The 72089-nt window shown below is 47.6% G+C and overlaps 1 protein-coding gene across 1 annotated transcript; it reads left to right on the forward strand.

Moving 5' to 3' along the window:
- Positions 1 to 24520: 24520 nt before the first annotated feature.
- LOC142566736 (innexin shaking-B-like) lies at positions 24521 to 32418 on the forward strand. The gene has a single exon (XM_075677604.1). The coding sequence runs from the start codon at positions 25273 to 25275 to the stop codon at positions 26374 to 26376; it is 1104 nt and encodes a 367-aa protein (XP_075533719.1). The 5' UTR covers positions 24521 to 25272; the 3' UTR covers positions 26377 to 32418.
- The last annotated feature ends 39671 nt before the right edge of the window (positions 32419 to 72089 follow it).

Genomic DNA, 72089 nt, shown 5'->3' on the forward strand with positions numbered 1-72089 from the left:
ATGCTTTGCGACTGCTGTTTCTCGAATCCTCGATGACGTCGAAAAGCACTCTTTGTGTCGTCGAAGGAGACTTCTGAGCTGTTGCTGCTTAATCATAGAGAGGCTTGGATTTATGTCGAAGTCTGTTTCGGGAACTATGGACGTCAGGGTAGATGCAGCAGAATCCGAGAGGACAAGCGGATTGCTTGTCCCAGAATTCCTCGATGTACGCGGTCGTCGTGCCCTGGTTGATGTGCATGAACTCCTGGCTGAAGTTTGTCAGCAATAGTTTCGGTTTTCCTCCGTCCAGTCAAGCTATCCCTCTTGCGACACAAATTTCATGGTTGAGCAGCACACGTTGGTCACCCTCGATGACGCCTTATACGTCAGCGGGTGTTTTAGTGCCGACGGAAATAATAATGCTGGAGCGCCGCTGGATACTCACTTGATATTTGAGCACACTCAGGGTGTGGTGACTACGAGAGCTCTCCGGCGGTATCACTTGATGTTCCGACAGCGTTATTGATTTCGACTTCAGGTCGATGATTGCGCCGTGTTAGTTGAGGAAGTCCATTCCGAGAATGACGTCTGGTGAACACTGTTGAAGCATAACGAAGGTGGCAGGGTAAGTCCGGTCATGAACGGTAATTCTCGCTGTGAAGATTCCAGTCGGCGTAATGAGGTGCCCTCCAGCGGTCCGAATTTGAGCGCCTTTCCATGCAGTCTTAACTTTTATCAACTGGAAGGCGATGTGTCCACTCATGAAGGAGTAATCGCCCCCTGTGTCCAATAAGGCGGTGACTGCGTGGCCGTCGAGAAGCACGTCAAGGTCGCGGTGGTTCTTTGTCTTGCGTTACAGTTAGGTCTTGGCGTCGGATCACTCCTGCGTCGCGTTGACTTGTCGCTGGTACGTGGCGTCGTCAGGTCGTCTTTCGTCGGCGTGTTCTTCGCTTCCAGACTTGGACGGTGGTGTGTCATTGTTATGTTGTCGAGATAGTCTGTTCGGCGTCTTTGTCGGCGGCAGAGGATCTTTGTCAGTTGGACGAACAGCAACCGCACGTCCACTGGTTGCTGCTTTTAGTTTTCAGAATATGGGCTGACAGGGGACCCGGGCTAGGCCAGTGTATGGACGGTGCTACGGCGACAGGTACCGGCCTGGTGATGGCCAACGGGACGCTCGCAGAGAGCTCCACTGAGTAGCGGCGAGGATGTCGGCGATATTGCGAGAGCGCTATCCTTGCTGCGGGCGCAGAGCGTTGACGGCGAACACTCGTGGTCCCTTTTCGCGGCGCGGCCATCGGCGGTAGATACGTCCAGCTTCCCCGCAGTGATAGAGTGGGCGTTGGTCGGGGGCGCGCCAAATATCCGTCTTCCTCGCGTAGGTGCGCTGGGTGACGGGTGGGCGTGCTGGCGGCGGCGGCGGTGGACGACGGAATTGCGGAGTTGCAGGGCCCTGGTGCGGTCGTGGAGGGGGACCCTGACGACGGGCGACGGCGGCGTAGCTCATCGCTTCCGGCACGGGAAGCGACGATTCAGGCTGCACTTCGGTTACGCCCAGTTAGCGTCGAAGTTCCTCCTTGACGATGCCAGTGATTGAGGACACCTGGGATGGCGACGAAGGAAACATCTTGCGCAGTTGTTCGCATACAATGTGCCCTGATGGTCTCTTGGAGATCACCGGAGCCCTGTGCTTGGATGGAGCACTGCGGCATGAGCCATTGGCGGTTGTATTGCCTAGTGTGCATTTCAAGAGTTTTCTGAATCGTTGTTGCCTCTGTCAAGAACTCAGCTACAGTCTTCGGTGGGTTGCGGATCAGTCCGGCAAAAAGTTCTTGCTTTAAGCCTCGCATCGATAAACGCACATTTTTCTCTTCCAACATTTCTGGGTCAGCGTGCGGGAAAAGACGGGTCATCTCTTCCGTGAAGATTGTGATGGTCTCATTGGGAAGTTGACATCGGGTTTCCAGCAGAACTTGGGTCTTTTCTTTTCGGAGAACGCTCGTGAACGTTCTCAGGAAGTTACGGCGGAACAGGTCCCATGTTGTAAGGGTGGACTTCTGGTTAATTGCAAGTCAATTGCATTACCTGGGGCAGGTGCACCTTTTAAAAAAAGAAGGAACACGCTTATTCCGATCGAGAGTTTTCATTTTTTTCATTCAGTGCGTTTAAGATATATGATAATATTTTGTAACATATATGTCGTGGCTGAATAAACGTACACTCGTCAACTGAAAAAATTCAGAACACAGATTGACGTTTCGGCGCCCAATATGGGTGCGTTCTTCGCAATGAACGAATGCATGATGCTCTTTATTATATAGGCGTCGGAAGACGAAAAGCGCTTGCGTACAACTCAGGGAGGGGTCCCTGTGTCCGGTTTATTGTGTTAGTAGTAGATTGTGTGCAGAATGATTCCAGGAGCTATTGGGGTGATAATTTTTTCTCTCTTTTGAAGATAGAAGCCGAATGCCAGTTAATACTGTGTCCAGTCTTTTCGTGATGCTCTGCCAGGGCGTTAGAAACCGTGTGTCTTTTGGCTACGTCATTGCGATGCTGCAGTAGCGTTCTTTTAATGTTCCCCGTCTCGCCTACGCAGCACGCATGGCAGTCCTGGCAAGGAATTTCCGGGCGTACACTCTAACGCGCCTGCGTAAGTAGTTCTGGCGGCCCAGTAGAAGCCCACCGTGGAGCGTGGCCAGACGCCGCGCGTTTCGTTTAAAGAACAGGCTACACGTACCGCTGCCGGCGCAAGAGGGCTCACGCTCAGGCGCCTCACGCATGCGCTCATACTGCATGTCGAATCCTGCACGTCGAAGCGCGGCACGAGCACAGATATCTAATGTCTACGCTCGCTATGGATGGCTTGCACGTGATGTCACGCTCGGCGGCACGCGCTCAAGACCCCCATGTTGATGCAATCGGTGCAAAGTCGTCGGAGTGCAGTAGTCGGGCCGCGCTAATTACCTCTAGGTCGCTGCTAGTAGCTTAGGCAATTTTCGGGTTTTTCTTGGAGATGCCGCCGCTTCTCAGCAAGCAGCCTGTAGACGCGCCCTACAACTTGGATTTTACGGGGCCAGAGCGCGTTCGGTAAGCGGAAAAAGTGAGCCTTAGCGAAAACGTCGATCCCTTCATGCTGTGACTGGGAACGGACACGGCAAGCGATGTCGATATATTCCCGGAGATTTGTTACGGTAACATCATCAACTACCTTTTTTCTCTGAGCACTTTTCGACCCTTGAAGAAATAAAGGCGTTCAAGTAGACTGAGCAGCATATTATGTCACTACCGGTTGGGTCAATGGTCTGTCGACAAACAGCTGCAATATCACAAGGTGTTTCTGTAAGAAGAGGTAAACAACGGGGCTTTCTTATTTTTTGAGAAAGATAGAAATAACATTTATTCAATGCACAATTGATTGTGGGTAATGATTCATTCTGTAAAAAAGGCTATTTACAAACTGTCGCCGTAGACGCAGTTTCTTCACATGTACGTCGACTTAAGCCAAGGGGGGGGGGGGGGCTTGAGCCCCTACCCGCCGGAATTTTTTGGTGCTGTCATGCACCGCCAACCAAAACAACCCCCGGCTACAAAAAACGTTCAAGGTTTTGTCTTGATACATAGATAGATAAACTTTATTAAAATAATAATCAGAAGACTCGCTAATGGTCGGGGCTCCTAGTAAACAGCTCCGCTGGCTCTTGCCATTTTCTCAGCTCTCTGTATCAGCTTGAGCTGGTCGTCGAGGGCCGAGCTGGACAGCAGTGCTTCCTTTGCTCCCTTGTGGTGTTCGTGTCGGGGTGTTCTATGTTGTGTAGTGTGCACTCCCAAGTAATGTGGCATTGGGTTGGTGTGCCCCGCACCACGGGTATTCGTCCCTGTAGGCTGTCGGATGTATGCGAAGTAACATGTCTAGGTTCGTGCAAGTGCATGTGTGGAGCCCACGGCAGGCAGCGGCATCCTCTGTCTTTTGATCTCGATGGGTTGGTGGATATGGCAAGCGACCCCCTCTCTGGTAGTTCGCGATGGCTGAATACTCGAGGTCGACAGGGTCCGGGTCTTGTGCAGCCGGCGTGCTGAGTGCTCGGTTATGCACGAATCTTCGAGCTGCTCTGTCGGTCTGCAGGTTGCCCGTGGTGCAAGTGTGGCCCGGTATCCAGTTGATTGTTGGGGTGGTGAAGCCCTCAGGGTCCTCCTTGAGCATTCCGCTAGGACTTGTGCAGCAGGTCTTCCAACTGTTCACTGTAGGAAGTTGGGGCAAGAATGCTGGGAATCCGCGAGGATCGTTAGTGGTTTGTTTGCATGTTGGCCTTCGCGGATAGCTAACGCGATGGCCAGCTCTTCGGTTTCCGTAATCGTGCAGGGGCGGGTCGATGCAGCGGAGGTAACGTGGCCTCGCCGGTCGCGTACCACTGCCACTGCGCCCTTGCTGTTCGTCCCATACATGGCGGCGCCCGTAAAACGGGCCTTGGTATTGAACCTGAATGCTTTCTCCATGTACGGGGCCCTTGCTCTCCTCCTGCCGGAGTGCAGGTTAGGGTACATGTTGCGTGGTAGTGGGCCAACCTGATATCTGTCCTAGATGTGAAGAGGTAGCGAGCAGGTTTCATGGGTTCGTGCTGTTATCGCTTGGAACCTCAAGGTTTGTAGGATCTGCCGGCCCGTGCGAGTCCGTGCAAGTCTCTGTTGCGAGATGTAAAGAGCTTCTGTCAGTTCGCTGAGGGCGTTGTGCAACCCTAGCGCCAATAATTTTTCAGTCGATATACTCATCGGCATGGGTCAGAGCGGTCTTGAAAGCCATCCTCAAAAGTGTGTCTGCCTGCTTCACCTCGGACTGTGTGAGATGGCAGTAGGGCAGGCTGTATGTGATTCTGCTCACCACCAGGCTTCTGAACAGTAGGAGGGTGTGCCTTTCCTTCGTTCCTCTGTTCTTGGATGTTACGCGGGAGATCATGCGTGATGTCGCCATGACACTGGTTTTGAGGAGTGTAAGGGTGTCTGTAGGCCCGCTCGTTGGACTGCAGCCACATGCCCAGCACCCTGAGCAATGGCTTCTCTGGTACGAGTTCCCTTTGAGCGAGTTTTCTTGCTGGGCCTGTGGGGACTGCGTGGTTAGCCCGGCCTGGCCAGACTCGTAGGAGCTCAGCTTTCTCGGGTGAGCCTTGTAGTCCCCGTTGGGTGACGTATTCTTGGATGAGATTCGCTGCAGTTTGCAGCCGTTATTCTTTTTCAACGAAGGACCCTATTGTGGATCAGAGTGTTATGTCGTCTGCGGAGATTCCGTGCCGAAGGCCTGCTACGTCCGGAAATTTCCTTGCGAGGCTAATCAAGGCAACGTTAAACACCGTGGGTGCGATAACAGGACCGTGTGGTCTGCCCTTGTTGGGAGGGTGGTACACCGAAGTCTGGCTCCCACCCATATTCAGCTCCACCATCCGGTGTAGCTTGGAGCATACGTGTACGTTCGCTCGCCGAAGTTGGTGTTGGCCAGCCCTTCTAGGATTCCAGTTGGCTGACGTTGTCGAAAGCCCCTTTGATGTCGATTGCTAGGAGGACATGTTCGCCGCTGCGGGAAACGTTGTTGTAGACTTCTTCCTTGATTTGGAATAGCACATCTTTTGTCGACAGGCCTGCGCAGAAACCGAACATGGTGTCCGGCCGGTATTTGTTCTAAGTGTCTCTGTAGTCTTGTGTTTATGATTTTCTCGTACAGCTTGCCGAGGCACGGCGTGAACGATATGGGTCTGAGGTTTTCGATTGCCAATTTCTTGCCCGGTTTGGGGATCATGACTATTCGTGTTTGTTTCCGCATTATCGGCACCATACCTTGTTCTCAGTGTTGGTTGAGAAAGGCCGTGAGCTCGAAGGTAGACTTGTTGCTGAGGTTTCTGATCATGGAGTTCATGATGTGGTCCGTGCCCAACGCTGTGTTATGGGTGGTGGCTGCGATGACCGCTCTCACTTCGTTTTCTGTGATAGGTTCGTCCGTTAGTGCGTTGGGTTGTCCTGTGCAGGGTGTTGTACATGGTTGTGTGGGAGCGGGATCTCCATAGCCCTTCGTCTTGATGGCGTCGATTAGGTCTTATTGGCTACCTGGGTAGGTGTGTAGTAAACGCTCCATAGCCTTGTGTTTTGCTTTTGTTTTTGGTGGGGTATAGGATAGCTTTGAGGATGTACCGCGTTTTGGTCGTATCCAGGGTGCCACGGAAGGAGTTGCAGAATTTATACCAGTTCGTGGAGGCGAGTTGCATGGCATTATATTCTGCTTCAGCTGTTATTTGTGCTATGCGCATCTTCAGTTTGCTGTTGTTTTTCTGTTTTTCCCAGCGGCGGGTGAGGCTCCGTTTGGCATCCCATAGGTGTAGCAAGTCGGGGATCCCCCTCTGGGGTCACTACCCTTCTGACGATTTCCTTTGTGTGGTGTCGTTTATGTCGACGGAAGTTGTCGCACCAGTCTTCCGGGTTCGTGATTGTGTCGGCGTCCTATTCTTGGGCTTCCCCGATTTTTCGGCAGTCAGCGAGTTTAGTTGTGCCGATCTGCCTGCGTAGGCGTCCAGCCTGTAGTGTTATGTTTAATATGTAGTGATCGCTGCGTAAGTTTTTGAGTGTGTTGAGCCATTCGGCTCGCGTGGTTTGAGTGATGAACGCGAGGTCGGGAATGGTGTCGCGTGTTACACTGGTCCTTTCCCTCGTCGGTATGTTCGGGTCTGTGATGAGTGTGAGGTGAGACTGTTAAATTAGTATTTCTAGTTGGAGACCCTTCCAGTCCGGCCTGTGGTACCCCTACAGCGTGTTCTGAGCGTTTAAATTGCCTATAATTACCGGATGGCTGTTTTTAGCGAGGCGAAGGGTGCCCCTAAAGAGTTTGCCTATGTTTGGCCGCCTTTGCCTGGGGGGGCGGGGGAGGGCGTAAATGTTCAGGACGAAGGCGCTCTGTCTCGGGTTGCCTTTGTATACTATTTCGAGAAGTACATGTAGTACGTCCACGTCGTCTATGGGTTTCTGTTGTATGGTTGTGGTGTTTCTGTCACTAGTGTGGCTACCTTCCACTTGTTGCCTTGACTTCTGTGGTATTCTTCGTAGCCATGTTGTTGGTCGGGTACCGGGCTCTTGTAGAGGGCCGACACAATTGACCGCTCGTTCCTGAAAGCCAACGGGGGTCATAGCCCTACAAGAGCCTGAATTTTGTCTAGAATGTATTTTTCATGCTCAAAAAGCCATTTTGATGCGAAGAGTCTGAACCCAGGCTGAATTTTGCGGCAACGCCCATGCACCTGGAGTCGCATAACGCAAAGAGCCCCGTCCGAGCGCAAAGTTTCAAGAGCGTTTTGATGGCGAGCGGGCTCGTCGCGCCAACTCGCGGAGGGTGCGCAATATACGGCGCGAATGGATTTCCATTCCGAAATCTTATAGGTATAAGTATCCCTAAACTTTTGATGCGAAAGGTGCATTGACCTTTCCAAAGTCGTACTTTAGATTTTCAATTGCGCGTCGTTGGGGGTTTAATGTTCTGATAAACATTTGACGCCAAAGGTGCATTGTCTTTTCTAAAGTCGTACATCGGTCCCTAGAACGAGACAAGCTAAATCCACAAACTTTCAGACAAGTTGACAAAGCACGCAGCGAGGTCCGATAAGATAAAGCGTTGTCATGGTTCATTTGTGCCGTCATGTCACAGAAAAGAGTATAATTTTTTTCACCTGCGCCAGAGTATCCATGTCAAGACACCAAAGCCAGCAACGGTAAATATTTTCCTTATTTATTATTTCTAGTTTGACTTTTACTCGCGAGGACACATTGAGCCCCTTCAAGTTTCTTGTTATGGCTACCTGCGGGCTGCCAGAGCCAGCCAGAGTTCATGCGTTTTTCGCGTGCTACACTAACCACTGTGTGGAGCACTTCGGTTAGCGTTCGTTTTTCTCTGACCGAGTGGATTTTGGCATCACATAGTTTTGGACGCTTTCTGGCTAGCAGACGAGAAAAATAATAAATGGTCGTACGCCGCCATCACTGGCGGGACTCGACGTATTGCAACGCGCTCACTTGAGGACATCACCTTCATTTCGATGATATCGCAACCTCTCCGGAAAGTCTTTTGTCTCGTCAGTGTACTTTTGTTTTGATTGTGTTCCGGTGTCCACTCCTGCTTCGGCTCCAAAGGTAGTCTGTAGTATTGTCTAATAAATAAATAAATAAATAAATAAATAAATAAATAAATAAATAAATAAATAAATAAATAAATAACGAGCAGCATGCATATGGTTCTCTGTGGACCAAGCGTCTCACATCTTCTAGCGCAGCTGCGATCGCCGAAGCGCATGCTTAGCGAAGCACACGAAGGACGCGGGGAAGGCTCAGCTGTGGTTGAGTATGTAGGTAAGCTACTAGAACGCTTAACGAAGGCACAGAAGTTGTCAGAAGAGGCCATATCCCAAGCCCAGAATAGTTCTAAGGTGCATTACGGCCGGAAAGCCAGGACCCGTCGATTTGAAGTCGGCACTAAGTGATTCTACGACCATCGCAGAAAAACAAGCTCGAGGTGTAGTGGGAAGGTCCCGCAGCCGTGGTTCGGAATCTGTCTGACACGAACTACGTTATAAGTCTACCTGGAAAGCGGAAGATGCAGCAGGTTTACTACTGAAATCTGCTCAAGTCTTACAGGGAACTGAAAGCAGTTGTATGCAAAATGGTAAACTTTCTCGAAGAGGTTCCGGTAGAGCTTTCGGTGCTCGGGTCAATCACTAAGGGAGAGGCTAGGGAACAGCTAATTAGAGAACTAGTCTGCAAAGCGCGGCTGGAGGCTGTACAATCGACGGAGTTGCAGGAAATTCTGCAAGAGTTTCAGGACTTATTTCTAGATGGGGCAGGAAGGACATCGGTTCTTACAAGGGGAGTCGAGCTCACTTTTTCGGAGCCAGTACGTTCAAAAGCTTATCGAGTGTCACCATGCCAACGTGAGATTATGCATGCGAAGGTGGAAAAAAATGTTGACTCTAGGTGTGATCAAGCGTAGCGAGAGCGATTGCACCTTGTCTTTGATGTTAGCAGAAGTGCGAGGCAAGGATCCATGTCATTGCGGAGATCACCGCAGGCTAAACGCGATCACTAAAGATTCGGTTAATTCTATACCAAACATCGAAGAGCGCATCGAGAAAGTTAGTAGCGCCCGATTCCTTCCTACCCTCGATCTAGTTCGAGGCTACTGGCAGGTTCCGTTCAAAGAGCGTGCTAGCGGATATTCCGCCTGCATATCTCCGTTGGGAACGTCTCGCTTTAAGGCCCTGTGCTTCCGTTTCAAAAATGCACCGTACTGTTTTTCAAGCCTCATGGTCAAAGTGCTGCCAAGACACGAAGAGGTCGCCTTGCCTTACTTAGATGAGGTCGCGACATGCTCTGCATCCTGGTGGGAGCATGTGAAACATCAGAGGGCAGTGTTGGCTCGCTTGCATGAAGCAGGCTTAATCGTCATGGCACCAAAATTTCAAATGGCGCAAGCGGAATTGGTCTATCTCGGTCACCGTATCGGACAGGGCCGTCGCTGACTTTCAGAGCTAAAGGTAGCTCCGATGCGATATTTCCCACAGCCGCGCACTAAGACCCATATCTAATCTTATGTAGAGGTCGCCAGGTACTATAATAAGTTTAATGCTTTCATTAGGGACTTTTTGTATGCGTCTTCAGATTTCTATTATTTTCAAGGGTCGAAACAAAACTAACGTATGAAATCATAGACCAATTTTCAGTTTGCCTGTTTTTTTCTTAAGTAATTCAAAAACTTAAATATAAACGAATAGTTGCATTATTAACCAGGAACTACATTATGAGGCCTTTTCAGTTTGGTTTCACAAAACAGCGTTCAACCGCATCTGCGCTGGTAAGACAGAAAGAAATCGTACTGGATGCATTTGAAAAGGAAACATATACACATATAATTTTCGTTGACTACTCAAAAGCCTGCGATAGAATTAACCGAATTACACAAATTAAAGAAAGTGCTAGACCAACATGGTTTCCGGGGTAACTTTTTAAATGCCATAAAATCATATTTTGAACACCGACAGCAAAAAGTTGAAATTAATGGTTACCCGTTTAATTTTCAAGAATTATCAAACGGCGTGCCCAAGGTAGCATGCTGGGTCCGCTACTTTTGAAGATCTATGTATACGACTTCGTGAACATCGGTAACAGTGCCACTTTCATTATTTATGCAGATGATACGAGCTTATCTTTAAGGAATCCCATTTGCGTGAACTTGTGGATAAAGCAAACGGTGTTTTGCAATTATTGCACATATAGAGCGTAAACAATTCGTTAAACATCTCTAAAACAAAATCCTTAATCTTCCGTCCCAAAAATAAGGTCGGCAACTCCGATTTGATTCTAACGATTGGCCCAGAAATAAATTAAAATTGAACCTATAGTGAAAAGCCTGGGAGTGATTTTTCAGAAAAATATGCTATGCAACAATCAGGCTGAGCTTGTTCACTCTAATATATCTCGTATCACATGTGTCGTATCACGTCTGGGTTATCTCTTGCCGCAAAATATTAAACACCTACTATATAATTATCTGTTTTTATCTACACTAACTTATTTCTATCTAGTTTAGGGCACCAAAACGGAAAAAAATTGGACAGAATATATGGACTACACAAAAAGGCTGTACGTGTAATCACAGGTGCTCCACGCGATACACTCTCTAAACCCATCTTTGAAACCCTAAATTGGCAAGCAATACCTGGCTTTTGCAATTTTATTTTACTTAGGCGATATCGTACTTGCCGAAAAATCATGATTCTTTTCTTATAGACTTAGCACATTTAACACCATTCACATGCCCGTAAGCACGTACAAACTATGGTTGCCAAATGGTGAAATATTTACTGCTACTAACACTAAACGGGTTTTACACAATAAACGAATGATACCGTTATTTTTCTACAAACATAATTTTTCATGCGCGTTTACATTGCAATTGATATGCTATTGAAATACATTTTTGCCACTGTATAAATACTCATGATTTCAGTTGCTGTCTGCTATGTGATAAATGTTTTGAAAGCCTTCGTCAAGCCCTGAAGGGTTTTTGCTTTCAACCCATAGCATCACTTTTGTGATTGTTGTATTGTCTCCTCTGGTGTTCAAATGAACTGATTTGATTTGATTTGACCAGCGGTCCTTCCCTTGGTATTCTGAACTAGCGCTCTTCGAAAAACGGAACCACAGGGACGAAAAAAATGAATTCAATTTAAACGGGCAGAAGAGCGCACTGACGAGGTAGCCCGTGCTGAGTTCGGCGTAGTGCAGAAGGGGATTTGTGATTCAATGCGATACGAACGAGCGAGACACCGGCATTGCACTATGCCAAATGGAGAGAGCGAGGGGGAACACCCTGTTCTTTACGTAAGTCGGAAACTCATTAGTCGAGAGAGAGAGAGAGAGAGAAACAACTTTACTGGTCCATTATGAAATGAAACGCGTTAAGTGTCTGATGGGGTGGCTCACTCTTCGCGGGCTCCATATGTTTCCAGGGCCGCCTGGCCCCTGTAGATCAGTCGGAGCTGGTCTTCCAGGGCGGGGCTGGACAGCATGACCTCAAATCGCTCGTAAAGGGTGGGGATAGCAGGGGGATTAGTTATGGAAAGGTTTCCAGCGCTACGGAGAAAAACTGCGCATTTCTCGGATGGGCTGTTTAGAAATTCTCTTGCTATCTTGCGGGCTCGAGGTTCGTCATCGAAACGGATCGTTGTCCTCTCAAATGGTTGCAGGCAACGTCTTCCGAAAATGACCGTCTCCTGCGCTTAAGTGCCGCTCTACAGCAATATTCTTTTGAAGCGCGTAAGGAAAAAAAGACTGTTCAGGGCAATGTTGGTGGCTTAAGGTAAAACTACTATATCGAGAATGTGACTCGAACGTTCCCCGAAACTTGTGTTATCTTCCTGACGTAAGAATGGAGGGGTATTATTTTAGTTTAAGCAGTTTGGCTGACCTCATGTTTTATGAGGCGTATTACAAGTTCTTTTGTGTATTTAGTGCTGGTGTAAGTACTGTAAAACTGTCATTTTTGAGTGGGAAATAAGCCAGCCGGAGTGTTGTTCACTGAGCGGCTGAGTGTCGGTGTAGTACTGCACGCGCGTGCTATGAACGAGAAACGGTTGCAGACCCTTCTGAGGCACCTAGACTCGGACCGAGACGTTGAGCGACATGGGAAAACGCCCACAGTGTTTCCTGCTCCAGAGAGCTGTGGGACAACCGATGACGATTATAAGCACCCGCCGGCGCCCTCCCTGTGGCCAGCGGATATTGTCCCTTGCCCAACGGCATCTCCTTCAGTGGCAGGGCAGTCTGTTACGGTTCACTGTATGCGGCGTTGACTGGAACAGATGCCAAGCGACTGAGCAACGACGTGCCTAATCGTCACGCTCGTCAATATGAAAAGACTTGTTCGTCGTGAATGTGCGACGGGATTATGCACCGGTTCAAATTCTACTCTGCTCTGTCCTCTTTCAACCACCCCTACGCCAGGGAGTGGTTCCTCGCCGTATTGTCTGTGTGGGCTGACACGATGTGACCTACGTTCAACCCCTCCACGCCAGGGAGTGGTTTTTTTTCGTATTTCTCTGTGTGGGTTGACCAGTGTGCTGACAAGGCCCTCTACCAGGGAACAAGAAAGGATGAGGTTGTTCGAATGTGGTGGCCAGCGAGACGCCACGTAAAATCAACTTCTGTGCCCTTACGAGCAGGAGCACGCACACCGATCGTTTCTCTACGTTTTGTCTCGGAGCGCATCGCTCAACGGTAACGATGTAATAAACGTCTGTTATTGTTTCAGATCACCTCATCCTCCCTGTCGAACCCTTTCCGATGGTGAACCTGGTTCGAGCCCCAAGCAGACGCGGTTTAAAGTGTTACAATCGACCTGCGGGGGTAGTAACCTTCGAAGCTCTCTCAGCCCGCTGCGACGAATCGCTGCGTGAAGCCAACGACGTGCAAATAGTCAAGCCACCTTCGCACAGCCCTACGGCTCCAGCAAGGATAGTCACGCTTGGCGGGCCGAGTATTGTTAGTTGGTTTGCTGTCGCCTTCACAGTCTAATTGGAGCAAGAGAACTCCTGGAAAAGGAGTTCATGGTTATATTGCGCTCACTTTTACAAACACGATATTAAGGAAGGACAGGACGTGGACGGACGCAGCGCAAACTACCAACTGTTTAATACTGTTAAAGAACGCGCTTATATACAAGGAGATATGGTGCGGGGGGGGTACATATAAAAAGATATGACAAGGTGACGACAAGTGATCATAGTTTGAGTCAGGCATACATCGTTCACATGCACCCGTTCGCCCTGGCAAACTCGACCTCAGCTTTGATAAGCGCGATGGACGGAGTGCTTACGCACATCTCTTTTTCTTTAGCTATCGCGAGCGCCTCCAATATTTCTCGCTCCGTTTTTGTTTTTGATGGTCCAATGACTGTGGTGCTTTCTAGTAGCGGGGAGCATTTGCATTGTTTGCAATGTGCGGCCAAGTTGCTAGGTGCTGTCAGAAGCTGGCACGTGTATTTGTGCCAGCTTTGCAACTTGGCCGCACATTGCAAACAATGCAAATGCTCCCCGCTACTAGAAAGCACCACAGTCATTGGAACATCAAAAACAAAAACGGAGCGAGAAATATTGGAGGCGCTCACGATAGCTAAAGAAAAAGAGATGTGCGTAAGCACTCCGTCCATCGCGCTTATCAAAGCTGAGGTCGAGTTTGCCAGGGCGAACGGGTGCATGTGAACGATGTATGCCTGACTCAAACTATGATCACTTGTCGTCACCTTGTCATATCTTTTTATATGTAACCCCCCCCCCCTCCCCTGCACCATATCTCCTTGTATATAAGCGCGTTCTTTAACAGTATTAAACAGCTGGTAGTTTGCGCTGCGTCCGTCCACGTCCTGTCCTTCCTTAATATCGTGTTTGTAAAACTGAGCGCAATATAACCATGAACGTTCACCAACTAGCCCCCTACATTGCTTTACTGGAAAAGGAGTGTTTTACGTCGCTTTCTCACGAGCCCCATTAATCCTCACAGTCGTTTGACACACGTGGCCGTTAACTGCAGACTCACCTCTGGAACCAAGAGGCGCCAGCTTCAATCAAGCGTGGCAACCCCTGTCTACGAGCACCCTCTCCGTTCGGTCTGTTCAGTGAAACGAGAGCGCTGGAATGAGTGTGTGAACTCTCGCCCTCAAAGGCGGGTCAACTACGACTACGACGACATTGGACGGTCCGATTGGGCGAAGGTTGGACGGCGGTTTTCCGTCACCTAGGGATCTAGGGAGGACAGAGGGTTTTTAAGCAGCCGTTTTCGGATGCTCGGTGTGCTTTGTGCTTCGTTGTCAGTCATTATAGACTGATGAAATGTAACGTTCTCCTGTCTTCATGTAGAAATTGTAAATAAATCCCGTACTCCTAGTTCTCGATGACAGCAAGTTCCTCCCTTCAACAACGTCCCAAGCGTGGATGTGTTGAACGACGGCATGGGCCCACTACAACATTTTTACGAACATAGGTCGCCAAAATCCTGCCCCCGTAACAAGTGGTGGAAGCCTTAACGCTGCGCAAGGAAGCCCAATGATGATACATAGGCCAAAATTAGTGGCACGACAGATACCTCAATGCAACCGTGTTTCAACAAGTGCTGCAGTTTTGCTGCTTTAAACTATAGTGAAAGAAACTTTGTGGTTAGAAGTATTAGCAAGCATGAAACTGCATTGACGCTGGCCGCATCTCTTGCTATGTGTTGTTTTTTGCATATGCGAACTTGTTAATGCTTGTATGATAAAAATTACACCAACGCAGACTGGGTTCTATTGTCAATTGAGTTCTATTTCAGCTAAGAAACATCCCAAATAAACATATTGTTACCACATTATCTGGCGCATTGTTCTGTACGTTCGAAATGCATTATTCAGGAACCATCGACAATCATTGTCAATGTAAGCGAAGAGCCTGAAAGAACGAGTGACAGTCCTCCCCCCTCCCCACTTCCCCCTTGCCGCCATCCTCGAATTCCGTTGCGCGAGAGCACACACCCTTTTCCTCGGCGCCTTCCCGCAGTTCTGTCGTGCCAGCCATGAAGGGCGAAGGCGTCCACTTATTGCTCTACATTGTGTGTTGGCGTCAACGCCATCAGAGTTCGACGAAACGCTCGCCAGCTCCTGTGGTGTATTTTTCATGGGTGAAAACCCGCTATGGATTTTTGTCAACGCCATCGCCACGATAGGAGGGTCACCGCTGGAGGGCCAGCGAGAAGTGCGATAGCACGCGACAGCATCCCTCTCTCCTGCTCTTCCTCGCCACTCGCTTGCCAAAGAGAACGCCAAAGATCACGAGCCCTCTCCCTCACCTTCGCGTGACGAATGAGCGAAAGAGCAGCCCCATTTCGTGCCCCACCCCCCACGACAGCTTATGCAAAGCGCCCCTTTCCCCCATGCCCTTATCCTCCCTCCCCCTTCGGAGCACGCGTACTTTCCCTTGGCGCCTTTCCTCGCCTTCCCTCCCGCAACTCCAAACTACCGTAGTACAACCGACCTACCACCAAAACGGCCGAAAGAAAGCTGTTTGGTTTAGAAACTTATACACGAGCTTGCTTAAATACCACATACTTAAACACAAAGTCAAAGTAAATGGGAATCACCCACTTTTTTAATGCGAGTTATTTACCCCGCGTATGCGAACAAATTCATATAAGGCGCATTTATCACTATTCTTAATTCGTAACTCAGAAATAACAAGCAAGCCCATAGACAGAAACATACACGCTAATGTCTTTGAGAAGCTCCTCACAAAGGTGTCATTTTTTGCCTCTTTCCCCTCCTTATAGGTATGGAAAGTACCCATCTCCCATAGATATGACAAGGCGTCGGAGTAAGTCAGGGCCTGTCATCGATCGTGCAGCCGCGTGCACGTGGACACCACTTCAAAAACTTGCTCACAACCAAAATTGCCAACAATAATCGCCTTCAAGGCTTATTTCTACTTCAAGTATTCACGATGCAATAGCTAAATAGACGTTTGAAATAAATACGAACATCAATGATGCACATAGTGGGGAGGCACTGGTACAAGATTGATGCGACCGTTCCCGCCACTTTTCATCATTTACGGTACGCTATAATTACGAGCAACTGCATCTCTGGGTACTCCTTCCAAATGCAGATATCTTGCAACAATAACTAGCAACAACAAATTACCACGTAGCGGCCAATAGGTAAACTAAATAAGGAGAATCGACACATTGTTCCAAATTCCTGTGTCCGCTTGTCGAAATTTGCAATATGGTGGGCAGCACTCAGGCAGCTCTGTAACCGCGCTGTGACCAGCCTTGACAACCGCGACCACCTAACCTATGCAGAGAAAGGATGACTCCTTCGCAAAAATAGAAAAAAAAGAAAAACAAGTTTTTACGCCAAAAACATGGTTTTACGGTTTCGAGAAGATGATGACACAAATAATCTTTTTGTAAGCGTTTTATAAGCAATTTTAACGATAAGATATTACCTGGCTAGTCTGAGGTGTCTTTAAAGGGACACTAAAGGTAAATACTAAGTCGACGTGGACTGCTTAAATATCATTCCAGGAATCTCGCAAGCCTTGTTTCCTTCCAAGAAAAGACTAAGCTTACGAAAAAATTGCATCTGAAGGGTCCGAATGCCGTTTCCGAAATCCAAGTCTCCCGCCACCCAAATGGGGGTGTGGTGACGTTGAATACGCCGTTTGCTGCCGTCGGTGAGTAAAACTGCGTCCGACAGACGGCGCTACCGAGCCAAGACATAGCAGTGGATTCTCCGCTGCAGCTGCTTTTTAGTCAAGTGGCGTAGCTTGTTCGGTCATCTCGCGACATCACATGGAAGTTGAATTCTCAGCTGCTTCCCGTTTGTGCGAGTTTCGCGAGCCAGCAAAACCAGCGCAGCACTACGCGATAACCAAACTAGTTAAAAGTGAAAGTGTGCGCGGCGCGGGGTCGAGCGAAAATGAAACCTTTCGACCACCAGCGTATTGAAGGGGTAATGTGAATGAGTTCTTTTGTTAAAAAAAATGAAATAGAACTGGACAAGTAGCATTTTGTGTCGCCTTACAATACAATACGAGGATGCTTTTGCAAAGAATGGTTCAGTAATAGTGAAAGAATGTAACCGAGGACTACTTTCGTCATCAGCCAAGCGCTGTGATGTCCCAAGAGAGTCTCTAACCAGGTCCTGTATTTACGTCGATTTCTCGATTATTAGGGCTCTGTTCGCGATAATGTTGACGCCTTAGAGATTCTTGAACACTAATCTATCACTTCAGCTTGGCTTAATATTTGCCTTTAGTGTCCCTTTAAGACGTCGAAAGAGGTCAGAAATCCGTTTTATCTGTTGTATCCCGGAAATGGACGTTTTTAACACTTTGTGCGCTACCTCAGAATGTACGGCGATGCTACGTGAATACAAGCCCGGTGATACTGTTTGGGTTCGGGCCCTGATATGCCGACGTGGATTCAGTGAAAAGCTACTGCGAGGTCATTTCGGATCATGCAAGATACTCTGACGACTTGGTTCGCTGGAGTACGAGGACGGCATTGCGCAATCACAACGGCGCCGCGCACGACCGGAATGAGTAGATCTAGTGCGCCTGAAGCCGTTATACCCAGGGTAATGAATTGTGAAAGCTTTGTTCCTTACTTTCGTTGCAGGCTTTTTTAATTATCGTGCCTTTTCGTTCTATTAGCAGCATCGGGACTATACTTCTTAAAAGGGGTGCATTGACACGTGTACTTTTTTTGCCTTTCTTTTGGTGACTGATTTTCACCGGCTAGGAAATGTTAGGTGTTATCGCTTCGCCGAAGACTCGCCGGAATGTATCATAACATTCTCGATTATTGCAGCCAATCTATCTGTTGCCTTTGTTGTCGCCGAACATTGTAATCAGGTTGTATGCGCGACGCCAATAGCGTTGCAGTGCATGCACTAGCGCTGGAACCTTCGACGAGTCATGCAACAAAGCTTGGCGCGCTGATCAGATTTCGACGACCTACGAGTGTGCTCGTCGTTATAGGTTTGCTGAGTGTTGTTTTTCTGGGTACAGGCTTGGTCACACGGCCTTTAGCTTCGTTACTTGCCACTGTGATTCCTCAGTGTGGCAATATTGCGCGAGCTGTATAAATTCATTAAAGCTAAGGGGATATTTAATTTAATTTTACTGACATAATACAATTTACTAAAAATGGAATGGCAATAATGCATCTGAATCCCTAGGCTGAGGCTAGTATGGATTCATTCAAGTATAATTGTGAAAAAGAGCATGTCACATAAGAAAACAAAAATGATACAAACAGAAATAATTTTACTAACACTATAATATTTGAAAACTAATGATAGCACGATTATTACTCTGCCGTACTTCTTCAAATGTTTCCTTCAAGTAAACAGGTGAGTTCCACAATATTGGCACTCATATTCTTACTTTTGAACAAGCAACACATTCGTGTATGTACAGAGCATGACATGCAACACAGTTATACATGGTAGTCCATTCAAGATAGTTACTCCTCTTGAAATATGTTTTCCAGGAATTAGTATATTGAGTGGCTATATATTACGTAGGATATGTCTTTTCAATGCTGAAGAGAAATTCGTGCACTTGTTTAGTTCTAGTTGAAGGTTGTACCACACGGCGGCTCCATTTGCTGTAAGTTTTCTCTTACCATATATATTTTTTGTTTGCTGAGGGAAGCAGTTACATTTATTTTGTTACGGCTGTCGTAGTAAGAACACAAAAAAATGGGATGGGCTGACTGGATAGTTGCGGTAATACTAGAATGTACAATTTGTTCTGTTTTATAGCCAATTAAAGTGGTGAACGGTATGATATGTTGTCGTCGGAAGAGTCCTAGCATAGGTGCAGTGTAGTATGAATTTGTCATAAAGCGTATTGCTCTTTCTTGGCGGATTATAACTGGTTCTAGATATGTGCGGTATGTTTGACCAGAGGTAACTAAACAGTAATTTAAGTGGCTATGAAATATACTGAAATAAATTATTTGTAATGTCGGTGTGTCAAATATGTCTCGGCATTTGTACAAGAGATAAGTTTACTAAGTTTCTTGCAGACTTCGTCGATATAAGGTTTCCAGTTAAAAGATTTGTCAAGTATAACGCCTAGGTATTTTATAGAATTCACTCGTGCTAGCGCTAAAATTTTTATTGTGAGTGTACGTGTGTGTCCGTCCAAAATTTTGCGCGGTGAGTTAAAAACAACATATTTGGTTTTCTGTGTATTTAACGTTAGTTTGTTTGAAGGGATCAACATGTGGATCGCACATGTTGATCGCACAAATTCGCACAATTCGCACAAATCAATGTATGGACCAGAGAGTTTTCGGCACACATGAGAGCTGTATCATCAGCGTACACAAATACTGACTATTTTTTATAATACAAGGAAGATCGTTAATGTATATTGAGAAAAATATTGGTGCAAGAATTGAGCCTTAGGGCACACCTGTAGTTGTTTCAAGAAACTCGGATCGGATATCAGCTATTTGTACTGTCTGTTTACGATTTTCTAGATGATTTTTGAAGAATGCTAGGCACATTCCACGAAAACTATACCATTCTGTTTTGTTTAGTATTATGCTGTAGTTTAGAGTATGAAAGGCTTTTTTTATGTCAAGAAATGTACCTAGAACGGTTCTATTCTCATTTAGGTGGTAAGTAATAAGTTGAGATAAGGACAAGACGGCTTTGTCAGCTGAGCTACCCTTTCTAAACCCGTGATGACAGGGTGTAAGAATATTTTGGTGTTCGAGGAAAGACATAACTCTTTGATTATTAGTTTTTTTAATACAATATTTATAGTGCTTAGGATGGAGATAGGACAGTAGTTTACTGGGATTTTTTTATCGCCAGCCTTGTGAATCGGCATTATCTTTGATAATTTAGAAGATCCGGATATGTAGACGTGTAAAATGATAACCTAAAAATTTTTTCTAAAGGTGCAGAAAGAATGTCGATGCATTGCTTGAGTGCCAAAGAAGGTATGTTGTCAAACGCGATTGAAAATTTGACTGGCATAGCGCTAACTAGATTTACAATTTTTCTAGCTCTTATATCGGTAAACTTGTATGTATGAGGATTGCGAGGAGGGTATATAGTGTATTGTTCGTTGATCGCCGTAGCCATTACCCGAAAACCTACTGTGCAAAAATATGTATGAAACGTCAAAACGAGTGTGTTTAATGATACTCTGAGAGCCTGGATGTCTGGTATGGTGCAAGAGTTTGCAGGAGGTTTAAGAACAAAGTTTATCATACGCCGTGTTATTCGTGAGTTACAAGAATTTTTAGTTATTAAGATTGTGTAGTGCTTTTTCTTACTCGTATGAGCGCTGTTACTTTATTACGAGCCAATTTGAATTGCTGTAGGTAATAGTCATCGTTTCTTGCTTTTTTACTTTTGAATTCCAAAAGACTTTCTTCTTAATTAGTTCTAAGATGTGCTTTTTCATCCATGGGAAAATTAGTGTTCTGTAGTATCTCTTATCATTAACTGCTGTGAACAGCATTATTGCCTCACGGTATTGTTTAGTTTTGAATAAAGGACATTCACATCTGGGACAGATAATTCATCGGAATGTAACAGTTGTTATGATTTAATGAATTAATTCCACTGCACGTTCGCGAAGAGCTGGATAGATAATGCGACTATGAGTGCCCCGAGACTCTGTGACTGGGAATAAAATAACACTAGGGGGAGTGTATAGCTGCGTCATAAATTGCACACCAACTGCCTTCACTGTTGCATAAAATATGGTCTACACAAGAAAATGATTTTGTTGTAACACGCGTAGCTGCAGAAATAACATTATGAAAGCCATATGATGTCATCATGTCACAGTAGGCTGAATGACATTCTTTTCTGGTATCAATGTTGAAGTCTCCGTAAATCACTGTTTTTTGGTTGATCGTGTTTGCATGCTCTAATAACCGTTAAAAATAATGCATGGCGGCTGGAACCTTTTGATTGCGGGCACGATAAACCCCTACAATAACTTCATATTGACATTTGGCAACGATAATCTCAAGCTCGGATGAATATGATTTCGACTAATCAGAGAGAATGGTACAAGGCACACCAGATTTTACAAATAAGGCTACACCATTGCCTCTATTGGTGGCGTGTCTTGTAGTGGAAAAGAAATGGTAATCTGGAATACTATAACTTTCCTCCTGTTCTGGCCAAGCTTCTGAAACTGCTGTGTAATTAAACAGAAAGGGGTGCGAGGATAGTAGAGTACAGAAATTGTCCGTATTTTTATGGATGCTGCGATGAGTACAATGGATGCGGCTTTCGCAAGAATTAGCTTTTACAAAGCGACTTGAAGACTGTATGAGGGCATTCATTTGATACAAAGCTTCTTGGTTCAGCAAATGAGAGATATGTCGTTTTCTCAACGAATGTGAATGACAGTGGAGTTTTCAGCTTTTCTAGCAAGAATTATTTCATTTGTGAGCCAGACAAATCTCCAATTTTTTTCGCGCTTCCTTGAGATTGCTTTGCCCAACAAAAGTTTATTTTGTGAACATCGATGCTCGTTTATATCTACAAATCCATCGCTCTCATATGCAAAATTTCCAGGGGTTATTTTCTTCTTTTTGACTACTTGAAGAATACGGTTGCGGGATGAGCGGGAGCGACGTTGCACGACACCATTTCGTTTTTATTCCTCTTCAGAAGGCAACCTATGAACGACATCAAGTTCGTCCGGAGATATTGGGACTCCGTACGTTTCAGCAAATGATGTAATACTGTTAGGCAGGTCTTCATCTCTCTATAGTAGAAGTCCCTTCATTACAAAATTCTGCTGCCTACTCTTTGAGGTCTATTATATCCCTGCGTGCAGCTTCAAGATCTTCACGCATTGCTACGCTGCCTTTCTTTAGGGTTGCATTATCTTTTCTTAGCCTCTCAAGGGTCCTTAGTGCCTCAAACTGGCTACTCATGAACTGAACCGCTCGATTAATCTCTTGCATCTCATTTTTCAGGCTGTTGTTTTGTGCATGAACCGTAGCCGAAAGTTCGGCATGCAATCTAGCTACCTCTTTTATGGTCGTCGGTGCCTTATCACCCATATTTCAACTGTTTACACGTAGGCGCAAGATTAGTGCAACTGCATTTCAGAGCAGTCCAGGAGCTACAGAAAGCCTAATCAAAGTAGTATTTAAGAAAAGTGTTCGGCACACACACACCTGTATAGGATAAAAGAGGCGATTACTCCAACCCCGCGTTTCAGCTGCCTGGTCTGCTCTCTAATGAATTACGGCGAACCGAAGCTGCTGTCTTTTATAGTTCGATGACAATGACGTCAGTACCTCCTGCGCAGGCGCCAAATTGGACTTTTCCACGGTAGACCATGGTACGGCGATAGCTCAGCAGAAATGCCAGCGATAAAAAGGCCTTGTATCTTCGACGTTAGTGGATGAACGAAGTAGTTGCCACTGCATAGGATAAACGAGGCGATTACTGCCGCCCCCCATTTCAGCTGTCTGGGTTGCTCTGCAATAAATCTGTTATATACATCTGCTTCAGTAAGCTAGAAGTAATAGTTATGATGTCCTCAACATGCTATCGCGAAAGTTGGGAACTAGGAACATATATAAAAATAATTACAATAAATTGCCAAGCATTGCAACAAAACATTTGTTATATGGTAATATTACTACTAGCAGACCTGATAACGTCTACAAAGATAATAGTTACATTATGTTATAATTGCGGCAACGAATAATCTTATGCCACACATTGGAAGGTGTCCTGCACCATGTTGAAACATGTACTCATCATTGCCTATTTAGTGTGAAAAGCGCCTTTTCGCGAACGAGCATTGCCCTCCTATTCGGACGTATCCTTAGCCACACGGTAGGTATGAGGGTCCCATGGAAAGCGCCCGAACACGAACTTCAGCTGACATTCGCCGTTCATAAGCTACGCGTATTCGGGTGTGCGTTAACCTCACTGGGAGCCCGACACTTGGCGCTTATTCTGAGATTCGCTATGTAGAATGACACATTCACAGTGACGATAGCAAGATAGCTGTCAAAATGTGAAGGGTATGAGTGCAGATACAGATATGAAGACTACATATTTGTGTTACAAAAATGCTTCCTCACATAATCTTCCATTTTCCCAGCCAACGTCCTTATTTGTTTGCCACCAAAACTACAGCTAAAACGTTGATGAGGAGAACCTGTAGAGCAATGGAACCCCCGGACACACGTGGGGCTTAGTCAATTATTCAAAAAAAATGTTTATTGTGTGGCTTAAGCACTTAGGGCGCGTAATGGTATGCCTTATTTTTGTTTTATTTGCCCGGTGATTAATAGGTCCATGCGCGCTAAATGTCAACGGGACAACGTGAAACAAACTATGCGGTTTTACGTGCCAAAACCACTTTCTGATTATGAGGCACGCCGTAGTGGAGGACTCCGGAAATTTCGACCACCTGGGGTTCTTTAAAGGGACACTAAAGTGAAAAATGATTTCTTCTGCATCAGTAAATTACCGTTCGAGAACACCAAAAACACCACTCTTACAACAATAAGACGTTTGGCAAGCCAGAAAAAGCGCAAGAACGAAATACGGGTGGCGACGCCTACTTGAGTTCCCGCACCTGGGGTGTGACGTCTTGGATTTTAATGGAATCTTCTATGGCCTACTAATTATACATAGCGGTACAGATTGACTACGTTGTGTTCTAAAGGAACCAAATATTAAACATGTCAAGTTTCGGGAACCTTTATTCAGCCAACGCAGCCCAAATCCGAAAACATACTTTGGAATCCCTGACGTCGCGCTGACGTACTGGCGTCGGGGTTTCGGCGCGAAATTCAAATACTTACACTTGGACCTTCATTTTCTCATGTAATAATCAAACTATTTTTTAATGACTGCCTGCAGGGTTCTCAAACAATGCTCCATTAGTCGAAACTGATTTATTGTTTCGATTTACTGCCCCTTTAACGTGCACACCTAAATCTAAGTACACGGGTGTTTTTGCATTTCGCCTCTATCGAAATGCGGCCGCCGTGACCGGGATTCGATCCCGCGACCTCGTGCTCAGCAGCCTAGCGCCATAGCCACGGAGCAACCACGGCGGCTGACAACGAGAAACAAGCGACGTGCAAACGAGAAATAAACAATGCACCTAATTCTGCATTGCTTCCCCGTAAAACACAAAAAAAGGAAAAAACAAGTTTGTGGTACGTGGAGGCTTCCGTCATCCGGTCTTTGATCTCAGCTTGTGCGAATGACGGGGCGTCTGCCGGTGCTCTCGGCAGCGCCAACGACAGCTCAGGTGAACTGCGAGAAACAGAGAGAGAGAGAGAGAGAGAGAAAGCACACATCGAAACTCAGCAGTCGACCGCGGCAGCGCGCGGCAGTCGGCGCACAAGGTGACCACGTGGCACGCGCGTCACGCTCAGAGCTCCTCCCTCGGGTGCAAACTCGAGAGTTGAGCGTGCGCGCCAGAGACGCGCGCGCCGACTCCGAGTGAACGCGGGCGCCGCACGAAGGGGACGGCGGGCCCCCTGCTTGCCCGCTCTCGGACATCGGCGGTTGCCGGCGCGGCTGAGACTCCGCGCGGGCCGGCTGCGCCTGGGGTCCCTAAATTTAGGCTTGCCGGGCCATGCTCTCGGCGCGAGTCGTCGCGTCTGCCTGCTCACCACTTCGGCACAGAGTACATGCGTCCACGTGAAGTTGCGCCTAGCGACAACGGCGCCTGGCGAGCTCCTCGTGACATTGTCGCCGTCCAGTCATCGGGGACTTCCCATCTCGCCTCAGACAGCGTCCAGGACGAGTGACGGCAGCAGTCAAGCAAACGGCGGCATCTCAGCTAGAGAAACAAGGCTACCTTCATCTGATACGTTTGGCAGCAAACAAGGGGCAGCGACGTAGTAACGATTGGACCGAAAAGACGTTCACAACTCCCTTGCGCCTTTTGAAACCTACAAGTGTTGTGGAATTTCGTTGCGTTAGTACTCGCCCGCTCCAGCGCAGAATATTCCTACACGGTGGCTGTATAGAGTGACAAGATTGAGTAAGCGGTACAAGACTGCATGCGCGGAACTTTTTACGAGAACATCGTCAGCGCACTCGCTTCGTGTAACAGAACGATATTCGTGTGCCCTGTACAGCCTGCTTTACACGCAGCGATATTGCGCCCTGTGCCCGAACTCGGAACGCCAGCGGCATTACCATAGATCGGCGCCATGCTGGATATAATCCGCAGCCTGAAATCGCTCCTCAAGACTAGTCGCGTGCACATCGACAATGAGGTATTTCGCCTACATTACACGGTCACAGTGATAATACTACTGGCCTTCTGCATCATCGTTACGACCAAACAGTTTGTTGGTGACCCGATTGACTGCTCCAAGTCTACGGACGTGCCTCAGAGCGTCATCAATACCTACTGCTGGATTCATGCTACTTACAGCGTTACGAGCCTCATGCGGCGGGACCTGGACACTATTGTGTACCCCGGCGTCGGACCAGGCAGCTCTACCAACGTGCTCAGCGGAACCAAAGATCACAAGTATCACAGATACTACCAGTGGGTCTGCTTCATGCTGTTCTTTCAGGCCACAATGTTCTACCTTCCACGATGGCTGTGGAAGTTCTGGGAGGGTGGCAAAATCCAAGCGCTCATGATGGACCTGGACGTGGGAATGTGTGGTGAAGCGGAAAAGAAACAAAAGAAGAAGCTCTTGGTCGACTACCTTGTCTCCAGCCTGAAGCAGCACGACTGGTATGTGGCGCGGTACTTCTTCTGCGAGCTGCTCGCGCTCGTCAACGTGGTGGGCCAGATGTTCCTCATGGACCGCTTCTTTGACGGCGAGTTCCTCACCTACGGGCTGGACGTGATCCGCTTCCTGGACAAGGACGACGAGGAACGAGTAGACCCCATGGTCCGAGTGTTCCCGAGAGTCACCAAGTGCCAGTTCTTCAAGTTTGGCCAGTCAGGAAACCGGGAGACGCACGACGCGATTTGCATTCTACCACTCAACATAGTCAACGAGAAAATCTACATCTTTCTGTGGTTCTGGTTCATCCTGCTCGCGGCTGTCACCGGCATGGTGGTGCTATTTCGCGTTATCATCACTGCCTGCCCGCCAGTGCGCGTGTACCTCCTGAACCTGCGTTTTCGCATCGTGCACCTGGACCACCTGCACACCGTGGTGCGGCGGGGCTCCCTCGGGGACTGGTTCCTAATCTATATGCTTGGCCAGAACGTTGATTCCATCATCTTCAAGGAAGTGATCGCTGAGATGGCCAAGCGAATGACCACCGAGCCCAAGGAGTCGTCCGCATGACGACGCGAGTCCCGGCCTCTTGGCCGACCCCCCTTCCATGGAGTGCCTCCGCATCAAGATGTCTGACGCTGCCACCCGGATTACCCGCGTTACCTTCATCGGGATGGCAGGGGTCCTGTGTTAGCCCAGAAGAGCAGCATATGCTGCGTTTGTTCACTACATGCTCTTCTCTATTTTAGTCCTCCGCCAGAAATGGGAGCCTTTTGTGGTGTAGACATATCCTGGCCTGCGGCTCGGTGCACCTGCAGTTGTCAAGAGGTGAAGCAGCCAAAGGTATAGTCTTCGCCCTAACGCTGACTGAAACAGCTGGTACAACTTGAGGCTCCTTGCCTTAAATACGGCTAAATTCTCATACATTGTTACGTGTTTGTCATGAAACGTCAGTCATATTCTTCTCATTCTTACGTAATGTTGGACATTAGTTTTCATTTAAGTGAAATGCTTCTTTTAGGACTGGCTGCACCAACATTGCTTGTTCTTCCTGCAGCCCTGAGAATATGGTAGAAACTTGCAATAATGAAAGAACTGTAAATGAATGCCTGCAGCAGTTCTTAATCGTTGCATTTGATCTGCCATTTTGGGAAACGTATTGATGCCCGTCAAATTCATCACGCTTGCCTGTTGCGCTGTACAGTTGGTGCAGCTAGTTCTGTTTTATGTACTTGTGGATGTTCTCTTGAAACATAATCACAGGAGCAGAAACATGCTACTGTGGTCACGGTTCGAGAGTGAGAGCTTAGAAATTCAATTTGTGCCTCCTCTGATGTCGTTCTCGGTTTGCAGGCAAAACCGATGGCGAGAAAATCTGACACATATCTTCTTAACATTGAATCCTTGAGAGATCTCGAAGACTGCAAATATTCACTCTTATCGACTTCTCTGAAAGAAGATTTACATGTTCGGCGCTCAATAATAGAAAACAGTGCAACAATTCCGGCACGTAAATCCAGCAGTAGGTCGAGTCGTAAGCTTTCTTTTTCTATTTTACGGTGCTGGAGAAGTTGACTGTTGAAACCCACCTGATGACGCACTTTCGGCGCTATGGAAACCTGTCTTCCTAGGAATTCACAGTATGCAAGTGATAGGCTTTCGTATAATCGCAAGAAGTAAGTAGATTTCTCACTATTTAGATTTTTAGATTGAAATGCAGCTTCGTGACATCCTTCTTTTCAATGTTTTAAATATCGCAATGTGGCACCAGTATTATGCTACGTCCACTACCAAGGAAGAGGTGCAAAGAGCAAGACAGTTACAAGCAGGACTCAGATTCACGAGTTGTGCTTTAATCTCTCGCGTTCTGGTTATCGTTTTTTGTTTTCCTTCATTTTTGTTTTTCTTAGATTTGCAGAGTGAAAAAAATATCGGCGTTATGTTTTACTCACATTGTCACGCAATCCTGGAAACTTGGCAACGGTGAATTGTAGCGGGCTACAGGAGAACCATCGAAACCTGCTTCCAAAAGTACTCGTTAACCTGTGGTATATCCGAGGTCCTCGCACTTCGCCAAAATTTTCCCTTTCTGCAGTGCACTTCGCCACATATGTAGCCAGAAGTAGCCCGAAGCAGTCGTTGCCCTATACATTCTCGGCACATTGTACTCCACGTAATGCGATATATCTTCCTGCACGTGCCTGCGATTTGGCGATCTTATTTGAAGGGGAACGCGGGGGTGAAAAAAATAAAAGAAAGATTTAAGCTATCGTTCCCCTGGAGACAGTTTCGTAAAAGCAGGTTTGCTCGAAGAAAGTAAAAGCCGATCTTAAGTGGTTTCCTGAAATTTCCTGTGTCCATGTTGAACGCAACAGAAAAGCAGGAAAACGAGACAACTAATGCCACCTGCTCAGTTTGTCTTAGCGATATCTGACTCCGTCATGGTAGAATGTATTCTTCGTTTCGGCGTCTTCTCGATAGTATCCGCACCACAAAAATACAAATTCAAATTGATAAAAAGGACGAGAACGTCAACCTATGATTCGTCCGTCCCAGCGCGCATTGTACAGCCAGCCTTTGGATTACGTCGCGCTGCCTATAGGAGGTATCCTCTGCTTTTGTAACAAAGAAAAGGAAAAGGCGTTATAAGCACACTATAATTTCCAGCAAAAAAACTAAACACTAGGAAAGGAAGCAAGTGGACGGAAAGACGCTCGTCTGTCAACTGACGGTTTGAAGAAGAGCAGAAAGAATTAAAAAATATATTTGAAAAAGCAAGACCATTCTCCTGCGCATGCGTGTCCTCTGAAAGCCTGACGTACGAAGTCCACCTTCTTCTCGTTCATGCCGACTGAGGGGACGCTGAAGTAATTACTTCCATCGCCCCTTATACAGAATGCTTTATATAATAGCCTACTTCATTCTTTTTTAAACTGACCGAGAACACGTGTGGCTTCGAAAGTTCCTACAGCAATAATCTGCTAAATGCCCCGGCCCGCAACAGCTTCTATATTGCACCTGAACCTTCTCTGTTGTAGCAAGCGTCCTTGGTACTAGTCGAGAAGACTTTCTAGGTTTATGATTATCATAATGAATCCTAAGGGAAACTTCAATGGCTAGCGGGCAGCGGAGATGGGGATGTCAAAATGATATTTTGTGAACGCGAGGAGTGTACATAATTAAGGCAGCTTGAAAGATTATTGTCCGAACTGCAAAAGGTGTAAAATCGCTATTTCGTTCGCCTAAGATTATGGGAAATTCAGTTGAACGTCCGCACCTTTTAATGCCCGCCCCTGTTTCATCGTTGTATGTGTTAGTTCCCCGTCACCATGCAAACCCATCGCAACGCGGACGCCCTCCTTGTAGACCACATTCTTTTGAACTTCCGCGGATACTGACCGTGCAGTAATTTCTGCTAGCATGAGATACACAATCTCGATATGTATTTTGTAACGATTGACTTCATGCTCTGTTACTTTCACGTCTACCGTCGCGTTGTGTGACTGGGAGCGGCGGTGCATTGGCGTCTGAGCCAGTGACGAAGGAAAATGAGAATGTAAATGTATATTTACTAAACAGTGGCCTCGCAGTCGTTATGTCGTCCCCGAGGGCGCCCTAGCTGGAGTTCTTCTTGAGACCGCTGCTCGAGCGCCTTTTGTTGGAAGCACGCGCCGCGTGGACCCTATCCTTTGATACGGTCGCGTAGGTTCTGCGCACTTGCCAAGCATTCTGAAAAATTTCGCAGCTGTCATTTGGAACTTGTGTGCATGTTCATGTGCATCAAATCTATGTGAGTTGCCGGAAACTCCCTTTATCACCTTAAGTAAAACGAAATTTTAGCTTCGTGCTTACATAGTGACGTGCAAGCCATAGAACACAAAACAGAAATGAGCTAGTTTGCCAGGAAGCTTGCAAATGTACATCGGACACATCGGCTTGTCAAGGTTCAAGTTGCACGACTTACCGATGACGTTTTAGGAGTATAGTCTGATGTGCTATCGTCATATTCGCGTGTACTTTTAGTAGCTTCAAAAATTCATGTTTTTTTATTATAACACAGTTTGCCAACATAATACTTTATTCGTGGCATCAATCTAATGAATAAAATCGTTATCTCGGGGATGATATAACGAGTGCGAGGCCGCTGTTTAGTAAATGTACATTTCCATTCTTATTTCCCTTCGTCACTGGCTCAGACGCCAATGCACCGCCGCTCCCAGTCACACAACGCGACGGTAGACGTGGAAGTAACAGAGCACGAAGTCAATCGTTACAAAATTGTCAGTACTACTGGTAAATATCATCTTGATAAAGCAGCTGACATGCCGAAAACTGCCGGTGCTTGAAGCACTCAGCAGCTACTACGTGACCTGAGTCACAAAGAACAATGAAAGAACGCGTAGTATGCTTTCTCAAGAAACCCATGATTAATCTTAAAGATATCCGTTCACTCAATAGCTGAATGAGTGCGGCGCAATGTCTCCGTACCATCAGAAAGTTTTAGCTGCGCGTCATCCCCGAAGTGAACATGTTACGTGCCGAGGCACAACACAGAACTGCGTTCATTTCGCATACTTATTAAAAGCCGGCCTCGCAGAGGCGCGAGCAACACGCAGCCAGCTTGGCTGCGGAACGACAGCGAAGCCAAGCGGCCGCATGCTCGGCTACATCGGCTCTGCAGCAGAGCGAGGCCAGCGTTCTGCTGTCGGCATGAACGCGGCACGCACACTAGCGTTCCCGCTGAGCGACTTTGGGAAAATCGTAAGTATATACAGGTCTGAGCATAGCCAACCATAAACGCTCAGCTTAAGTTCTCTATCATGAAATTGTAGGATTAAGAGTACTTGCGTTCTCGGCTCCGTCAGGTGAGGCATCTAACCTACATTGGTATACTGTGAAGCGCAGACAGAGTGCGTGGGATGAAGCAACAAAAGTTTCTAAGGCATAAATGCGGCAGTAAAAAGAGCACGGCGAATCACGGCCAAACTTCGTACCACTTGCGTTTTTTTTCTTGTAATTCTGACGCAGCAACTCAAACATTTGAAGTTAAAGGTTCATACTTAGGCAACCACTTCATACATCATCACCTCTCTGAATTAGACATATACTCCAGCTATGTAAGACATCCACATTTTAGTCAAAGAGGCCGTTTGTAAATTTGTCTAATTTTTGGGGGCGTGAGATTTCGAAAAATGTTCAAGAAAGCGCGCAAGCTCTGCAGTACCATGCAGAAATGTGAAAATACCCAGTATTTTATTGCGAATAACACACAGTACATGATACACTCCAAAGTGAATGAGTCTACAAAGGTTGTATAAAAACATGTGGAGTTGCTAGAGCATTCACAAAGAAAAAGATTTCCATGAGAAATAGGAATACGCATTGATTGTGTTTGCGAGACATTTTTTTACGGAAATAAATTGTGAACGCGTGTAACACAATGAGGATTCGTCCAAATCAGTGTATAAATAAATGAAGAAAGGAATGTTTATAATCTGGCGTCCCCCTTCACTAGTTTGGGTAAGTAGCTTTGTAACTAAACCGCGTACTCAAATAATCCTGGACGTTTCTCATCAGAGTCGCAGTTCGGTAGTAAAACTCCTACATTGCAATCTGAATACACGAATGCTATGTCAGATGCCGCACCATCTTATAATGTTATAGCTATACTGCTTGATAGGGTGGAGCCTGTTTTCTGTATTACGTAAATTTCATGAAAGTTCTATTATGAATCAGCTTTCGTGAGAGTACCTGGCCCAAATTTTCGAGATTCCTTGCTAAGACGTATCAAGGCACGGGGTTCATGTGGCCGTAAGCAACGAACAAATGCAACAGAGCGAATGCTTAGATGTTCGTACACTATGCAACACCAAAAATTGGGACACATGCGATGGCTCATTGAACTTACACAATTGGAATATGGTTCCAGTCAGCTAGGGGCCTGAGTTGCGCTCTTCTATTTTGTCGTGGCTATTCATTGTGAGAAACTGAAGTTAACTCAGTGATTTACACGTGTCTATTCTTTGTGTTACGTACACGCCGACCACTTCTGTCCTTTCTACTTGGTGAATACGTCATTATACGTTTCATTTTTTACCATGCTTGTTGAGACCCATCTGAACAGTATGGTGTGAACTGTGCTAAAAATAAACTACGAAGGCATGCTGCTGTTTCTCCGACCATCGCTTGTCCACCAGTCTTAGGAATATCATGTGCGCCAAAATACTCCGTGGCGTTTTTCCCTGCATGTAACAGTTTGTTTAGAGGGCATTCATTGCAAATTGCCGATAAAAAGTCTATACGAAGAAAACACAGACAAAGACGCTGTGTTAAGTAGGAGCGCAGTGCGGCTCTATTGTTACGCCTCTCCAATATTTATGATGCAGGTTACAAGCACTGTACCATGTGTAGCTTATGACAGACTACAACTGTTTTGTATTGTTTTACAAACAGCCGCGCACCCTTTACAGTAGCAAAGAACTGCTTTTCTATTCTAATAATATCACTGCCACGGTCTCTATAGAATGTAAGACCAAGTGAGGTAATTTGTATGCTCTGCAATTGTTCTCTTCTATATGCCAAAGTGCAAATAAATTATTCTATTTCACTACAGCTTTCGCTGGGATGCTTCCATCATTGTTTCTTGAGAGCATTTCGAAAACTTTCCTTTCTGGGGGATGTGCAGGGCGCTTTGCTGAAATGAAGGAAAAGAAGATATTTATTTTCTTTGTTTAATACATCGAACATTTGGGGCGTATTCCGAAGTCAGATGAACTGAAAGTTGGGCTGTCATTCTAATGTAATGACGCAAAAGAAACTAAACGAAAGCGCCAAAGACACTCGCTTGTGTCCTGGGTGTGTTCGTTTACTTTCTGTGGTGCCGTTATACTACAATATATTACGAGACATATTCTAGGGCTGGGGGATGTAAGCGAGCAATAACTAGCCGCACCGCATCAGTAATTTTTTTTTTGTATAGCTGATCGAATCGGGAAACCCCTTCTAATGAAGTGAGAAAGAAAATTTGTGACCGAACAGGAGATATCTGCGCATCATACTTTCTATTTCACGAACAAAGTGGGAGCCCTCAAGTTGTGGTTATTGCCACTCGCGTCTTTGTTGCGGCAATTGTGTTCTTGATTCCTTCATATTTGTTTTCCAACATGCACAGATACTCGTGGTTCTGTTGCAAGGAAGCTTGACGGGACCAAGGAGCCTCGGCCGCTCGACAGATAATTAGCGGGATAATAAATTAGACGAAAAAAACAACTTAGCTGTACGCATGCTTAAACAGCAATTTATTTACGAGCGTGAATCAGTACTTGGGATCGTACTTACCATACGCAGCAAACTACAGCGCAAGTTGTTCACGCTACGAGCTCGCTCTTACCAAAACTGCTCCCTCTTATGCGAACTAATGTGTCTCCTATGTAGACCAATCGACAGCGTTTACCCAGGGGACGGCACATTCGTGACCCCTTGTGAAGAAAAGAGTGGAAAAGTCCGCTGAGGAAAAAAAAAAAGGATGTACATTCCACACAATGTGGGAAGCTTTGTGTGCTGGTTGCTTTTATTGACGATAATTAGCGGTGATGTTTATGGCGAAAGCTTAATTTATTCAACATTTAGTCTAACACGAGAGTGGTGCGTTGATGTTAAACCTTACCTTTTCTGCACCACTGATGTTTGTTTGCGTAGTACACAGGATACACAGGGAGAAGTGTCTGTTTGAGGCGTTGGTGCGCGCCTATATTCATAACCTCCGAGTTGACCATTGTCATGTGCCTCACATGGCACGTCGCATCGGGAGAGTAGTATTAAACTTGAATTGCATTATGGGGCTTTACGTGCCAAAAGCAGAATCGGATTATGAGGCACACCGTAGTGGCGGACTCCGGATTAATTTTGTCGCCGTGAAGTACTTGTCCCAAAATCTAAGTGCACGCGCGTTTCCTATTTCGCCCCCGTCGAAATGCGGCTGCCGGGATCAAATCCGCGGCCTCTAGGAATGCCAAGGCCGCAAAGCTACCGCGGCAGGCATAGAAGTGTTAATTCAACGGTCGACCGTTTCTGTAGTGTCTCCTAGACCCTCAGCCTCTGCTTCTGCACGCCCTGCGTAATTTGTCCGCTTGACATATCTGCATGGTGTTCATTTTTCAGAAATAGCAGAAACGTACTGTACCGTACCTAGAACTTAAGCTTATTCAGTTTCCCCGCAACCGCTGTCGTGTAGTAGTAGAGTCTCCTTGCCCTCTCAGGAAACCTACTAATCCACCCCCCTTGTAGGGGAACTGGCCCTTCTCCCTTCTCTCTATAGTTCTTTCTACATCCTCTCCGCAGTCGCACGCTGCCAGAAAGGGAAGCGCTGCAGTTTTTGCAATGCTTTTGAGGGGAATCATGGATAATTACAGCTGGTCATAATCTAATGTCGCGACACGCAGGGAGCTCCAGGGGGCATTGTGCACATTCGATGCAGTCGGGTCCAAACGAGGTTGTGGCGTCGCGGTTCCTCTCCGACTCGCTCCCGTCATGTAATAGACGCTCTAAACACCCCCGCCCCCGGCGTGGTGTGCCACACTGCAACAGCCTCAACAGAAACGGCAGCAGCAGCAGTGGGAAAGTCGAACGCTTTGGCAAAGAAACATTCGCTTTAAAACGCTCTCATTTTTATGCGCAGGCTTAAGTAGCCCGCCAGTGATATCGGCGAAGGTAAGTTTGAAGCCTCGCAGGAAGCAAGCGCCGGAGTAAGAAGGCGCCTGGAGATGGAGAGGAGAGTCGCGGCCTGGGGAAAGCACGAAGGAGCGCGCTGAGCGCACGGCAAGGCACCGCCACCTAGAGGAAAGTCTAGGTAGCCTTGAGCGAAGCGGTCAAGGAGAAACGAGTGGAAGTGTCGTGGAGAAGGAGGGTAGGCGGATGCGCATTAGGTTGACCTTTTCCTGCAGTGCCTACTGGTTCTGTGTGCAGCATGGACGCACAGGGTTCGTCCCGTGATAACATCGACCCCGCGCGCCGCATGCTGTATGTGCGAGTGAAAGAATGCGACGATGAACCGACTATGGCGGCTTATTGTGCGCGCAAGGGAGGAAAGCGGAGAGCAAGCGAGCCGTCTTCCCATCGGGAAAGAGAGGGGGGAGGGGTTCTACTCCGCCGGCTGCTGCGTATGGGGCGGCCGCGCGAGCCATGTTTTGAAAGGGTAGGGGGTTCTAGTCCAGTAGCTGCTGCTTATGGCGCGGCCGCACGAGCCCTATCTTGAAAGGGACCTGCGAAGCGGACAGTCTAGGGTGACCGAGGGCGGATAGCTTCGGGATCGCTATAGCGCGCATACGCGTCCGCGCCCCCCGCGTTCACAAACAGCAACGTCACTAACTTTTTCTTCTTTAAGTTATGAGAGACGTTAAAGGTGTACAGTAATTGGTGAAAACAATGTTGATACAGGAAATTTGTGCACGCGTGCTTCGGTCTACTTCAAAGAACTCAGTCTACAAGCCAATAATGTGAAATTTGAAATGGCAGCGCAAACATTTCGTAGCGAAAGAAATTTGTGCTGTATCATATGCATTGGAGCCGACGTTTGCATTCGTAGAGATGAAGAACTGACGCACCACAGCAATAATAAAGATCAGTGATAGCATAGAACACCTTGAGGATGACGATCTGGCATTCTCGCGATTCGCAATGGAGAAATTGAGGTGTACAATTTTCCAACGTGACACAGCGCAAAATGAAAATGCTGTTTTCAATGGTGTAAAAAAACATAAGAGGAACATGAGAAAGCTGGTAACAAATACACAGGCTCACAATTATGCATAGGTGATCCTTAACCTGTATCATCCTGAATACCGGAGGAACAACTTTGTTAATTCTGCTGAATCAGAAAGTCGTGCGCATTTTCCAAGACACAAATGAAGAGAAATTGGGCGTAATCAATTTATTGGAACGTTTTTAATCGATTCACGTTGTCAAGCTAAGCTGCCATGCTGAAGGAACCTGATACAAACTGCAGAAACGCCTGGTCTTTATACGAAGAACGGTAACAAAATCTTACGTATATTAGCTTTTCAGAAAATGCACAAAGAGCAAATCACTGCAGTAGAACACACATGAGGGGCAGGCTATTGCAGAGGTACATATGTGCATGTGCAATAAGAAATCATGCAAATACGAGTGCGAGTTCGCACACAGCGAAGTTCGCTAATTGAGTAAATAAGGAAACAACATTTTTTTGAAAGAATAAAGATCAACACGTGTGCGATAACGTTTTGAAGATTTAATGAATAAATGACAGATAGTAAACGTAAAGAAGACAGAAAAGAAATAATATATGTAAGAAAGGGCGAACTCCTATATAACAACCGTAAATCATCATCATCTTAAGCCTGGTTACGCCCACTGCAAGGCAACGGCCTCTTCCATACTTCTCAAACCACCTCGGTCATGTACTAATTGTGGCCATGTTGTTCCTTCAAACTTCTTAAGCTCATCCGCCCACCTAACTTTCTGCCGCCCCCTGCTACGCTTCCCTTCCCTTGGAATCCAGTCCGTAACCCTTAATGACCATCGCTTCTCTTTCCACCACGTTACATGTCCTGCCCATGCTCCCCCCCCCCACTTCTTTTTCTTGATTTCAACTAAGATATCATAAACTCGCGTTTGTTCTCTCACCCAATCTGCTCTTTTCTTATCCCTTAACGTTACACCTATCATTCTTCTTTCCATAGCTCGTTGCGTCGTCCTCAATTTAAGTAGAACCCTTTTCGTAAGCCTCTAGGTTTCTGCCACGTACCTGAGTACTGGTAAGACACAGCTCTTATACACTTTTCTCTTGAGGGATAATGGCAATCTGCTGTTCATGATCTGAGAATGCCTGGCAAACGCAACCCAGCCCATTCTTATTTTTCTGATTATTTCCGTCTCATGATCCGGATTCGCGGTCACCACCTGCCTTAGGTAGATGTATTCCCTTACCACTTCCAGTGCCTCGCTACCTATCGCAAACTGCTGTTCTCTTCCGTTGGCGGTTTAACATTACTTTAGTTTTCTGCAGATTAATTTTCAGACCCACCCTTCTGCTTTGCCTCTCAAGGTCAGTGAGCATGCATTGTAGTTGGTCCCCTGAGTTACTAAGCAAGGCAATATCATCAGCGAATCGTAAGTTACTAAGGTATTCTCCATTAACTCTTATCCCCAATTCTTCCCAATCCAGGTCTCTGAATACCTCCTGTAAACACGCTGTGAATAGCACTGGAGAGATCGTCGCTCCCTGCCTGCCGCCTTTCTTTGTGGGGATTTTGTTGCTTTCTTTATGGAGGACTACGGTGGCTGTGGAGCCGCTATAGAAATCTTTCAGTATTTTTGCATACGGCTCGTGTACACCCTGATTCCGTAATAACTCCATGACTGCTGAGGTTTCGATTGAATCAAACGCTTTCTCGTAACAAACGACAGCTATATATAAGGATTGGTTATATTCCGCAGATTTCTCTATCACCTAATTGATAGTGTGAATATGGTCTATTGTTGAGTAGCCTTTAGTGAATCCAGCCTGGTCCTTTGGCTGACAGGAGACTAAGGTGTTCCTGATTAGATTAGCGATTACCTTAGTAAATACTTTGTAGGCAACGGACAGTAAGCTGATCGGTCTATAATTTTTCAAGTCTTCGACGTCCCCTTTCTTATGGGTTAGGATTATGTTAGCGTTCTTCCAAGATTCCGGTACGCTCAAAGTCATGAGGCATTGCGTATGCGTATACAGGGTGGCCAGTTTTTCTAGAACAATCTGTCCACCGTCCTTCAACAAATCTGCTGTTACCTGATCCTCTCCAGCTGCCTTCCCCCTTTGCATAGCTCCCAAGGCTTTCTTTACTTTTTCCTGCATTACTTGTGGGATTTACAATTCCTCTAGACCATTCTCTCTTCCATTATTGTCATGGGTGTCACTGGTACTGTATAAATCTCTATAGAAATCCTAATCCACTTTAACTATGTCATCCACATTAGTAATGATATTGCCGGCTTTGTCTCTTAACGCATACATCTTATTCTTGCCTATTCCTAGTGTTTTCTTCACTGCTTTTTGGCTACCTCCGTTCCTGAGAGCATGTTCAATTCTATCCATATTATACTTCCTTATGTCAGCTGTCTTACGCTTGTTGATTAACTTGGAAAATTCTGCCAGTTCTATTCTAGCTGTAGGGTTAGAAGCTTTCATACATTGGCGTTTCTTGATCAGATCGTTCGTCTCCTGCGTTAGCTTACGTCTTCATCTATTATTGTACTACTTGCAGTAGTCGATAACCACGCAACATATATATATATATATATATATATATATATATATATATATATATATATATATATATATATATATATGTTTCGTGGTTATCGACTACTGCAAGTAGTACAATAATAGATGAAGACGTAAGCTAACGCCAATGTATGAAAGCTTCTAATATATATATATATATATATATATATATATATATATATATATATATATACATACATACATACATACATACATACATACATATATATATATGTGTGTGTGTGTTTGAAATCTGATGAATACTGTTATGTGACGGCATAGGGACGTCACTTACGACTTTTAGGCTTTCGTAGAAAGCACACATTGTTTTAAGAAGGTAAACAATCGTCAACAATGACGTCATGTTATGAAGTATGTGAAGCGCAATAATACGTGTACAGAAACTACATTTCCTACAAAGTAATAAGAGGAGGGCGCATATAGGGCCCTTACACATGAATTTCACACAGTTTTCCTGTGCCTGAGCAGCCAACTCAATTTATCAATTATCTTATCAACTGCTTGAAACATGCATTTATTATTTGTTCATTAATTTTGAAATACTCTCGGTCCCTCACAGGGATTGTTACAGGGATGGTAATGAATAGATAAAGAAAATGCGCATCGATGAGTTTCCACGAGCACGCAATACAGCAGACAACCAGACAAAGAAAGTCAGCAACATGACAAGCACCTGTGTCAAATGAAGTGTTTCACAAATTCAATAGAAAACAGGGGGAAGGCGGGAAATGGGCAAAACAAGAACAAAGTGAAAGCAGGAGCACTCGATAGGCTCCTGCTTTCCCCTTGTTTTCATTCTGCTCCCCTATTGCAAAAACCATTCTTCCATTGTGAACCGTCTTCCATTGTGAAACCAGCGGGTTTTTTGGCACTGGGTCGCACTGGGTACGCTGGCGCTCGCTGGCACTCACTGAGACGCCAGTGAGAACGCTGGATAAGAGCTGGGTCACACTGGAAGAGACGCTGGTTCCAAGCCATGACGCTGGGGCGTACTAGTTTGTGCTGTACAGGCGCTGGTTCTCGCTGCAGTTCGCTGGTTCGCACTGGAGACTGCGCTGGTTTTGTTTGTGCCGGGCTGGTTCCAGTACGCAAGGACGAGCGCTGCTAAATATTAAATTCTCTATACAATTTCCTCGCATGATACTAGTCTCTCGTCGTAAATAACGCTATATCTTGGGGTCATAAAACCCTATTTGGTGTCGCAGCTTGGAATAAAGGTGCGTGAGCTGCCCCGTTTATTCATGGACATTTGACACGGAAGATCACTTTCGTTGTTTTCATTTTCCCTTTTGACTGGACGGATAGCTAAATTCTTGAAGGAAACCACGCAAACACAGAGGACTCCGCATTTTTTAGTAGTTCACACGTAACATATGACTGGGAGTTGTCGCGGTAGTCGCAGTGTTGTGGAGTGGACATGAAATGCAGAAGTCGTTCTGACTCGCGCGAACGTACCCCGAGTTCGAAGCCTATCGCTGACTGATATTATGGCACCGATAACAAAACTGAGGTGATTCGTGCGCTTCCGCTTTCCCTATTGTACTAAAAAAGTTCTGAAGCTCAAATACACACATTTTAGCTTTCGCCAGCTGCCAGCGCCGAGATCAGTCCCCACCGAAGCTTATATAGGCCTAGCATATCCGCCGAGTCCGTCTTCACGCTATCGGCACGTCTAGACTCAGGAATCAAGAAGTCTAACAAGGATAAATCACTCTATATTTCAGCTTTCGCATCGGTGTTTTTAAATAAACAATTTTTTCATGTCTACAGTGCCAGCACAAGAAGCGATGACCGCGGATGTTACGCGACATAAACACGGGTATATGTGAAGAAGTTGAGAGTATGACGGAAGCCCGTCTGGACGGGATGATGCATACTTAAAAGGAAGAGGTCCGAACACCAAGCAAAATGGTTTAAAACAGTTATTTACGTTTCGGCACCCCACGGGGGCCTTGTTCACAATGAAAGAAGCGGCAGAGCTGGCGCCCCTTTTTATGTGTGTTTCAAAACATGACTAAGGCACCTGGCATACACGGGCGGCAGATTGCCTTCGTTGCGATTAAGAGTGTGCGCCGTGGTTTTGGATGATTAGGGGCTCAAGATAAACACGCGAAGAATGATTTCGTTCCTTGGCAATAACGCGAGATTTCTCCCAATTAATCTTATGTGATGTGGCTGCGCAGTGTTCGGCCAAGGCATTCGATGCAACGTGTCGTTTCTGGACGTCATTCATGTGCTGCTTAAGTCTTGTCTTGAAGTCGCCGGTTTCACCGACGTAGACATACCGACAGTCCGCACACAGAATGACATAGACTACGTCTGGGAACTTGTCCTTTTCCAATGGCTCTTCCACATGCACGAGCTCGTGTCTAAGTTTCCGGGAGGGCACGTGCGCAGCTTGCACGTCATCTGACATCGCGCGCTCGGCCGCGCATATTACGAGCGTGCTGTGAACTTGGTCGACCAATCCAGTCGGGACGAGGCTCACACACGCGTTGTAAACGTATTGTCGAAGTTGTACCCCAAACCCACCGTGAACGCCTTGTGCAAGCAAGAACGTGTTGCCCTCAAGAGGCTGCAGGAGATTCGGGATATTGTCGTGCTTCCCGCGGACAAGGGGAACGCTACCGTCCTTCTAGACAGGAGCAAATACGTCGAAAAAAATGTGCTTGCTATTCAGTGACGTTCACACGTACGCCAGCGTCGCAAGAGACCCAACACCCAAGCTTTAGAGGGACCTGCAGAAACTGCTCGCTGACGTCTTCCGTACGGTGCCGCCTCAACAAAAGCAGTTGTTCTACAGATTGCTTTGCCACAATGGATCTGCTCCAGCAATATACGGTCTGCCGAAAGTACACAAGCCCGATGTTCCGCTGTGCCCCATTGTGGACTTCACACGTTCGCCGCTCCACAAGCTGTCAAATTTTCTTCACAGAATCATTTCGCCACTCGCCGGAAAACGTGCTACGGACGTACGCAACACGTATGAATTCACTGAAACGGTTAAAGGGACAAGCGTCCACCTCGACGAAGTCTTAGTTTCTTTTGACTTGGTCTCACTGTTTACAAGCGTACCAATAGACATGGCCGTGGACGTTTGCGTCGCCGCCCTTCACGAAGACCCGACGTTGCCTGACAGATCCCCCATCGATGTGCATGATCTAGGTAGGCTACTAAAATTTTGCCTATCAAATACGTAATTCACGCTCCAGAAGAAATTTTTATCGGGAAGTACACGGAGCAGAAAATGGTTGCGTCAATCTCGGTCACAGTAGCGAACCTAACAATGGAGGCTACAGACGCTCAAGCGTTGTCCCCTTTACACCGGCACCTAAAGTCTTTCTCAGATATGTCGACGACTGTTTCAGTATTTTTGCAGAGAAAAAAACCTTGACCCTTTCATGGTTCACCTAAACAATATACAAGCAGCAATCAAGTTCACCGTTGAAATGGAATCTGAAGGCCAACTGCCGTTCTTGGACAGGCTTGTGCAGCGAAAAGGGCCAAACCTGTTATTCAAGGTGTTTAGGAATCACACTCACACTGGCCGCTACCTAAACTACACATCGGTGCACCCTGCTTCGCAAAAGAGGTCCGTCGTTGGCTTTCTTCTTCGTCGGGCGAAAAACGTGCACAACAGCGGAAGACCGCATGGGGGACAATGCACTTGTGCGGAGGGAATTAATGGCTTGCGGATACCCTGAGTACTTCATTGACTCAGTAGGGTGCCAGCTGGCTCGCACAGTACCCACCCAGCCTGGACCCCCCCAAAAGACGGGCTTCAATTCCGTACGTCCCCGGCATAAGCGAGACTCTTGCACGTGTCCTGCGGTCATATGACGTGTAGGCTGCGCACGTGCCCTGCCGGAAACATAGACACGAGCTCGTGCATGTGAAAGACCCTTTGGAAAAGGACAAGTTCCCAGGCGTACTGTACGTCATTCCGTGTGCGGACTGTCGGTATGTCTATGTCGGTGAAAGAGGCAACTTCAAGACTTAAGCAACACATGAATGACGTCCAGAAACGACACGTTGCATCGAATGCCTTGGCTGAACAGCGCGCATCCGCATCACCTAAGATTAACTGGGAGAAATCTCGCGTGATTTCCAAGGAACGAAATCATTCTTCGCGTCTTTATCTTTAGTCCCTAATCATGCAAACCAAGGCGCACTCTTAATCGCAACGAAGGCAATCTGCCGCCCGTGTACGCCAGGTGCCTTAGTCATGCTTTGAGACACACACAAAAAGGGGCGCCAGTTCTGTCGCTTCTTTCATTGTGAACAAGGCTCCCGTGGGGGAGCCGAACCGTAAATAACTATTTTAAACCATTTTGTTCGGTGTTTGGACCTCTTCCTTTTAAGTATACAGGTATATGTGCTATCGCCGAAGGCTCCCAGCGCTAGCCTGCGCTTCTCTGACGAAGTTGTATGACTATACAGACGTGTTGACTGAAAGGCATCGCTGAGCTCAGAAAACGTTGCATATCCATCGCGTGAAGGACAAGAAGCGGCTATCGAAATCGGCAGTAACAGCCCGTACAGCGTCCAGGGTCGGCGGTTTACTCAGGACTTTTTTTTTAAATTAAAACACCATTCGCAAGTGAAAATCGATTTTGTGGCACTTCCGAGCATGCTACTAAATACGGACACCAAATTTCTCTTTGTAGTACAGGCGTGAGCTTTAGTTGCTGGGCGATAGCGCATCTACCCTCTCTGTGCGAGACGTAGCTCTGCGAAACGAAAACTGCTCAATGAGAGCAGCATTCCGGGCAGGTCGGTAATCCATTGCTTAAATGATATTGCGGGACAAAAAAAACGGCACGGACGTGAGAGAAGACGGCATACCAAGCGCAAAATTTCAACGAAGTTTATTGTGCCACTGAGTCGATTTTATACATGGCAGGCAGCGTAGACCGCGCATGCGCTTACAAGAAACAGAAGTGCGAATTCATGTAACATAGTTACGAGTCATGTGATGCGCGTCCAAGAAACTTAATTCTTTTTCTGTGAGAGCCAGAGACTGGAAGCTACCACACGTATCACCCAATTTCGCGATCATCTGCGCTTCAGATATTTCACGGATGAGCTGCGTGCTGCCCCGGGAAACAATTGCGCAGTGATCCTCAAGAGGTTTGCATCCATGATCGCGACAGTGGAACGCCAAGAAACCACCAGAGCCGTTTTTTACATTGTTGCTGTGTTCGCGGAGCCGATCATTGAGGCAACGCCCAGTTTGTCCGATATATTTCTTCCCACATGAATGCAGGAGGTTGTACACCACCCGGTGGACACACTCGACAAACTTTTTGCGGTGATGCTTTCTGCACTTATCGGAAGGGACGGCATTTGGATCCGTCAGCCTTCGAAACCTGCCGAGCTTGTTGGGAGCAGAAAAATCAACTCTTACATTCGCCTTTTCGGCCATCTTTTTCAAGTTGTGGGATATCCCGTGCATGTAAGGTATGACACTTAGTTTAGGGCGTATGCCGGGAGGGGCATCGGCAACTGACTTGTGCGTGCTGGATCGTGATTCTCTTAAAATGCGTTCCGCGACAGATACTAGCACCACCCTAGGATATCCAGCCAAGGACAAACGTAGAGTTTGCGTTTCAAAGCTTACGTCCACAACATGACAGCAAGACATGCTAAGGGCATTCTTGAAGCACAAACTGATAATGGTGCGCTTAACAAGCTTAGAATATGGGGGTGTATACGGCAGAAGTTGCTTGTTGGCTCGGGGCTCATACGACCAACACGTGTGGCCGTCCTGAAAGTTCAGGCGAAGGCCAAGAAAACGAAGAGACCTATCTACTGGCATCTCATGAGTAGTTTTAAGGGGGACTAATCACTTCTGAAACGTTTCTAACGCTTTTTTAACTTCCAGAATGAAGGCATCAAAAGAGCAGTCAATGAAAATTAAAAAGCCATCAACGTATATAAATATTTTAAAAACTGGAGTGCCTTGCACTTGTGATGAAATGTAACGGTCTAAACAGGATAAAAACAAGTCACTAAGAATGGGAGCAATGCAAGAGCCAATACAAACTCCGCTCTTCTGCAGAAAACATTGGTTATCCCAAGTGATAAAGGTGGAATTAAGTTAAATCTGTAAAAGTTCTAAAAATTGACTGCAAGACATGCCGGCCTCATTCTGGAAAGAAACAGCACTATGCTTAGCAATACATTGCTCAACACAGCACAGTAGGCTTCTATGCGGCAAGGAATAATAAATATCCTTTACATCAATAGAAAACCCCTGAAGACCACGGTCAGAATTTGACTTCAAAAAAATCAATCACAGTATCTGAGCTCTTAACGAGGAAAGGGTCGCTGAGAGGCAGAATGCCCAACTTTTGTTGTAAAAACACCCCCAACGGCTTTTGCCAAGTATCAATTTCTGACACAATAACCGGTAACGGAACACCGGGTTTATGCGTTTTGGCACTGAAGAAAACTACTAATAATATTTGGGGTTTTACGTGCCAAAACCACTATCTGATTATGAGGCACGCCGTAGTGGAGGACTCCGGAAATTTTGACCACCTGGGGTTCTTTAACGTGCACCTAAATCTAAGCACACGGGTGTTTTCGCATTTCGCCCCCATCGAAATGCGCCCGCGGTGGCCGGGATTCGATCCCGCAACCTCGCGCTCAGCAGCCCAACACCATAGCCACTGAGCAACCACGGCGGGTGAAAACGTTTAGATGGTCTCGCTTCCTGTTTTCAAAGGCCTCGGTTAATTTTTGCAGATTAAGTCTGTTGCACATACGTTTTGCCACAGCCTTTACCTTGGCCAGGGACACCTCCATATGACAGTTAAACGTGACACTGATGGCTTCTAAAGCCTTGGCGTTAAAGTCTTCAGCAGGTAACACAGCAAAACCGCCTTCTTTATCCGCAGGAATTATACGCAGCGAATTGTCAACGAGTGAAGAGGCCACCCGATTCACTGAAATTCTCGCCTTCGGTTGCTTGCACCTTTATAGTACATCGACACCTTCCGATACGATACGGCCTACCTCGTGATCTGGGACAAGCCTTGAGACATCTCGAACGTAGGACAGAAGTTCTCTGGGGGGGCCTTTTGGCTTGGACGGCAAACTTCGGGCCGAGAGATAGGACCTCTCGAATCTTTTCAGGCAAAGAAACAGACTCTTCTTTTTTGAAGTCACGTTCTGACCGTGGTCTTCAGGCGTTTTCTGTTGATGTAAAGGATGTTTATTATTCCTTGCCGCATAGAAGCGTACTCTCCTGTGTTGAGCAATGTATGTATAAGTATGGTGCCGTTTCCTTACAGAATGAGCCCGGCATGTCTTGCAGTCAATTTTAGAACTTTTACAGATTTATCTTAATTCCACCTTTATCATTTGGGATAACCAATGTGTTTTGCAGAAGAGCGGAGTTGTATTGGCTCTTGCATTGCTACCATTCTTAGTGACTTGTTTTCATCCTGTTTAGACCGTGACATTTCATCACAAGTGCAAGGCACTTCAGTTTTTAAAATATTTAGATATGTTGATGGCTTTCTAATTTTCATTGACTGCTCTTCTGATGCCTTCATTCTGGAAGCTTAGAAAGCGTTAGAAACGTTTCAGAAGTGCTTAGTCCCCCTTCAAACTACTCATGAGATGCCGGTAGATAGGGCTCTTAGTTTTCTTGATCTTCGCCTGAACTTTCAGGACAGCCACACGTGTTGGTCGTATGAGCCGCGAGCCAACAAGCCACTTCTGCCGTATACGTCCGCACATTATCAGAGCTTGTTAGGCGGGCGATTATCAGTTTTTGCTTCATAAATGTCCTTAGCAAGTCTTGCTGTCATGTTGTGGACGTATGCTTTGAAACGCAAACTCTACGTTTGTCCTTGGCTGGATATCCTAGGGTGGTGCTAGTGTCTATCGCGGAACACATTTTAGGAGAAGCACGATCAAGCACGCAGAAGCCAGTTGCCGATGCCCCTCCCGGCAAACGCCCTAAAGTAAGTGTCATACCTTACATGCACGGGGTATCCCACAACTTGAAGAAGATGGCCCAAAGGGCGAATGTAAAAGTTATTTTTTCTGCTCCCAATAAGCTCATCAGGCTTTGCAGGCTGACGGATCCAAATGCCGTCCCTTCCGATAAGTGCAGAAAGCATCACCGCAAAAAGTTCGTCGAGTGTGTCCACCGGGCGGTGTACAACCTCCCGCTTTCGTGTGGGAAGAAATATATCGGACAAACTGGGCGTTGCCTCAATGATCGGCTCCGCGAACACAGCAACAATGTAAAAAACGGCTCTGGTGGTTTCTTGGCGATCCATTGTCGCGATCATGGATGCAAACCTCTTGAGGATCACTGCACAATTGTTTCCCGGGGCAGCACGCAGCTCATCCGTGAAATATCTGAAGCGCAGATGATCGCGAAATTGGGTGATACGTGTGGTAGCTTCCCGTCTCTGGCTCTCACAGAAAAAGAATTAAGTTTCTTGGACGCGCATCACATGACTCGTAACTATGTTACATGAATTCGCACTTCTGTTTCTTGTAAGCGCATGCGCGGTCTACGCTGCCTGCCATGTATAAAATCGACTCAGTGGCACAATAAACTTAGTTAAATGTTTGCTCTTGGCGTGTCGTCTCCTCTCATGTCCGTGTAGTTTTTTTGTCACGCAATATATTTTAAGTAAAACTGCTCCTGGATCTTGACATGGCAAATTATCCTGTTATGTACGTTTTCTCGCGTGGCGTAGCAGTAATGCGCCGGCTTTGGGGTCTGTAGGTCGGACGATGGAATCCTGGTCAGCGCAGGTTCATTTTGAAGTTTATTTTCTATTTTTTATTGCACTAAAAAGCTCTTTGTTGATTCCTGTACTCAAAAAATTCATACGGTGCCCAGGCACCGCATATTTAACGCGCTAGAGCTGTTTTTCGCGCGAGTAGCCAGTGCCTCCCAGCACGCTGCGCCTGCCCAGCGCCCCAGCATCAAGCGCGCGGCACTGGGCCCATAATCCGGCGCACTGAGTCCCTGTGGCACTGCGTTTTGCAATAGGGTCATCGCCACGAATGCGAAAACAATTCTAGCGTTGGCTGAAGAACAATAAATTCATCCAAGGAATTCCATTCTGTAATTGCTAGTGGGAAAAGAAATAAGAACGAAACACGTTATTAGCACAAATAAATTTATCTAGGGTAAATTTATGTTCGTTGCGCGTTTGCCTGAAAGTGCTGCATGTAATGAATGACTTGGGATTTTGCTTGTAACTATGGTTTAGGTATAAATGCAAGAACTTTAACCTGTGCACTTTGGCTCGCCTAGACAAAGTTGTGAGGCCTGCGAGCATTTTGGTTGGGCAATCCATACGCCTATAACGATGGAAAGCAAATCGCACTGCTTTTCTTTGTGGCCTTTCAAGTGCGAGAATGTTGTGCTTATGTTTACGGAAACCACGCGACGCTGGCATATTACAATATTGGTCGGACGAGCCTGGTGTAAGCGAGAAGTCGTGTTTCATATATAGAACCTGTAAGCGAACGTTTAAAGAACAATTTATTTATTGATTTCTTTATAGTTCTTCAACATGCGCGTTCCGGCTGACGTCAGGACTTATCGATGCCCCCAAGTATTTATACCGTGAAACATTCTGGTAGTGTGAGGCCATTAATGCTGTAGGAAAAGAAAAGGGTTGATTTCTTGTTTGTTATTATCATATAATCTATTTTCTCCGCGTTTAATACCGTTTGCCAATCTCTGCCCCACTGGGCACTGCTTTCAGGGAATTGTTAGGTTTTGAGTGTCTCGAGTATTGTTTGCATGTGCTTTAAAATGAACTGTAGGCATTATGCGGCGATCAGCTAATAATATTTCTTATGCAAGTAAAACAATAAAACAAGTACAATTCATATCACACGTACGCGCCTGGTTTTCATTTAAATTGAGCGTTTTCATCAGTTTAGACAGCACTCCTTGCTTTCTTTAAAACTGCCGTTCAGCTTTTAAATTATCTTGAAACAGAACCGTGGTCGGTAGTGTTTGCTTTAATAGATGTGTATGGTTTTGCAAAACTTCTACGCGGTATCTGTTCCATGCCAGTTGACTGTACATTTCATTTCGCAAGTACAATTATGCCTAGAGCACGGCAAAATCTATCCGTTAACAAAATATAATGCTGTTGTGAAATTCAGGATATTGTGTAGGCAAGTGTCATTTTCGTCACTGTTTCGTCTTTCTTGGAAATACCTGCCTGCCTTTGCGGGAATACTTTGAGACGAGGTTTGCACTATTGAGAAGGGAAGTAACATATCAGAGCTTTCAGTAGTTGCGCATGCGAGCACAGGAATTGCACAATGATTCCTGCTTTTGTATCATCTGATGGCCCAATATGGAAGCTGCATTAGCTACCATTCCTTTGTTTAGATGTAAGAATATCGAAAACAAATTTTATGATTCCTTAAAGTGCTTTCTTGAAAATTCACCCTGCAAACTTGAAATTGCTTACGAATTGTTGTTCCGGGCAAGGCTTTTTGAATAGAGTGTACCCAGTGGCTTCGCGAACTGCAAGCTACTGCAGCAAAGAGCTTACGTGTAAAGTGAATTATGGGCATGATATATTCGGCGTTCAGGCTCACGTGCTTCGATCACTGAGGCCAGTGCAGGTGTTTGAATGGTTCGAATATGTCCGTGTTGGTTGAACATGGATAGGATGAAAAGACCGCTACGTTAGAAGCTAGCTCTACAAGTGCATATTTTGTACGACGCTTAGCTTTACAAACCCCTGTTCAGTGCCGATGAACTCATTCGCGTAGCGGTTTTTGCAGTGACGCGACTAACTAAGTCTGGGTTTTGCTGGTGGTGGAGAGGCGGGTGGTGTGTGGTGGCATTGCGACGTCCAATCATTAAAAGAAACCAGCAAACGACTGCGAGTAACTTAGTGAGGGTGCCTTGGCTAGGGCCTTTCTTAAGGATTGCGTGCACGAAGGGTTTGTGTCTAAACTTTGGGTACCTGTCGCGGCTGGCCATAGCTACGCCACAAGACAGTCAGCTGCGCTTTTGTAAAACAGCATACTGTATCCGGACCATTGAGTTAGCCGCAGCTACCATGTCTTTAATGCTGTGTTCCTGTTTTTTGTGCTTTCGGCAGAGATTCTTATATGCTACACCGCCATGAGAAGTCACAGCAGGATGGTTAGCACTCGCGCCTTTCCACTGTGCAAGAGAGTCTCTAATAACAAGTTTTGATGCTCGCCTAGACGTGTACCCCTGTCTTCATGCTCTGCTTACAGTAATGCTTACTGGACTTCTGGTGCTCCACTGGAGACCAAACAGGAAGGGATGGTTGAGCGTACAAAGCCGCAATAATTCAAAAGTTGTTTTCTGGTTACGGTAAATGAAAGTGTATCACATAAATTCCTGGTTGTGTGAAGCTAGTATACTTAGAGAGGTATTTATTCATTTGTGTATTTTCAGTTTCGAGAAAACGTAGGAGAATAAAATGAGTTAGAAATGCTAAAATTTGAAGCGAGAAATAATCTATACAAAAAGGTAACCGACGATAAGGATACGCCGCAATGCGAAATTTGAGCGCAGCTTCATGCGTGTTTTCATTTCGCGATATATTGGCTGGCGCGGAGAATCTGTCTCGTGGTGCACGTTGCAAACGGAGCGAGGCGACTGCCTCTCTAACCTGGAAATCGCGAGAGCCAGCGCGTGGTTGACGCATTCACAGCAGCCGACGTGCACACACACCTCCCAGACGACGCGTGCTACTCTGGCGCCCCCTCGTGAGCCATAGACGCTGCAGTAGGTTTCTTTCGACACACTCCCCTCCTCCACTCTACGCCACATGGTTCCGCTGCACCCTCCTTATCCGCTTCCCTGCTCGCGTATTTCCTCCCGCGCTCCACTTTCGTTGTTTGATATTTCCCTGTGCTCGTTCTCTCGGTTACGCCGATGCACATGCAGGAACGGGCGCCTGAAGGCCCAACCACCGGCATGCGTCAGCACGCTTCGGTACGCGCCAACAAGTGAACGCGTCGGTTGGAAGAAAAGAGCACGTGACCGCTGCATCCACGCTCGCACCGACACTCGCTCCTCGGCTGCGGCGCACTATTGCTTGGCCAGTTTGTCTCGAACCATCTAAGTCCGGCTAAAGCTGTCTGCTGAAAACTGAGCTTGAAACAATAACTTACTAATCTGTATGCTTCTTTAGATACAAAAAAGACGTTTGATTATTGAATGTACGCCTACCGTCATATTTTGTTTTTACCTTTCGTGTAATATTGGTGCACAATATATCGACATGAGCGCTTGTGCTCACGTTGTTGTTTGTCTACAAGATCACTTTGCAAACATGCATGACTAAGCCATATATCAAAAGCTGTCGTACGATTTCATTTTTGGCAGCTCATTGCAGAGGCATCTGCGTAACCGTTAGGCGTGCAAAGTATAATTGAAAAATCTGTTTTAGAAATATTCTCATATAGTAGCGATGATGAAGAATAATGCAGTCAAAACTGGGAGTTACAACTGTAACTCTTTATTGGGCGAACTTGTGTCCAGCAAAACACGTAACACTCAATCGCAGCAATAGCGGTCAACAAAGTCGGCGACGGTACAAAATCTGATCTCAGGGTCAAGCGCGTCGGTATTTTTACATCAGTCGCCGAAAGCTTCAGCGTATTTGCTTCTGCCCGCGCCTTCCAGAAAGTACTACACAATTCGTGTCGCGTACGCAGTTAGATTATACAAGGTTTGTGGACAACAGAGAATGGATAGAATCATCGATAACTTTCGTGAAACTTCCGATACGTGCAGGCACGTCCTGCGCCGAGCGATAAGGTTGAGAATCAGTTAGTCGGTGAAATGGGGCCACCGGATACAGATAAGTATGCGTGTGAATATAATTATGCTTCTTGTTGTAAGAAAGAAACGTGGAAAATTGGGTGAATCAGCAAAAGGAATTAAAACAACTTTGCCGGTCCAAAAATTATCCAGGACAGCTTAAATTTACCTATATAATTCGTAGCTTGTCTTCTCCCGCTCCTTGTTTCCGTCTAATCTTGCCCACGGCGCCCCTCGAATATTTTTCTGGGTTGTTTTGAAGCATCAACACCGCATCGGGATTCCTTCACATTGAGCGGCATTGAGTGCATTGTTAGAAAAGTGTTCACTGTGTAAAGACAATGTTCTATTGCAACTTGCTCCAACATGTCAAGTCTGTCTTTCTCGACAATAATGAAATGACACGCCGTCAGATACTAGAAATTTAAGAATCGGAGGGTTTTAATCGGTGTCTGTCCTGTCCTTTTCCCAAGTCGTATTATTGAAGCAGTTATTCTAATGTACGGGGGCAGCTCTCATTTGCCTCATATATATATATATATATATATATATATATATATATATATATATATATATATATATATATATATATATATATATATATATATATATATATATATATATTGTAACGCACAGTTGAGTGATCCTACTTCAATACCATAACGTTGGGCGAACTTGTGCCCGACAAACAGCTAAACGAGAGCCTCGCTAACACGCCTACAGTCTCTTTCGCCACAGTCCCGCGTTTCTTTTTCCCTCGTGTCCCGCGCTGATGGCACGTTGCTCCGATTGCGCGTGCCTTGCGAGCCCTTGTTGCCCGCTTCACTGCCGCTATCTTTCGCAGGTAGCAGTAAACAGCTGGACGGACGTAGGAAGCGGCTGGCGCGCGTAATTTGAAATCATCTTGTGTCATTGTCCTCCTTCCAAGAGTACATCGTCCCGATGCTCATACAGAAGGCGGTGGTTTCTGGACTGTCATGAACTCGCAATGTTTGTAGGCGGAAGCAGTTATTGCCTGTCGTAGTATGGTTTCATTCGGGCGACATGGACGATTTCTGTTCGATGCCGCCGTCGTGATGAGGTTACTTGACCTTCTGGAGCAACTTCGTAGTTCAATGGACTAATTCGGCGAATTATCCTATACGGGCCAAAATAACGACGAAGAAGCTCCTCGGATAGGCCGCGCATCCGTACGGGAGTCCACACCCATACTTCGTCTCCAGGTGCATACTGGACGTCTCTTTGTCGCAAGTTGCATCGGTCCGGGACGGTTTGCTGCTGCTGCTGAATGCGGTGTCGCGCCAGCTGCCGTGCTTCTTCGGCTTTTTGTGTGAAGTCGCTGAAGTCATTGTCGTTTTCGAAGGTCTCATCTACTGGTAGCATTGCATCCAAGGTTGTGGTGACGGTCCGGCCAAAAACGGATTGGAAAGGTGTCATTTGAGTCGTCTCTTGCACAGCGGTATTGTACGCGAACGTTGCGTACAGTAGTATCCTGTCCCATGTTCGGTACTCCATCTCCACCTATATTGACAACATATCAGTTAGCGTTCTGTTCAGTCGTTCAGTCAGCCCATTTGTCTGCGGATGATATGGGGTGGTTTTTCGGTGACTGGCGTGCGGCAGTTTCATGGTGGCCTGTGTCAAACGCGCAGTAAATATGGTTCCTCAGTCCGTGATGAGAACTTTAGGAGCGCCATGCCGTAGTACTATGTTAGTGAGGAAAAAATCTGCTACTTCACAGGCCGTTCCTTTGGCAAGAGACCCTGTCTCGGCATATCGAGTTAGGTAGTCAGTTGCAAGTGCGATCCAACGCTTTCCTGATGACGATGTGGGAAAGGGGCCAAGTAAGTCCATTCCCACTTGTGTGAATGGAGTTTCCGGTGGCTGTATCGGTTGTAGGAGACCTGCTGGCTTGAGTGGTGGCATTTTACGTCTTTGGCAGTCCCGGCAGGTTCTTACGTAGTGTTGCACAGAATTCAATAACTTTGGCCAGTAATACTTCATGCGGATGCGAGCGAATGTTCTGCTCACTACTAAATGTCTTGCTGATGGGTCGCCGTGGCATCCTTCCAATATCTCGAGTAGTAATTTTGAAGGTACGGCGAGCAGAAATGTCTCTGCATTATGTTCAAAATTTCTTTTGTACAGGACATTAGTTCTCAGGTCGAACGACGACAAGCTGCGGACAAAAGCTCGTGGAATGTCGACAGGATGTCTTTCTAGGTAATCAATGAGCAGGCGTAACTCCGCGTCGGATCGCTGATGCTGTGCCATTTGTGATGTTATCACAGCTCCTAGGAACGGGCAATCCTGTTTATTTTCCCTAAGCGTAGATCCCTGTATTCAGTCGCTGCACGTGACAAGCAATCAGTATCACTGTGCTTGTGACCGGACTTGTATGCGACCGTTATATCGCATTCCTGTAGCCGTAGACTCCATCTTGCCAGCCGTCCAGATGGGTCTTTGAGATTCGCCAGCCAGCACAACGAATGATGGTCGCTGATAGCTCGGAATGGTTGGCCATCTAAGTATGGTCTAAACTTGCTGGTGGCCCATATCACCGCGAGGCATTATTTTTCTGTAGCCGAGTAGTTCCCCTCTGCCTCCGAAAGTGTTCGACTGGCATACTCAATGACTCGTTCTCTCCGTTTTTCCACTGAATGAGGACGGCACCGAGGCATAAATTGCTTGCGTCTGTGTGAATATCAGTGTCGGCTTCCTTATCGAAATCAGCAAGAACTGGGTGGTTCTGAAGACGTTTTCGGAGCTCATTGAAAGCATTCTCCTGCTCATTCAACCAGACGAAAGGCACGTCTTCCTGTGTTAGCCGCGTTAGTGGTTCGGCGATCCTTGAAAAATTTTTGACGGGGCGTCTGTAGTACGCTCAATGTACTAAGTCACTAACAAGCGCCTAACAGCCATTTTTTCGGTTGGTTTTGGAAATTTCTCCACTGCCGCAGTCTTCTCAAGGTCCGGGCGAATGCCTTCTGAACTGACGAGATGACCGAGCAAAAGAAGCTCGCGAAAGCCGAAGTGAAATTTCTACGGTTTTCTCGTCAGACCTGCTGATCTAATAGGTTCCATCACAGCCCGCAGTCGTTCTACATGCTGATCGAGGGTGGTAGAAAAAACACGACATCGTCAAGATAAACGAGACAGGTTTGCCATTTCAGACCGGTGAGCACAGTGTCCATCCTCCGCTCAAATGTGTAGGTGCGGAACAAAGGCCGAATGGGAGCACTTTGAACTCGTACAGTCCGTCTGGCGCCACAAACACCGTCTTTTCACGATCTCCTTCGTCCACTTCTATCTGCCAGTAGCCGATTTTGAGGTACAGGGGGAAAAGAATTTGGCATCTCGTAGTCTATCTAGAGTGTCATCGATTCTCGGAAGTGGGTACACATCCTGCTTTGTGACGGCGTTCAGCATTCGGAAATCAATGCAGAAGCGCAAGGTTTGGTACTTTTTCTTTACAAGTACCACAGGCGACGCCCACGGACTTGCCGACGGCTGAATTACGTGGTCTTCAAGCATTTCCTTAACTTGACTTCCGATGGCTTCTCTCTCTTTTGGTGACACTCGGTAGGGATGCTGGCAAATAGGCCTCACTGATTCGTCGACAATTATTCGATGTTAGGCAATAGATGTCCGCCGGACTTTGGATGACATTGAAAAAACATTCGGCGAATTATCTTACGAGGGTCTTTGCTCCTTCTGTCTAGGCGATAGGCCTGGTACGATGCCGATGGCTGCAAGGACAGAATTCACATCTTGGAAATTCGATGGTGAAGACTCTGGAATGCTGTGATCTGTAACTTAGACGAAGTTATTAAGGCTGCCAATAGCGGTCCCCTTCGCGACATGTTGCACCTCATTTCCAAAATTAGTGAGGAAAACGTTGACACATCCGCCACGCAGTTGAACAAGGCCTAATGCCATGCAGATCGCTTTTTCGAGTAGGAGACTTGTGTTGCTGTCTGCAATTCCTTTGTAGTCGCTGAACGCGTCGCTTCTGACTGTGACGGCTACGCTGGATCTCAGAGGAAGCATCACGTCGTCATCGGCAATGTAAAGGGCATCGAATTTTTCTTCAGTGTTGAATGCTGCGACAGCGTGCTTGGTTGAGAAGGAAACACATGATTCCCGCAAGTTGATTATAGCGCCATTATTCTGCAAGAAGCCCATGCCAATAATAAAATCTGTTGAGCACCCGGAAAGCACGATAAAGCTGGCGACGTACGTGAAGCCTCGTATTCGTATTCTAGCCGTACACTTGCCCGTCGGGTCGATGAGGTGTCCTCCTACTGTGCGAACTTGTGGCCCTTTCCAAGGAGTCAGCACTTTCTTCAGTTTCCTGGCGAGCTAACTACTTATTACCGAGTGATCCGCACCTGTATCCACTAACGCGTTCACTTCGTAACCGTCAACAAACACACGTAAGTCGGAAGCAACGTCGATATTACGGCACTGGTTTCTGAGTCCCTCGTCGCCACTCGGAATCATCGATGGAGGTTCTTCTCTTTTCGCGCCGGTAGCGGCCTTACCTCCCGAGGCCGCTGATTCTAGTATTCTCGACGCGGGCTCTCTGAACGGCGTCTTGGGGAGCTTGAAGACGGGCGGGGGCTCGGTTACCGATGCCTCAACGGCGCTGTTGATCGATGTTGGTGTTGCTGGTAGGCGTATGGGGAGCTTTGACGAGTGGACAGGTACTCTTCGATTTCAAATGGACGCTCACCATTTCGAGGGCAAGGTGCGTTCACCGGAAAACCACGAAGCCCTGCCTGGCGATAGTGGCACATTCTGTACAGGTGGCCAGCCTCACCGCAGTGGTAGCAGAGAGGTATTCGGTCAGGAGTGCGCCATACATCGGCCTTCCTAAATCTTCTTTCGGGTGCCAGCAGCGTATTTCGAGGCATCGAGCTATTCATAGAGGAAGTGGCTGCCACGTCAGCACGTCCGGGAGTGTGCCGCAACACATCGGCATACGATACGCTCGGCTGGCGCAGTAATGGCGCTTGGGGCTGCGCACTCAGCTGTGGTTCCCGGACCGCCTGTCTGACCTCTTCGCGAACCACGTCTGCCAGTGAAGAGGGCGTTGGAGCGTTGTGGTCAAGCCGTAGCCTCAAGCTCTTCTCCCACTACAGATCGCACGATCTCCCGTATGACCTCCATGCTGTTTCCGATAGCGGCTGGAACTGAGCCCACAGAGGTGATGTTCATTTCTCCGTTGTACATCCTTGATCGCTGTTGCAAGGTGCTTTCCATTGTTGTCGCCTCAGAACGAAACTCAGCGACGGTGCGCGGCGGGCTCCGAACCAACCCTGCGAACAGTTCCTGTTTTACTCCTCGCATTAGATGGCGTAGTTTTTTCTTGTCTTCGCTCATGTTCGGATCAGCTCGACGGAATAGGCGGGACACGTCTTCTACATACATGGCCACGTTTTCATTGTTCCGCTGGTTTCTTGCCTGCAGGGCAGCTTCGGCCCTCTCCCTGCGGTCAGTACTCGGGTAAGTCGCAAGCAACTCCCGCCGGAAAGCATCCCACGAGACAAATGTCGCTTCGTGGTTTTCAAACCACGTTCGTGCGCTATCCTCTAACGCGAAGTAATCGTTTCGTAGCTTGCGCTCTCTGTTCCATCCATTGAACTCAGCGACGCGCTCCAAGCGTTCCAGCCAGTCCTCTGCGTCTTCAAATGTGTCGCCGTGGAAAGGCTCTGGCGTCATTGGCGAGTTCACCACGATGTTAGTTGGCGTTATTTGAGTTGCCATCTCGGTAGCGTTTCCGTTAGCAGATGCTGATGCTCCGATGGAATCCGGCAAAGGTGAGAACTCGGGGGACTCACCACGTAGGCGACGACTGCTGGGTTGGTAAACAGGAGTCAATTCGATGGGTCCAAGTCGCCGTGAGTGCGGGCTCCTTTCTCTGACTCGAGAAGGGCTTGAAATCATACCCCGCACCTCCACCAGAACTGTAACGCACAGTTGAGTGACGCTACTTTAACAACTTTACGTTGGGCGAACTTGGGCCCGACAGACAGCTAAGCGGGAGCCTTGCTAAAACGTCCACAGACTCTTTCGCCGCAGTCCCGCGCCTCTTCTTCTTCCCTCGTGTCCCGCGCTGATGGCACGTTGCTCCGATTGCGCCTGCCTTGCGAGCCCGTGTTGCCCGCTTCACTGCCGCTATCTTTCGCAGGTAGCAGTAAACAGCTGGACGGACGCAGGAAGCGGCTGGCACGCGTAATTTGAAATCATCTTGTGTCAATATACTTATATATATATATATATATATATATATATATATATATATATATATATATATATATATATATATATATATATATATATATATATATATATATGGTGTTTAAAGTTCGATTTGCCGGATTTATTGAAAAGGACGAGAGGAGTGCACAGAAGCCATTTGTATGCCTACGTTATGCGGCCAGGTGGTCGCAAACTGTGAGGATAATTGTCGTAGTAATGTCAGTATCTTTTAAAATTCGATAATTATCTTTTCATTTACTGCAGTTAGCATGTATGTGTATAGTGAAAACTCAGAGGCGGTGCCATTTGGTGAGTATTCCAAATTTTTACAATTTTAGTAAAACACCTGTGTTCCGATATATGAACGTCTGAAATTCCAGCTCAAGCCGTCTAATTACGCATGCGAGACGGCGGCACCCGCTATGAGGCCCCTCCCTAGGGTGACGCAGCTGTTGCGTATGACGCTCCGTCTGACAAGGATACTGGGTGAGAGGCGACGGTGATTACTTTTCATTCTTTGCCACCGTTTTTGTTTGTGGCCAGCGAAACCGAAGGATGATTTTGCTGGCGGCTTGGCCGAGCACTTTTTTTTTGAAGCAATGACTTGCAGAGTTGGCGATCAAAGCGCGGTGCCACTGTACACGTACCGTCGAAGTAATCAAGTGCAGGATTACGATACTGGCTTTGGTGTTATATCTTTTGTATTTTGGAGGCTCAAAGTCATGCAAGCGCTAAGCATGAAACAAAGGTGACAGCTGCAGGGCAGCAGCTTGGTTTCCAGTGGTGTTCCAGGGTCGCTGTGCCTTCCAGAATTGCGCGGTTTGAGGGCCCTTGCCTACGCCTGAAAAACTTCTGCGAAATAGAAGGGCGACTGTGAACTGCCGTGAGTATTCAACTCATTGGTGTATGCCTGACGATTTTATTTTTATTCTTCGTGGTTTTGCCAATGTGCAGAACAGATCAGGCATCGCCTTGCAAGCGCATCGAGTTAACCTCTGAGCTTCCATTATGTGCCTTTGCCTATTGCTCTGATTGCCCCTACTAAGCTGGGCCGTTGGAAGAAGCAGGCCCTGCGTTGGGACTTTCTGCGTTGAAAAATGGCTGGTTTGTCTGGGCGGAGGTACTATTTCACGGCAGAAAAAATGATGTAGTGCTATGAATGGCAGAAATGAATGCCACTGCTTCATCAGGAATGAGTCTGTACGCGTCTCGGCATCTGGACCGGTGAGTTTGAAGTAAAGCAACATTAATTAGCATTTTCAGACGCTCTCGCACAAAAGGCTCAGTTCACCAAAAAAGACCGCCCAAGAAGTGCATCATTGATGAGGACTTTGAAATTGACATCCTTGCCTGCGTGCATGCAATGCCAAATGTAAGCATCAGAGAGATTTCTTAACAATTCAGGAAAAGCGTGGGAACAGTGCATAACGTTCCAAAAAAGCACGCATTTCATCCATACCATGTGAGTCTTCATCAGGACCTAAGTGCGGCAGACTTTGAAAAACAGGCAAACTTTTGTAATTGGGCCCTAATAAAAATTGACCCAATACGGATTTCGTACAAAGAGTGATTTGGACGGATAAGGCTCAAATTTGCAGGAAAGACACAGTGAAGATACACAATGCTCACTACAGGGGCGCCATCGGAGATATTTTGTTCGATACGCGTTCTGTTCAGTTGCTGCAACGTCACAATGTGGCAGTATGCAAAATTTGTGACAACGGGGCGGCGAGAGCAGCCAATCAAGAAGCGGTGACTTCCCCGGAAATCTACTTCCGTCGATTGTCGTCTGCTTGCGGACAGTATACTACAAAACGAAATGTTTCTCGTCTTCCAAACGAATGAAATCTTTATCTAAAAAAATGTATTTTTTCTTCGCAAGCCCAAACATGTTTTCAAATAGCAGTACGTGTGCCTACTGCCATTTATAACTATTAGTTTCTTTGCGTCGTCCCTAGGTGGTGTCGTGCACAGCGAAAATAAAACAGAAAAAGCAACAACGGTAAGAGTGGCGCACTTTTCAAGAGGCAACGACAACATTCCAGTGGCTCGCTGGCACCGATGATGGGGTCGGTTTGACTGTACAACTAACGTATTATTTGTTTCGAGAAACGAAAACGACGCCGGAAGTAACTTTCTGTCATTTCTTCAAACGCGTTTCGCACCGCCACCCGCTCTCCTCCTTCCTCTAGAAACGCCAGCGCAGCAACCTAAGTTCCCAACGGAAGCGCCATTTTCTCGAATTAAACTATGGATTGGATCCAAACATGCCATGCCGCAGCCGCCGGTTGGATTCAATCCAATCCACCAGACGCGCCATGCGAAGCCGTATGATCGCTTCAAACTTCCCAGCTCCCGTCGGGTTCGGCGCCTAGCAGACGAAATGCTCGGTGGGAGGGTGATTGACAGGAGCGTGTCGTCACTTTGACGTCACCAAAAACGTAGCCGCGCCCCGCGGCTGGCGACGTCGGCGCGGAGTAGGCCAATCGCGCGCGCCGGTAAGCGAACGAACGCGCCGAACAACCATGTCCGATCGCACCCCTACCGTAAGGAAATTCTCACTGGCTGCGGCAACACAACCACCAAATTCTCTGCGGTCTAAATGTATAGTGTGGCATACTTGGGGACAGAATCATTGGCCCTCACCTCTTCGAAGGAAATCTCGATTGAAAGAATTATGCGCGCGAAATTGTTGTTGGTGTCCTCGATAAATTTCCCTCGAGTCTCCCTCTCTGCGAACTGCGGCAAGTTTGATTCCACCATGACGGGGCCCGACCACATTTCCCCTCCACTGCAAAGAACTGATTAAACTGTAACTTTGCCCGGCAGTAGATTGGACGCGAAGGATAAATGTTTTGGCCACCGAGATCCCCTGATCTTTCCCCTGCACTTCTTTTTGTGGGACTATGTGAAAGATCGCGTTTACGCAGATGACCCCACCGATGTCAACGACATGAAGATGAGCATAGCTACCGCCTGTAGAAGCATCGACCCGGAAATGTTGCGCAGAGTTGTCGAATCGACGCGAGAGTGGTTCATGCGGTTTGTTGCGGCGGAAAGCAAACATTTCGAACATTTTTAAACGGTTTGTTTCTTGGCGATTGTCATAATCCTAAGTTGAGTAATATTTGATATCACTCGAAAGTAATATTGTGTAAGCAATGGTATATTTGAAGCAAATTTCTAAAATTCTTATATGTTTTGTTTGTATGTAGGCCATGGATTTACACTGTACTCGTTCTTCTTTTTTTGTTCTTTTATTGCCACTTCTATCGAAGGTATGCCGAAACCGGGGCTGTGTGTAATTAAATAAATATTAATTTGACTAAGTTGACACAATTTCATGCTCCGTCATGAGGACTGTTGATGCGTTATAACTTTAAAAAGGTGACGTAGGTGATACGGGCCATTAAACTGCGTTTCCTAAGCGCTGACAATGCAGGGTAGTAAATTTTCTTCACGCATGTGCAAGACGCCCCTGGAAACTTTGGTGGCTAATAATGTGCTGTATGGGCAGCTGACGCTGTCAAAGCTCTCAATAAACTCCAGGCAAGGGACGGGCGCCTCTGCAAACGAACAGATACCGACGCTTGTCTCGTCTACACGCAATCTCCCCAGACAGATATACGTCTCGGACATGTCCCTAGTGTAGAAACCAGGCAGCGACACTCACGCACATACCACGAATTCACCGACCGTCCGGGCGACGCAATTTCAGCACGAGTGCAAGCACACACACTCACTACGTTGTCTTGGGAGGCGAGACTCGCCGAACTGTACCTCGGAAGCCAACTGGCGACCCTCGACCAGGCCCGGCAAGCCGCGATCGCCAGTGGAGCCCTGTCAGAGGGAACCGCCAAGGAATAAACCGCGCAACAATTTCTGCTATAATTAAGTTCCATCCTCCTACTCCTCCTGTCGCTTTATGTTGTGAGATGGCATTAATTTCAATCGTTCTGCAAACAAAGCTCCCATTATTATAAAAAAGCAGGACATTATCGCTGCACCTGAGTGCACAAGAAGTTTTAAGCGGCACGCTGTCTTGTCACCTACTCTACTAGCAATTTCTCAAGGAAACAGGGCTCGTCCGCCGTCGCTCGCACAGTCATTCTTAAGTTTCGTTGGCCAAGAATGCAAACGCTGGCCGAGAACGAAAAGTTATCACCGTCGCCTATCACCCCACATTCATGTCTGACGGAGCGCCATGCGCAACAGCTGCGTCACACTAGGCAGGGGCCTCGCATAGGTAATTAAACAGCTTGGGCTGAAATTTAGGACGTGCATATCGCGGGACACAGGCGCGTTTCTAAAATTGTACAAAATGGAATAGTCACCAAATGGCACCGCCTCTGAGTTTTCAATATAAACATACATGGTAACTGCAGTAAATATAAAGTTTATTATCGAATTTAATTAAATGCTGACATTACGGCGAAAATTATCCTCACAGTTTGCGACCGCCTGGCCGCATAACCTAGGTAGACAAATGGCTTCTGTGTAGTCCTCGCATTTTTTTTAAAAACCCGGTCAGTCTGACTTTGAACACCCTATATATATATATATATATATATCTGTGTGAGTGTGTGTGTGTGTGTGTGTGCGCATGTATATGAACAAGTTATTTTCACAGTTTTCACGTCACCACAAAAAATTGTTACAGCGACCTTTCACTTGGTGCACGCGGGTGACGCGCAAGCGCATGGGTTCCATATCGCACACGATGCTATCGGCCGGCGGTGTGCCTTGACACCTACACTGTCCGCATCACAGATCGTGTTGAAGACAGGCATCGCGCCGCCGCCAGAGTATAACGCCTCGCAAACATTGACCGTGTACACTCGCTGTCAAAACGCTGGCGTGAGGAATCGCGGCAGCAGCGGCGTACGAAGTGACCTTCGTGCTTCTATCGTTTCAACGCAGGCTCAGCGGCGAGAACAGAGCGCACGCAAAGCTACGATCCGTCGGTCCACTTAGAAGGTATGCCCAAAACAGATCGCTTTCGATATAAGCTCCCGCGGTCGTCCGCGGCCGAAGTATAACGCTGGCGCTCCATCCCCTCCCCCGGTTACATGCCGCAATGCGCGCAACGGAATACGGCGCGCTTACTCTCATTGCGCACGCGTGATTGAGCCGCCATCGATGGCTCACCATCGCACGCTTTCACTGGCACACAGCGTACGGCGCGCCAGGGCGACGTTACTATTAGACGAACACTCTACGTATGCATCGCAAAAATAAATAAAAAAAAAGACAAAGAGTAGTAACTGCCAGAGGACGTCAACCCGGCGCGCATCTGCCTGCATTTCTAGTCGGCTTCGCTCAACGTTACCTACACATTCCAGACGAACAGCAGGTCCTCGGGGCGCTCGAAAGGCAGGGACCCAGGGAGGCGGCAACGGCGACTGAGACCCGCGCCGAGAAACGGCGACTTCATAGATGACGTAGGTGACGTAGGCCGTCGTCGGGGCCCGCGAGCGCCCAACTGCAGGCACAAATAAAGTAGGCTCCAATCCAATCCAATCCAATCTAGGCGGCGGTACGTTGCCGCGCGCTCAGCACGCTCCTTCGTACTATCTGCGGCGCTCGATTTTCTTCACCTTTGGCGCCTTCTTGATTGGCATGCTTCGCGGCCTCAGGGAAACACCGCCGATTTGAAGAGCTTGACAAGATACGCTTGTGCGTAAAAATACCGGTTTGGTTATTGTTTTGAATTATGGGGTTTTACATGCCATAACTACGATGTTATTATTAGGCACGCAATAGTGGGGGACACCCAAAATGTGGACTACCTCGGGTTCTTTAACGTGCAGTTAAATCTAAGAACGCTGTTGTTTACGGATTTCGCCCCAATCGAAATGCAGCCGCCGTGGCTGGGATTCGATCTTGCAAACTCGTGCTAGGGAGCCCAACACCATAGCCAGTAAGCAACCACGGCGGGTTTAGGTTATTGTTCTCAGCCTACTATGATCTTTTGGCAGAGAAAGACATTCAATATGTTCTATGAGGCATTCATTAATTGCTGTGACGTATTATTTAATTGCAGAACACTGGATACGGTGGCCAACTGTTATTAAACCTCAGAAGAAATTGATAGCAGAACACGTATGATCAGGCACATAGCGTTTTATTGCAAATAATTCGTGTTTTAAAAAGAATTGTCAGTATATTATTGCAAAAAAGGTACTACTTTAACAGATTAGTTCAGTACATACTTAAAAAGCGATTTCACACTACAATAATAATCAGTCTATGAATTAATAAAATGTTTACTATAGTACCCAGGAACAGCTAGATTGCCTTTGTACTGGTCCACATGAAAAGCATTATGCAAGCTAAAAGTTTTGTACAGAGAAGACAAACGTGGTAGACAAAACAATGCGATATAGAGAAACAAATAGGGAAAAAGCAAACGAGGAACCGTAAAGGAGTTAACCTACAACTTGACTATCTGCGAAATCAACAAAAAAAAAAGGAAAGGAACGCTGAATATCTCAATACAGGCACGATTCTTATTACATGTTTTTTAAAACCCGAGCCACATATAGGACAGTCTCTAATGGAACAAGGCCATGCAGAGAATGCGGAATGCTACCTGGTATAGTGTTAAACGAGAAGAAAGGGGGTTAACCGAGGGGCCCGATTTTTATTAGTCATATTATGAGAAGCCAACAAACACTGACACCAAGGACAACATAGGGGAAATTACTTGTGCTTAATAAATGAATTGAAGAAACGATACGTTAATGGAAATTAAAGTGGATGAAAAAACAACTTGCCACAGGTGGGAACCAAACCCACAACCTTCGCATTTCGCGTGCGATGCTCCACCAATTGAGCTACCGCGGCGCTGTTTCCCCATCCACTTTCTTGGGTATTTATGTGTACTAGTAGAACCCTGTGAGTGTTAGCCAGAGCCACCACTCAGACCTTGGCGGCGGATGTGGAACGTCCTTGCTGCCGCAGGCGTCACGAGAACGTGATCTTTTTGGGTGAATGCAACTGGTCAATAAACCCAATACGTCTGAAATAGCGTCGCAATAGTTTCCCACTCAGTCCTTGTCGGTGTATCGCGGTCCATACCCAAACACGGTCGCCGGGCTGGTACTCGACGAAGCGTCGTCGGAGGTTGTAGTGTCGGCTATCGGTACGCTGGTGGGTCTTGATCCGTAGGCGGGCGAGCTGTCGGGCTTCTTCGGCGCGCTGGAGATAGGTAGCGACGTCAAGATTCTCCTCGTCAGTGACGTGCGGCAGCATGGTGTCGAGGGTCGTCGTCGGGTTCCTGCCGTAAACCAGCTTAAACGGCGTGATCTGCGTTGTTTCTTCCACCGCCGTGTTGTAAGCGAATGTTACGTACGGCAGGACGGCGTCCCAGGTCTTGTGTTCGACGTCGACGTACATTGCTAGCATGTCAGCGAGGGTCTTGTTCAGGCGCTCCGTGAGACCATTCGTCTGCGGGTGGTAGGCAGATGTCCTGCTGTGGCTTGTCTGGCTGTATTGCAGAATGGCTTGGGTGAACTCTGCTGTAAAAGCCGTTCCTCTGTCGGTGATGAGGACTTCTGGGGAACCATGTCGCAGTAGGATGCGCTCGACGAAAAATTTCGCCACTTCGGCTGCGCTGTTTTAGCGAAGCGGGTTAGGTAGTCCGTCGCCACGACGTTCCACTTATTTCCGTATGTTGACGTCGGAAACAGCCCCAACAAATCCATCCCAATCTGCCGGAATGGTCGACGAGGAGGTTCGATCGGCTGTAGTAATCCTGCTGGCCTTGTCGGTGGTGTCTTGCGTCGCTGACAGTCTCGACATGTCTTGACGTAACGGCCGACGTTGGCGGTCAGACGCGGCCAGTAATACCTTTCTTGTATCCTCGATAGCGTCCGGGAGAAACCGAGGTGCCCAGCGGTCGGATCGTCTTGTAGGGCGTGCAGTACTTCTGGACGCAGCACAGATGGAACAACAAGAAGGTAGTTGGCGCGGACTGGTGAGAAGTTCTTCACGAGTAGGTTGTTTTGAAGCGTGAACGAAGATAATCCACGCTCAAACGTCGGTGTGCCCTTCCAAATACTCGACTAGGGCATTTAGCTCCGGGTCCCCTCGTTGTTGTTCGGTGAATGCTTCCGCGCTCATTATTCCAAGGAAGGCGTCGTCATCCTCGTTATCTTGCGGTGGCGGGTCAATGGGGGCGCGTGATAGGCAATCGGCATCTGAGTGTTTTCGTCCGGACTTGTACGTTACAGTGATGTCGTATTCTTGTAGTCTGAGGTTCCACCGCGCTAGCCGTCCTGAAGGGTCATTTAAGTTAGCTAGCCAACACAGCGGGTGATGGTCGCTGACCAGTTTGAATGGCCTGCCATAGAAGTAATGGCGAAATTTCGCTGTAGCCCAAACGATGGCGAGGCATTCCTTTTCGGTTGTACAATAATCGCCTTCCACTTTTGACAACGACCGGCTAGCGTAAGCTTTCACGTGTTCATCTCTATCTTTTTTCTGGACTAAGACGGCACCGAGGCCTCAGTGTGTATTTACACACTGGCGTCAGTGTGTATTTCGGTATCGGCGTGCTCGTCGAAGTGCGCAAGTACGGGCGGCGACTACATGCGTCGTTTGAGTTCTTGAAATGCGTCGGCCTGCAGCGTTTCCCACTTGAACTCGACGTCACATTTAGTTAGCTTTGTTAGCGGCTCAGTGATGCGTGAAAAGTCCTTGACAAATCGCCTGTAGTAGGTACACATCCCAAGGAATCTACGCACTGCCTTCTTGTCGATGGGCTGCGGGAACTTTGCAATGGCAGCTGTCTTCTGCGGGTCGGGGCGGACTCCAGACTTGCTGATGACGTGGCCCAGGAACCGAAGCTCCTCGTAAGCGAAGCGGCACTTTTCTGGCTTCAGAGTGAACCCTGATGACTTGATGGCCTCTAGTACAGTTGCAAGCCACCTAAGGTGATCGTCAAAATTTCCGGCGACGACAAAGACGTCATCCAAGTCAACGAGACTGGTCTGCCACTTCAATCCTGCTAAAACCGTGTCCATCACGCGTTGGAACGTTGCAGGTACCGCGCATAGTCCAAATGGCATAACCTTGAACTCGTAGAGGCCGTCTGAGGTGATGAAGGCGGTCTTTTCGGGATCTCTTTCGGCGACTTCTATTTGCCAATAGCCAGACTTGAGGTCGATCGACGAGAAGTATTTAGCGTTGCAGAGCCGATCCAATGTGTCGTCTATTCGTGGGAGGGGGTATACGTCCTTATTCGTGATCTTGTTCAGACGACGATAATCGACGCAGAAACGAAGGGTTCCGTCCTTTTTCTTCACCAGGACAACAGGGGATGCCCACAGGGTTTTCGACGCGCAACATTTCGTCGACTTCTCTTATAGCTTCACGTTCTCGCGGCGAAATTCAGTAAGGGCTCTGGCGGAGTGGTCGAGCGCACTCCTCGGTGATTATGCGATGCTTGGCGACTGGTGTTTGTCGAATTCTCGATGACGTCGAAAAGCAGCCTTTGTATCGTCGGAGCAGACTTCTGAGCTGCTGTTGCTTAATCACGGGGAGACTTGCATTAATGTCGTACTCTAGTTCGGGAACCATGGTCGTCGGGGTAGATTCGGCGGAATCCGAGAGGACAAACGCGTTACGGGTTTGCAGAATTTCCTCGATGTACGCGATCGTCGTGCCCTTGTTGATGTGCTTGGACTGCCGGCTGAAGTTTGTCAGCAACACTTCAGTTTTCCCTCCATGCAGTCGAGCGATCCCTCTTGCGACGCAAATTTCACGGTCTAGCAGTAGACGTTGCTCGCCTTCGATGACGCCTTCTACATCAGCGGGTGTTTCGATGCCGACCGAAATAACAATGCTGGAGCGAGGCAGGATGCTCACTTGATCTTCGAGCACACTCAAGGCGTAGTGACTACGAGGGCTCTCCGGCGGCATCGCTTTATCTTCCGACAGCGTTATTGACTTCGACTTCAGGTCGATGATTGCGCCGTGTTGGTCCAGGAACTCCATACCGAGAATGACGTCTCGTGAACACTACTGGAGGATAACGAAGGTGGCAGGGTAAGTCCGGTCATGAACGGTAATTCTCGCTGTGCAGATTCCAGTCGGCGTGATGCGGTGTCCTCCAGCGGTCCGAATTTGAGGGCCTTCCCATGCAGTCTTAACTTTCTTCAACTGGGCGGCGATATGTCCACTCATTACGGAGTATTCAGCCCCTGTGCCCACTAAGGCGGTAAGTACGCGGCCGTCCAGAAGCACCTCGAGGTCGGTGGTTCTTTGTCTGGCGTTGCATTTAGGTATTGGCGTCGGATCACGGCTGCGTCGTATTGAACTGAAGTTGGAACGTCGCGTCGTCAAGTCGTCTTTCGTCGGTGTAGAGTTGGCATCTGATTTCGTCGGGACGGCGGCGTGTCGTTATTATGTCTTCTAGATGGTCTCTTCGTCGGCGGCGGAGGATCTTCGTCAGTTCGACGAACAGCAACCGCACCTCCATAGTTTGCTGCTTTTAGTTTTCCGGATATGGACTCGCAGAGCGGCCCCATGCTGCGCCAGTGTATGGTCTGTGCTGCGGCGACAGGTAGCGGCCTGGTGACGGCGAACGGGACGGTCGTCGAGGGCTCCACTGAGTTGCGGCGAGGTAGTCGGCAATATCGCGAGGTTGTTCGCCAATCTGTGGTCGCGGCTCGTTAACGGCGAACCCTCGGAGTCCCGTCTCCCGGTGTGGGCATCGGCGGTAGATGTGCCCGGCTTCTCCGCAGTGATAGCAAAGCGGACGGTGGTGGGGGACGCGCCAAACGTCGGTCTTCCTTGGAATGACGCTTGGGGTGACGGGTTGGCGTGCTGGCGGCGGGGGTGGTGGTGGACGAAGGAACTGTGTTGTCACTGGGCCCTGCCGTGGGCGTGGAGGTGGAACGTGAAGGCGGGCTACAGCGGCGTATGTCATCGCTTGCGGCTGAGGCTGCCGCGGTTCAGGGGCTACACCGAGTTGTTGTTGGAGCTCCTCACGTACGACGTCGGCAATCGAGGCCACTTGAGGCTGTGATGACGGGAACAGCTTCTGTAGCTCCTCCCGCACGACCGCTCGGTTAGTCTCGCGCAGGTCGTCGGTGGCCAGTGACCGAACTCTGGCGTAGCTTGTCGAATTCCTGGGGCGGTTGAATTGCCGGTTCCGCATTTCCAGTGTATTCTCGATGCTAGTGGCCTCGCGAAGAAACCCGTCGACAGTCTTCGGTGGGCTTCGTACCATACCGGCGAAAAGTTCCTCTTTTACACCACGCATCAGTAGCCGGACTTTCTTTTCCTCGGAAATTTCGGGGTCGGCGTGGTGGAATAGGCGGCTCATTTCTTCTGTAAAAATCGCGGTGGTCTCATTAGGCAGCTGCACTCGGGTTTCTAGTAGTGCTTGGGCTCGTTCTCGGCGTACGACGCTTGTGAATGCGTCGACAGTCTTCGGTGGGCTTCGTACAATACCGGCGAAAAGTTCCTCCTTTACACTACGCATCAGTAGCCGGACTTTCTTTTCCTCGGACATTTCCGGGTCGGCGTGGCGGAATTGGCGGCTCATTTCTTCTGTAAAAATCGCGGTGGTCTCATTAGGCAGCTGTACTCGGGTTTCTAGTAGTGCTTGGGCTCGTTCTCGGCGTACGACGCTTGTGAATGCCTGCAGGAAGCCGCTTCGGAAAAGGTCCCAGGTCGTTAAGGTGGCTTCTCTGTTCTCCAACCATGCCGTGCCAGCGTCTTCCAATGCGAAGAAGACATGCCGCAGTTTGTCGTCACTGTTCCAGCTGTTAAATGCAGGGACCCTCTCATACGTCTCGAGCAAGGTTTCCGGGTCCTCGAATGTTGAAAACGTCGGGGGCTCCCTGGGCTGCTGCAGCACGACGGGGGACGATGGGGCTGCCAATGTGGTGGACTTGGTGGCAATCTTCCTACTCGTCTCAGGTAAAAGTCCGTGCTCTGAGGGCAGTCCTTGCAGTCGGCGGCTAGCACGCTGGTCTTGGGCGATGTTCGTTTTGTTCTCGGGCTTGGATCGCGTCTTTGCGGGGTCGTTCGGTACATGAACCAACAAGTACTTCCACCAGATGTAACGTGGTGGTGACGTTGAAGAACGCAGTAACAATACTGTGAAAGACAACACTAACTTTTATTGGGCGAACCTGTGCCCACAAAAACAGGCAACACTATAGCACAACGATCCCGGCGAACATTGTCGGCGATCGTCGAAAATTTGATCAGCGGGTCCAGCGCGTCGGCTTTTATACAGCAGTCATCGAATGTTCCAGACTGATCTTTGGGACCCGCGTGCCTTCCACAAAGATAACACAAGGGTCGGCGACAACAGACAGCGGATAGAAGCATCGATAACTTTCCAGAAACATCGGATACATGCTGGCGCGTCCCGCGCTGTGCGATAAGATTGGTTAGGCGGCGAAACGTGGTCGCCCGATAAATATAAGTACACGTGTCAATATAAAGATTAGCGCTGAAGAAGGTGGAGTGTCTTCCACAGGAGCCGATAGCCAGACGTATCAGGTGCTCAAGCGTTGTCTGTGGCAGCGTGAACAAGCGGACAGGAATCACACCTCTGAACAACGGCTGCGGACGTCGTCTTTAGGAGCAAAGTCTGCGTAAAAGTCAGCAGCGGGTTTCGCGTGATCCGGACGAGAGGCCAGCTGACATGCCCACTCTAGTGATCCCATATCGGCGAGCTTCTTATAAGGACAGGCGCTGATGAAGATGGAAGCGGTGGCGTATACAGCAGCCGATAGCCGGACGTAACAAGTGCGCAGGCGTTGTCTGTGGCTGCGTGAACAAGCGGCCATGATTCACCCCTGAGAACAGCGGCTGCTCACGTCATATTTAGGAGCAAAGTCGGCGTAAAAAGTAGCAGCGGGTTTAGCGCGATCCGGACGCGAGGCCAGCTGACATGCCCATTGTAGTGACCCATATCGACGAGCTCATTATAAAGAGAGGCCCAGAACAAGATGAAAGCGGTGGCGTCCACAGGAGCCGTTAGCCGGACGTATCAGGTGCGCAGGCGCTGTTGATGGCAGCGTGAACAACCGGCCATGAAGTACGCCTGTGAACAGCGGCTGCACACGTTTTCTTTAGGAGAAAAGTCTGCGTGAAAGAGAGCAGCGGCTTTAGCGTGATCCGGACGAGAGGCCAGGTAATATGGGCATTCAAGTGATCCCTTATCGGCGAGCTTCTTATAAAGTTATGCGCTGAAGATGAAGGCGGTGGCTTCTACACTAGCCGATAGCCGGACGTATGAAGGGCCCAGGTACTGTTGGTGGCAGCGTGAACAACCGGCCATGAAGCACGCCTGTGAAGAGCGGCTGCAGACGTGGTCTTAAGGAGCAAAGTCTGCGTAAAAGACAACAGCGGGTTTAGCGTGATCCGGCCGAGAGCCCAGCTGACATGCCCAGTGTAGTTATCCCATGTCGGCGAGCTTCTTATAAAGACAGGCGCTGAAGAAGTTGAAGGAAGCGGTTTCCACAGGAGCCGATAGCAGGACGTATGATGTGCGCAGGCGCTGTCGGTGGCAGCGTCAACAAACGGCCATGAAGCACGTTTGTGAACCGCGGATACGCACGTCGTCTTTAGGAGCAAAGCCGTCGTAAAAAGGAGCTGCGGGTTTAGCATATACTGCACGAGAGGACAGCTGACATGTGCACTGAAGTGATCCCTCATCGGCGAGCTTCATATAAAGACATGCGCTGAAGAAGATGAAGGGAGTGGCTTCCACAGGAGCCGATAGCCGGACGTATCAGGTGCGCAGGCGTTGTCTGTGGCAGCGTGAACAAGCGGCCATGAATCAACGCTGTGAACAGCGGCTGCACACGTCGTCTTTAGGAGCAAAATCTGCGTAAAAGTCAGCAGCGGCTTTAGCGTGATCCGGACGAGAGGCCAGCTGACATGCCCAGTGTAGTGATCCAATATCGGCAAGCTTCTTTAAATACAGGCGCTGAAGAAGATGAAAGTAGTTGCTTTCACAGGCGGCGATAGCCGGACGTATCAGGTGCGCAAACGCTGTTGGTGGCAGCGTCAACAACCCGCCATGAAGCACGCCTGTGAACAGCGGCGGCTCACGTCGTCTTTAGGAGCAAAGCCGTCGTAAAAAGGAGGTGCGGGTTTATCATATTCTGCACGAGAGGACAGCTGACATGTGCACTGAAGTGATCCCTCATCACCGAGCTTCATATAAAGATAGGCGCTCAAGAAAATGAAGGGAGTGGCTTCCACAGGAGCCGATAGCCGGACGTATCAGCTGCTCAGGCGTTGTCTGTGGCAGTGTGAACAAGCGGCCATGAATCAAAGCAGTGAACAGCGGCTGCACACGTCGTCTTTAGGAGCAAAATCTGCGTAAAAGTCAGCAGCGGCTTTAGCGTGATCCGGACGAGAGGCCAGCTGACATGCACAGTGTAGTGATCCGATATCGGCGAGCTTCTTTAAATACAGGCGCTGAAGAAGATGAAGGTAGTTGCTTCCACAGGAGCCGATAGCCGGACGTATCAGGTGCGCAGGCGCTGTTGGTGACAGCGTCAACAACCGGCCATGAAGCATGCCTGTGAACAGCGGCTGCTCACGTCGTCTTTAGGAGCAAAATCTGCGTAAAAGTCAGCAGCGGCGTTAGAATGATCCGGACGAGGGGCCAGCTGACATGCCCACTGTAGTCATCGCTTATCGGCGAGCTTTTTATGAAGATAGGCACTGAAGAAGATGAAAGCGGTGGCGTCCACAGGAGCCGTTAGCCGGACGTATCAGGTGCGGAGGCGCTGTTGGTGGGAGTGTGAACAACCGGCCATGAAGCACGCCTGTGAACAGGGGCTGCACACGTTTTCTTTAGCAGAAAAACTCTGCGTAAACGAGAGCAGCGGATTTAGCGTG

The sequence above is a fragment of the Dermacentor variabilis genome, unplaced genomic scaffold (assembly GCF_050947875.1).
Source record: "Dermacentor variabilis isolate Ectoservices unplaced genomic scaffold, ASM5094787v1 scaffold_13, whole genome shotgun sequence".
In the NCBI taxonomy this organism is placed as follows: Eukaryota; Metazoa; Arthropoda; class Arachnida; order Ixodida; family Ixodidae; genus Dermacentor; species Dermacentor variabilis.

Coding starts and splice junctions, on each gene's coding strand:
- LOC142566736 (XM_075677604.1), top strand. CDS start 25,273: ATGCTGGATATAATCCGCAGCCTGAAATCGCTCCTCAAGACTAGTCGC.